Source organism: Protopterus annectens, chromosome 7.part0, assembly GCF_019279795.1.
Source record: "Protopterus annectens isolate FY-2018-M chromosome 7.part0, PAN1.0, whole genome shotgun sequence".
Classification (NCBI taxonomy): domain Eukaryota; kingdom Metazoa; phylum Chordata; order Ceratodontiformes; family Protopteridae; genus Protopterus; species Protopterus annectens.
The window spans coordinates 808,140,478-808,212,566 of record NC_056739.1 but is presented as its reverse complement, the minus strand read 5'-3'; the positions used below and the strand labels follow the sequence as shown (position 1 = coordinate 808,212,566).

At 39.7% G+C, this 72,089-nt stretch overlaps 1 protein-coding gene across 1 annotated transcript; it reads right to left on the bottom strand.

Moving 5' to 3' along the window:
* Nucleotides 1-24,736: 24,736 nt before the first annotated feature.
* On the bottom strand, nt 24,737-44,107 carry MEPCE (methylphosphate capping enzyme). The gene is made up of 4 exons (XM_044077344.1): nt 42,101-44,107; nt 33,222-33,440; nt 29,778-29,904; nt 24,737-27,592 (listed from the first exon to the last, which is right to left on the bottom strand). The coding sequence occupies exons 1-4, from the start codon at nt 43,442-43,444 to the stop codon at nt 27,525-27,527; spliced, it is 1,758 nt and encodes a 585-aa protein (XP_043933279.1). The 5' UTR covers nt 43,445-44,107; the 3' UTR covers nt 24,737-27,524.
* Between the last annotated feature and the right edge of the window lie 27,982 nt (nt 44,108-72,089).

Sequence of the window (72,089 nt, the reverse complement as noted above, 5' to 3'; positions counted from 1 at the left end):
AAAACTACTCATGTACCAACTCTTTTGCTCAACGTTTTCTGGAAATCATCAATTCCAATGCCTTCGATCAACTTATCCACACCCCCACCAGGGGCAGCAATATCCTAGACCTGGTCATTACCAACATGGGTGACCGGTGTTCCACACCACAGGTCAGCTCCTCATTGGTCAGATCCGACCACAAGCTAATCACCCTAGGCATCCACATCCTGCTCCTACCCCCATTAGGAAAACAACCGTAAATAATTTCTCCAAAGCCAACTTCACGCTTCTTAAGACAGAAGTGGCAAACTTCATGACACCCATGCAGATGGACAATAAAGATACGACTGATGAATCCTACACAAATGCACTTTATAAGCACTTACAAAAGTGCATGGATCGTGCTATCCCTAACAGAACCAAGATGCTATCCTCCAAAAAAAGGAAGCCAATCTGGTGATCTTCTGCCATAAACAAACTGTACAACAGAAGGAAGAAACTACTGCAAAAGAGAGTAAAATCCCATGAGTGTAGGAGCTCCCTGGTCAGCCTCAGTAGAAGCTGTGATCCCTGATAAAATCCTCCAAAGCTAGTTATGAAAATAAAATTGCCACTGATTCTAAAGACAACTACAAAGCATTCTATAGGTTCATAGGTAGGTACTAGGCTATCGGCCTTAGGGCCCATACAAGCCTAGCCAAAAAATGCACCCTGGCTTTCGCCACCCAAGAGAATTATTTTCCTGTGCCCCTGTTGAACAGAGCCACAGAAGTGATCCCCGGGTGAGTTTCCCATTTCCCATCCAATCATCAAGATTTTTCTTGAAGAGTGCTAATGAGGAGCTCTGTTTGACATAGGTAGTCTGTTCCAGAGTATGGGAAGTCTCTGGCCAATACAAGCCTAGCCAAAAAATGTACCCTGGCTTTCGCTACCCAAGAAAATTATTTTCCTGTGCCCCTGTCGAGCAGAGTCACAGAAGTGATCCCCAGGGTGAATTTCCCATTTCCCATCCAATCATCAAGATTTTTCTTGAAGAGTGCTAATGAGGAGCTCTGTTTGACATAGATAGGTAGTCTGTTCCAGAGTATGGGAAGTCTCTGGGACAGGAATCTATCCCTCCAGCATGTTCTGTTTATTGTGGTGACAAGGTTTAGGTCCCTAGAGCGTGTAGCTCGGAGGGATTGGGATTTCTTTAAGTGCAGCATGCCCAACAGCTCTGGGTTTGACATAGCTTTGTATGTTAGGCAGAGATCGCCCTGAGTAGGCGATATGGGATGGAATAAAGCTGTAGTTTTTTGAGACGGTCTGCATAGGGCTTCACACCTTCTATTATATATTTAGTTGCACTTTTACTGTATAAGTGAGAATTTGTTGTGTTTGTGATAGCACAGTCCATGCAGCCCTGTAGGTGAGCAGTGTGCATTACTAAAGGATTATGCAGCTGGGACAGTGTTAACCTTAGTTATGCAAACCAAACCAATGACAGACAGCAACAACAGCATCACCCACAGCACAGTGTCAACCCATGTCATTCACACCCATGCATACTCAAGTTCCAAAATGTGTGTAGTACAAAGCATACTGGCCACCAATAGAAACTATTGAGTGTTAATACTGGCCAATACAGGGCATGTCACCCTGCCCATGTGTCCAATATGCATGTACATGCAGACAGTGCACCTCCACCATGTTCACAAATGGACATCTGCAAACCTGTGTTACACACACCCCACACTTACTGTCCACTGTATAATGCATGCTGACACAACTACACACATCAGCCAAGTGGCACATGGGCAAACAAAACACAACTGGAATAAACACTGGTGAAAACAATACAACATTGCTAATTACAGCTTTAATGCATCATGCCTGCTCAGCTTTTACTGCTGACAACATGCTGCACATCCAACCATTGCTATACTTTATTAAAGTCACCTGTGCATCAGTACCATGTTAGCCTGTTCCTGCATCAATGTTACAGATAACAGGAGGTGGTACAGGTTTCATCATATGTACAGGGTGTGTTGTTGGTTTGCCATAGGCCTACACTGAGCCATACAATCGACATGTGAGTGTGTGCGTGAGGGCCATGAGTACTGTTATGGGGCCAATGCTGATGTCATGTGTGTGGGTATGTGTTTGCCCTAGGTTTCTGGTTTATGTGTGTGTCTGCATGCACACAGTTCCACCATGTGGCTGCCATATATGGGGATTTGTGAGACAGCTACAGACTGTACCTGGCAGGCTTTACAGATCACTATCTCTGGCCATGGATACGGAACCTGTGCCTGGCAGGGGTGCTACAGACAGTATCAGGTACTAATACAGATTGGGCACTATCTGAAGAGGTTGACAAATGTCCACTGGATCCAGGTCCCTGCTGGGACTGGCCAGAGCCACGTGCACGTGGTCTGCTAGGATGGTCTATGGACAGCCCCACAACATTGCTGGGGCTGGTACTGGCACTATGGAAGTGGCTGTGACTTGCTGGATGTCCAGGGCAACCTCCAGCTGGTGATGTTGCTGGCATACGTCCACGTCCCAACTGTCCCGCACTGTCCTGACACATGGACATGACATTGTGGAGGACATCCAATGTCTCACCCCGTCTATCAATAACCTCAGTGTAGTTACGTATGGCACCTGCTATGTCACGGTGCGTGTGGTAGAAAGAGGTGTGGCACGTCTGCCAGGGGCATGATGACCAGCAGTGCTCTGACGAGAACCCCTCAGCATCTGCCTATGTGGTACCGTTCCAGACATCTGGCTATGGCTGCTGTGTCCTGATACATGTGCCACACTGTCCTGGCCAGTGCCAACCGTACACTGTCCCTCAGCTAAGGGCAATGGTGATGATGGATGTACAGGCAGTATGACTGTGTGCATGGATGGGGTGGAGACTTGTGTACTGTCAATTGGTGGCCCAGCAACAGACCCTGACAAACCTGCCTGTGCCTCAACACACCTATCCTCATGATCACTATCTGTGTCAGTGACATCAGGTTCCCTGCTGTACTGAACCAGCCCCACCTTGCCACCTGTGAGAGGAAAACAGGAAACACACTTTAAGACCTGAACATGACTTCAGACCACATGCACACACACAAAACTATACTAAAGCAGACTCACACAACACCAGCAATCACAGAACATACACAATAGCAAGTGATGGTGGAGTACAGTATCACAAGCAAAACAGTCATATCACACTTGTCAGCATGCAGGACATGTGTCGCTCAACAGCATGCAGTGCAAGTGTAGTCAATCCTTGTCACTAACAGTATACATGGCTTTGATGCATGTGATTTGTTATTCGGTGATGGCCCTCCCCCTGGAACACAATGCATACATACACACAACATTGCTGTGCAGGTATTCATAACCCTGTGGTGTACTGTGCACCATAAATCACAGGTGTACATACCATTGCTGGATGTGTATCTGTGTGTCAGATAGGTATCCAGTGCTGATTACAGCCTCTGTGTCTTTAGCAAATAATTGTGGACATGTTGTTAACACATGCATGAGGAGTATTCACTCATCATCAGTGGTGCATGGATAAATGATAGAATACCATTTGGCCACATACCTAATGTACGGTACATGTGGTGAGTGTAGATCATATTGTGGCTATGCCAGTCTCATCCATGACATGGCGTGCTAAAACACGACTGCATATTTAAACACTACACATACCCAATATGTGTCATATGACCTAGCCACTCAATAGCATCACAAGACATATATGTGTCAGTTGTGCAAATGGTGATTGGTATGCATACTGTTTAGAGGTGCATATGTGTGCACACACACATCATTATGGTGTGTAGCAATGACAGCTATGTGTAGTACTGTGGTTACAATAACTGGATGTGGTATAATACCATAGGCCATTATCATGAGGCATCGGGTGGTCACTCAAGCCTACAAATGTTTCACAATCCAGCACAAATCATGCTGTGCCGGAACTGTACTACTTTGGCTAAATTCACCATTTCACAACCAGTTGTTACGTGATTTTGTAAGGAGGCTAATAAGGAGCATTCCCTGCCATGAATGTGTAGTGCGTTGCAGAGTGTTTAAATGCCCCAGGATAGGCCTCTACCCCTCAGGTATATTCTGTGTAATGTGTGGATGAGATTTTGGATACTGGAGTGTGTCATTACAGAGGGTTTGGGAATCCTTTATGTGTAGCATGTTAAAATGCTCTGTGTATGACATAGATGTGTATGTTATGTGCATGTTGATTATCAACTGTGCCTATCCAATGGTCACTACAGTCTAGCCACATTTGTTTGAGATGGTCTGGGTATTGCATGTGTTTGAGGCTGCTAATCACATTAGTGAGATGTGCGTGCTCTTACACCAAACATGCACAGCATGCATTATGGGTAGGTGTGTTACATATACACATGGCCTACACCTTAACTATGACATGCACTTTTTATTTCCAATAACAAATGTAGAACACACTCACCAGCATCTGTCCACTGAGACAGTTTGTCAGTGGCCACAACTGTGGCATTGCTACTGTGTGTTTGCAATCTTACAGTACAACAACAGTTTACATTCACAGGGCTACAGCTTATGTTCCAAATGATCAGTATTGCACAACAACAGGCTTCCCATCTTTGAATGACACAGTCATCTTACATATGCATGATCTACCAGTACAGATAACAGTAGTCTACAGATATGCCATGTTACCTGCATGCTCCATGTGTGCTTGCTGGGTGGCTCCAACATCCATCATGGTGTATGTCTGCTGCTGTTGTTGTTGGGCATGTGCCACCAGGCTCATGAGCAGCTCCTCCACTCTGGTGAGGGGGGGATGTATGCTAACACCACCCCCTGTTGCAAGCTGTTCCATATGCACATCAGCAGCACACTGACAGACATGTCAGAGAAGATCACAGCAGTGGTGGCGTACCTGCTCATATGTGCGGTTATGCAGGCCTACCTCATTGACCCTGTGGACAAGATCTTGCCACATTGCAGTACACTCCTGCTGGTCCTGGCTGGTTCATGAAAATAGCACACGGTAGTGCTGAATCATGATGCTAGTGATATCCTCTTCAGCCCTACTGTAACTTGCGTTCCTGTGGTGGGCCAATTTTCCCTGGAAGACATAAATACAAAAATATGTCTGAGCAAGTCATATGGCACATTTAACATTATACAGTACAGATATCACTGAACTGCTATATATTACATACATAATACAATATGTTGTACCTGAGCACAGATTACAATAATTACTCACACACATACATCTACATGTTGGAGTACATTTTTTGTAGTGTTGTATGATTGTACTGGATGTTATGTTTGTGAATACATAAATGATATGTATATCTGAGATGGCTTAGTGGCAAATCACGTATTCTGTGATGTGAATGGTTGTGGTTTTTTTTCCTAGTAAATGCTTTTTATTTTGTTACTAGCCAAAACAAAGGTCAGGGGCTACAGACAGAATAAGGCACATTTCAGCATTTGCAAGTGGGTTTTCAGAAGGGTGAGCACAGCTTATGGAAGTTTAGCAACCTATAAGCTAACCAAGAGTGAAACACTGTAACTGCCACTTATCACTGCTCACTCCACAACTGCTTGAAAGTGCCTTGCTCACTCTCTATCCAATGAACCATGTTCTGCACAACAACAAAATAAACTCACTATATAAGACTATACAAGAGTACCTGGCACACTGTATGCAACACGATGCACCACCTAGCCACAGCAGATATACATCAAGCTGATGTGTAAAGAAATATATCATTCATCACAATCAGTGTAAGGTCCAGTAAATGTATTAATATTATACCACACAACTTGTTAATGCCAAACCCGTGGTCAAAATATGTGCACAATTGGGAATATAGGTCACATACTGCTGTAGTACACTATGAATGTTGCTAGATACACAGTTATATGTATTACCACACATATGTCAAAGGACATGTTACAGACATACCCACACACACGTTAGACATAATTACAGGACACAAAGGTATGACAACCCAGATAAGCTTTCAGTGTGTACTATACAGTTTTGTGTGTCAGTACTTACACAACCTTAATCTTGAGAAATGCAATCTGTGATGAATACAGGGACCACACAAAACAGTGGGTGCAAGCAATGTGGACATACACCATACTTTGCTGTACAGGCCCAGAGCTTCAATTAGTACTACAGTACACACAGGATTTGCATTTAACATCAGTACCAATCAATAATCCTAGATGTAGTGCTTTAGCCTCCAATGACACACCATAGTTAAAACCAAGGGACTTAATCACACTGTATGCAATAGCACTTGTTCTGCCTTGCAACAGAATACACAGCTTTTGCTAGGATCAAAGCAAGGACCCAGAATACCATAACATAAACAGTTTCCAGTAAGCTATCCCACAGATACATATCTTTGACGTATTCACAAACATATTGACCATCACAGTCAGTCAACAGTACAGAGAATCTATTGCAACAAGTACAGGTAGGTGTGTATGAGTATATATAAATAAATAAATATATATATACGTATATATAAATAAATATATATATATATATATATACACATCCATTTGTTTATATATATATATACACATATGCATTTCACCTTTCATAGTGAGAATATCAATTATACAAAGGATGTAAGGTGTACAGTAATGTAATAGCATCGCACAGTCTGGGAATAAATGCACTGAAGGTGTTCACAGCTCAGGTAGCTTTAGCAGGCCTTACTGGCTTCAACATTGCAAACTGAACGAACCACCCACAGTGTTTAACCAGCACTGTATGCTGTCTTGTTTGTCACACACTAAAACCTGCATGCTAACCTTCACCAATGTATATATCCCCCCTTCACAAACAGTTGCAATATATCCCCTGCACTATGCACATATACAAATGTGAATATATATGCCACATATATATTTCTCTGTGTGTGTGGCATACACACACATGGTCCACACTGTTGGAAGTCCATGGACCTCACAGCTGAACTGTTGGGCCTTGCTGCAAAACAAACAGGTGTCACATATGAACACAGACTTACATTAGGGGGGTATATATGGCAACAGATGCTAGATAAGCATACTAGACTGCTACAGCAGTTGCCAATGCTAAGCTACACTTTAATATGACTATCATGCATGTGTTGTTCTATCACACCCATGTTTATATAATGTCAGTGCTAATCTCCCCAACAGCCACTGGCTACACTACTGTACAGAACACAGATAACATGGATCAGATCTTTGACATTTAATGCTGAGCTACACATTTCTCAGGTATGTCCCACTGCCCACAGGTACACACAGTATTGTCCATAGCAGTAGTTAAGCAGAACATCTGTGCAGAAAGAAGTACTACTGCACATATGAATGTTTCATATTATGTAGACTATTCTTCAATAACATCTACTACATGCCAGTAAATACAGATGTGTCACATACCTTTCCTTTGTATGATTTGGTAATATTTCTTTTTTCTTTTCTCTCTTTCTCTCTCTTTCTGTCAGTCTCTGCAATAAGAGTGATTGAGATTATTGGCAGAGATTGCAGCCTGGTTTTGTAGGAATTGCACATGAGCATGTGATGGCCTCTGCACCCATTAGTGCACACCATTTGCTAATTGCATGCAGCCTGCTGTGTAGTAATTGAAGTAATCACTGTCATAGCAACCCAGTACTATAAATTGCTGACTAGTGTAGGTGTGGCCCTTTCAGCTTTCCAAGATGGAGATCATGCTTGTTTGGTGTGGACATTGTTTAAGACAGAAGGTTGGCATAGTTCTTATATCAGAAGCCAGGGGTGTAGCCAGAGATTTACATTTTGTACTCAGACGTAATGTTGCTGGCTTCCAGTACCCACTTGTCAGTGTAGAAATGTACTCACCCCTCAAAATGCTACCCCAAGATACATGGAAAGATGTACTTTCTTTTCAACTGTTACAATTAACTGCCATACAAAGCTAGTTATAGAGATGTATTCCTTTGGCACAAGAATTGTTTGTGAACTGCTATACTGTGAATATTCATTTACACAGTTCTAAACAGTTTGTGCTTTTTAGTGTTGACATTAACACGAGCTGCTCAGAAAAACTGGACACATTTCAGTACAGTGAGTATGCTTACCTACATCCTTGGTAGACCCTGCACACACAGGTATATTCTACATTTGGGTAGGGTTTCAGAAGTACAGAGAGCATAAGTAGTATTGTGTGGATTTTATCTTGCTGGACTTACAGGGTTGCTGTGTACATGTTACTTTATCAAGGCATATAGTCTGTCTGCGTAACTCCCAACTGTGGACCTATCCATATGATAGCCAGAGAATAGTCTGTTATTTTTTGTCTGTGCAATGGCATTCTTTCAGTTGGTTGCTACCAGTACATGGCTACACCCATTTGTATTTCAATGTTTTATTCCTACATAAGGGTATGTTTCCAAAACTCATTCCAAAGCTATTTGCAGTGTGTAACAGCAGAAAGGCTAATATGCCTCTGTGTTTCTGCCTCTGCCAGACCTCTCAACCAATCAGGTACATATTTGAACAGAATCAGGAAAAAGTCAAGAAAAACCAGGACAATCAGGGACACTTTTAAAATATTAGTGCCATTAAGTTGAAACATTGAGAGAATCAGAGCATATGAATTAATGCACCTTTTTCTGAAGTAAAAGAAGTGTCTAACTCTTAATTATTGTCATTATTCATTAAGTGCAATTCACCACCTTTCTGCCCAAAGTCAGTAGTTTTAGGAGGGATTCAGAGGGACAGAGCTAAAATTTGGGTCAAAATTAGGGACAGTTGAGAGGTATGGCCTCTGCCCTAAACAAATATGCCAGTGTTTGTCCTGCTGTGATACTGTGTTGGGTTGTAAGGTGATGGTGTAACATTATTTCCTGCTAGAATGGCTGCTTCTCTTATCACAGTCATGTAATGTAATCTCACAACTGTTGGTCAACAGCCACAGAACAAGTTGTGTGGTATGGTATTCTGAATTTTCTTTTACATTCACTCATTCTGATCATCATCATCATCATCTTCTTTTGGCTGTTCCCTTTAGGGGTCGCCACAGCGGATCACCCGTTTCCATTTCTTCCTGTCCTTTGCATATTGCTCTGTCACACCAACCACCTGCATGTCCTCTCTTACCACATCCATAAACCTTATCTTAGGCCTTCCTCTTTTCCTGTTACTTGGTAGCTTCATCCTTAGCATCTTTTTCCCAATATACTCAGCATCCCTCCTCAGCACATGTCCAAACCAATGTAATCTTGACTCTCTGGCTTTGTCTCCAAACCTTCCAACCTGGGCTGACCCTCTTATATATTTATTCCTAATCCTGTCCAACCTCATCACACCCAATACAAATCTTAACATCTTTAACTGTGCCACATCCAGCTCAAACTCCTGCCTTTTTGTCAATGCCACTGTCTCCAACCCATATAACACAGCTGGTCTCACTACCCTCTTGCAGGCCTTTCACTCTTACAGGTACTAGTATGTCACAAATCACTCCTGATACTCTTCTCCACCCACTCCATCCTGCCTGTACTCTCTTCTTCACCTCTCTTCTACACTCACTGTTACTCTGAACTATTGACCCCAAGTATTTAAACTCATCCACCTTTGCCACCTCTACTCCTTGCATCCTCACCATTCCTCTATCCTCCCTCTCATTCACACACATATATTCTGATGCATGACATAATTAATCAGACCAAATAAAGCTTAACTGCGAAAGCGCTTACCTTTTGTTACAATAAATATCCTGGATTGCTTTTTACTACTGGAGGACTTTGTGACTGTGTTTTTCCTGCCTTGATGCCTGCATTTTCCTTATGGAGTATTTTGTTTACTGGAAGAATTGGTGACTGTGTCTCATTGCTATAGCAGCTGCACTTCTCTGCTTGGCTTCTCCCTGGTTCATCCATTGCTTACCTGTTACATGATTTAATAAAGATGTTCCGCAACTGAGAAAACTGCATGGACTAATTTTATTTTCAGCATTACTGTTACAGTGTGTGTGTGTTACTCTGGATCTACTTCTAAAGTTTGAAGTTTCAAAACTTCAAACAGCTGAGACCATAAGACTGAAGTTTTGAAACTTCGAAAACAAAATTAAAAAAAAAAATTTTTTTATGTTTTTGCAAGGGGGCAAGCCCCTCTGCACTCTTTACACCCCCTGCTAATTAAATAAACCAACTCCAAGATTGCACTACAGTGAAGAAAACAGTAAATATCCAATTCCATGCTGTACGGCGATCTCCATTCAAAACGTTTGAAGTTTTGCTCACACAGAACCTCAGTGTTCAATTATCTAACATTCAACTTCTCCAGATGTCAACAATGTAAACAGTTGAACTTCTGAGATTGTTGCACACTGATCAACAGCTTGACTTCAGCTATTCTAGTGTGAAAACAGAAACTGCAGCCACCAGAGATAGTGTCAATTTCAGTAAAATTTAATTAATGGCTAGTAAGTACACTACCTGGATGCCAGCAAAGAAAAAAATGAGAGAGCCAATCTGGAGTTGGGTGATGGAGAACAGGAAGACAGACAATATGGAACTTCACATTTGTGGAATGCATCCATATAAGAATAAGTGGAAAGAGTGGAATTTTGCTGACTTGTGTTAAAATTTGTCTTGAACTGAAAGGCACTTGTATTACTTCATGAAACTTCACATTTGTGAAATGCATTTGTATAAGAATAAGTGGAAAGAGTGGACTTTTGCTGACTGTGTTAAAATTGTCATGAATTGAAAGGCATTTGTATCACTTCATGTCATTAATACTTAGAAGGACTCTGTGGGGAGGGGATGAGGAAGGTAAAGGTAACTGTAAAAAAACTTTTTTTCTTAACAGTATTTCTCTTAAACTTTTCACAAGATAAACTGCATATTTTATAGTGATGCATTTATTTATTTTATTTTACAGTTTGTTTACCAGGATAGTCTATTGGGCCGAGGACAGCCCATATTCAATGGAGTCCTGGGGAGAAAAGCTCCATAAAGACATTATACAGTGCAAACAAATCATATGCAATTGCATAATATAGTAATATAAAGAACATAGTATTAAAAATTACAATGGACAATAGAAATTCAAAATTTTTTTAAAGAAAAACATTAGAAAATATTTACAAATACAATTGTTCATACAATGGAGATATAACAGTAGGGGCAGAGAAGATTCACAGGAAATTGTATAAGAGTTATAGTTGGGTAAGAGGGAGAGGAAGAGTTTAGAGTAGAAGTAAGGAAAAAAAAGGGAATAATAGGAAGTAGAGTAAAAAAGTTAGGAGGTGGAGAGAAAGTTGCATTAGGAGGGATATTAGCTTGGTTTGAGGTTTAAGAAGAGAGGGAGGGGAGAGTGAGAGAACAGGGTGTAATGCTGAGGGAGTTATGTGGGGTGAAAGCAGGTACATTTTTAGTTGTTCTTGTATGTCACAAGGTTATTAAAGTAAACAGATGCTCTTTTCCCCTCCTCTTTTTTGGTATTAAGAAATATAGACATTACAGTAGAAAGAGAGAAGAAAAGCTAGACAAAAGCATGTTTAAGTTAATAGGAGTGAATCTTAATGTGTTGAGAAGTGTGTAAAAATACACACAATATATTTAGAGCGGATATGTTTTCTTACTTCTGCATAGGTGAATACCTGGATTAAGATCCTTGACTTAGTCTAATAAATTTTAAGTGGAAACAAGTAAATATGAGGACAATGAATATAATGAAAAGTTTTCCTTTAGCAATAAATGTTTCAGCGCGTCTTTCAGACTACAACAGAGAACGTAATTTATCTTTTTTCTCTTGCTTTTCCATGGAGGCAAACTGATAACAGGGCAATAAAAGACAGAACACTGGTTTCTTCCCAGCTAAAAGTTAAGGATTTCTGAAAGTATGCAAGTAGATTTCACATCGGGGGGGGGGGGGTAAATATAAAAAGGAACAGACACCAACTAGTAAGTAGAAGCACAGGAAATAACATGCGTTTTAGCATGGATAACCTCAGTTTCAGGTTAACTAAAGACTGTGTTAGCAGCTGTCGATTTGGCACAAATGTTCCTAATAGGAGAGTTAAACTTTATTTAAAGATGTGCACAGTTATGTGTGTTTGTATTAGGTTATAGGGGTGTTCTGGGGGTGGTTTTGGTTTCTGGTTTGAAGTTTTTTATTAAAACAAAAAGAAAAAAAATTGTATAAAGGATAAACCTGCCAAGCATTAATTGGTGAATGTATCACAAAAGCTGGAATTAGACATTTTAAAAAAGCTGCCATATATAATAGGTGGGAATAATGACTTCTTACCATAACAGTGACTCTTTCCATATTATCCTGAAATGTTAACGGTCTCACAGGTATAAATTAAAAGGAAAAAAAATAATTATATTAGGAAATGCAGAGTGCAATTAGCAAAGCAAGAGGAGACACACTGCAAAAAAATCCTTCAACTCTATTATTTATTGTCCACAACTTCTCTGATTAATAAAAATATGCCTGATCTGTGTATAAAACTAAAGGGACTAAAACCATCATTACTGCTTGTATCTTATCCATATCCACAGGCAAGAGCTTCCAGTTTCTCAGTGTTTTATCTTTTTAAATCTTCTCCCACATATCCTTAGCTGCCATAACCAAATCCTGTTTAATCCATACTCCTTAATACAATACCCCGTTTTATCATGTCCCCATAAATATGGGTATTGCTGGACCAATTTATGTGTGGGTTTACAGCTATAGTGTTTGTATCACCTTCATTAATTTTATATCCGAAAAACCCACCGGAACGGTCACAGAATATTCCACAACACTGTAATGTCCTTTACTGGTTCCATCAGGTACAACATAATATCTGCAAATAATGCCAACTTTTCATAGGTAGGTACTAGGCTATTGGCCCAAGGGCCTAAGTAAGCCTAGCCAACAAGGTTCCCTGGCTTACGCCACCTACAAAAGTTAACTTCCTGTGCCCCTGTCAAGCAGAGCCGCAGAAGTGATCCCCGGGGTGTATTTCCTATTTCCCATCAACTCGTCAAGATTTTTCTTGAAGAGTGCTAATGAGGAACTTTGCTTGACATAGATGGGTAGCTTGTTCCAGAGTACAGGGACAGGATTCTGTCCCTCCAGCATGTCCTGTTTATTGTGGTGACAAGGTTTAGGTCCCTAGAGTGTGTAGCTCAGAGGGATTGGGATTTCTTTAGATGTAGCATGTCCAACAGCTCTGAGTTTAACATAGCTTTATATGTTAGGCAGAGATCTCAGAGTAGGCGATATTCTACAGAGTACAGCTGGAGTTTTTTGAGACGGTCAGTGTAGGGCATCTGTTTGAGGCCAGTAATCCTCTTTGTGAGGTACTTCTGTGGCCTTTCCAGCTGCTGCAGATGTCTTGTGAGGTACATTCCAAAAGGGGCATTGTATTCTATAATGGGTACAATGAGTGCCGAGTAGAAGGGAACAATGACCTCTTTTTTCCTGGATGAGAACCCTTTTGTGATGAGGTGTGCCACATAGAAGGATTTCCTGACTACTGTGGCAATGTGATTATCAAAGTATAGACTACTATCCACCTGGGTCCCAAGGCCTCTTTATCACACATTTGGCATCAAGTAGACTGCCATTTATGTGGTAGTTCATGGGTACAGTGGTTTTACCAAAGGGGATGACAATGCACTTTTTGGCACTGGGCTTGAGGCCATGCCTCTGACACCAGGCATCTGCCTCAGTGAGGCCCCTCTGTAGGATGTCCACATCATTTGGGGACTCGACTATGGCTCCTAGTTTGCAGTCATCTGCGAACTTCGTTAGCCAGAGGCCTTTTGTTAGCCTGTAATTCAGAGTAGATACCAAACAGGAGAGGTCCCAGGACTGAACCGTGTGGTACTCCACTTGTCACTGGTTTGAAGTCAGATTTGGAGTCTGCAGCTTTTACAGTGTGGGTTCTATCAATGAGCCAGTTGGGAACCCATCTTGTGACGTACGGATTTATACCCAGTTTAGTGAGTTCAGCTATAATTCCAGAATGGAGGATGGTGTCGAAAGCCTTAGCGAGGTCAAGATAGGCTGTGTGAACCACCTTACCATTATCTATGGCTTTGGTGACTGCCTCAAAGAAGTCAATCAGGTTCAGAAGGCATGATCTGCCTTTTCCAAATCCGAACTGGGTGGGGTCTAGAGTTTGGAGGTTACCAATGTCTTTATGAGTTCCATGATGATACGTTCCATGGCCTTGCAGACCAGGCTCATCAGACTAACAGGGCGATAGTTCCCAGGATAAGTGGTGGCTCCCACTTTGTAGAGTGGAATAACTGTTGCTGTGCGCCATTCAATGGGCACAAAGCCTGACGTGAGACTATGATTGAACACAGTGCTTAGGTGGGGAGCCAGTTCATTTTCTTGAACATTGTACCAATTATATTCTTGAATTTCTGAGTCCTTCTTCATTTTCTTTGTCAGTGCTTCTAAATATAATGCAAATAACAGAGGAAAGAAGACACCCCTGCCTGGTTCCTCTATTCAGACACAACTTGTCAGAGAGGAATGCTCCCACTTAGATTTTTGCTTCTGATCCTTCATATGTCATTCTAATAGGTATTCCCTTTCTCATAAAATCCCATCTTGCTCTGACAAATGCTTTCTCTACCTAAACAGCAGTATTTTCTCACATTTTGCTTCTGTCTGGATCATTATTGTTCTGATAATGTTGTTAAATGTTTGCCTCCTCTCCATAAAACCACACCGGCCTGTATCTAAAAGTTACGGCAACACCTTTGCCATTATTTTAGCCATGACAGACATAAAAACTTTAAACTGAAATGAGCCTATATAAAGAGGGATCAGAAAGATCTTTACCATCTTTAGGTATTAAAACCAAAACAGCTTTTTTCAGGATGTTGGTGCCTCCCCTCCTTTTAAACTACTGCTACACAAAACCTTCCAGATCTTTATTACTTTCTTCCCTCCTAACTTCCAGACTTCCACCAGAATGCCATCTCTTCTTGGAGACTTCCCTGTAGATTGGTTAGACATCTTTTTATCTCCTCTCTTCCTATCTTAACTTTTAGTTGCTGAGCCTCATCTACCTCTAACATTGACATATTTAAGTTTTCCATAAATATTTCCATTTGTGCTTTTTCCTTATTTTTCACACTTTTCCGCTTTATAAATTTTTATAACATTTCTGAAGTATCTCAATACCTCTACATGATCTCTGGTAATTTTCTTGTTACAAGCTCTCTAAGTTTGGCAACAACCCTTTCTACTTTCTATTGCCTAAGCTGCTGTGTCAAAAGTTTTTGTGCACTGTGGTTATTATAAAAAAAAGTCAACAGCAATTTTTCTAAACTCACTCATATTATCCAGGTACTCCTTTATTTTCTCTTTAATACTCTACATTTGCTCCTTGTTTGTCAGTACCTCTAAATAATTCTTATTACTTCTTCACCAGAGCTTTACTTTATTTCTACCATATTTTTTAACTTCACTTTCATTTTATCCCACTGATCAGCTATAATTCTGGAGTACTGTCTATCTTTCCTGATAACTCTCAGATAATTTCCACTACCCATTCCTTAAATTCCTCTTTTTTAACAGGTAGGTGGAGAAGCACCACTGTCTCATCTTTATTTCACTATCCTGCATTTTTATCTTAGTAATTACTGGTGCATGATCTGAGATAGTTATTGGAAGTGTATCAAAATTCTCAATTAAATGGACACAGTCCTGTGAAATATAATTTCTATCAAGTCTAGCCCAGTTATTGTGCCTTGAGAATAAGTTTATAATTTCTGAAGTGCCTGCCGCATTTCCTTTGAATATGTAAATTTTGTCCGAGTTCCTACTACTGAATTCACATATTTCATACCCAATATTTTCATACATTTCTTCAGAAATATACCTTTTTTGTTATATTTTTACTTCTAGGCCTCACACATATAGCTTAATTGTTGCAAAGAAAATGCCAGTCACCACCTATAAGTAATATTCTCTGCAGAAAGCCGATTATTTCTCCCAATTTTTTTAAGCTTCAAAATAGCAGTTTTAGGAGGAATATAAATACATGCCAGTATAATCCTCATCTATTTCCAGTAGCCATTTACTACTACTACTACTACAAATCTGCCATTATTTTTCCCCTCTTCTATCACTACTGGAACTCTTCTAGCATTTAATGTAAGTATCCTCTGTTAAGGAAATAAATAAAAAAAAATGAAACAGTCTTGATATAGTTTCAGCATTTATTAGATATCACGTGTTGGAGACAGAACCAAAGTCAGTAATGTCCCCTCAAACATACCCAGGTATTTTTATAAGAAAATACAAGTGAAATTAAGAGTTTTCTATCAGACCACTGCAAGTATCCAAAATCTGTAAATGTAGTTATTCATTAGAACAGTACTAAATATCTAAAATGAAGTATGCCAATGTCCTAAAAATAGGTCAGTTAAAACATCCTTCTCCCAACTCAGCATTAGTAATGTTACAATGTTGAAAAGTTCTCGTGAGAAACTAGAAAGAATGTAGTCTTAAGCAGACTAGCTGATACATTTTAAGCTGTTCACATGTTCTAGCTATCTACTAGTTTCAGCAAGATACATAAACATGTGCAGACCATAATATGTATCGAACAGCTGTTTACTGCTTAACAGAATCTGCTGACCACATACTCACTTCCTCTTTTTCTGACATGCAGTTCATTTTAAGCTATTTTCCCCCCACCACCACACCTCTTTTCCTCTGTCCCTAATTTGTAGAACAATATCCAAATAATATCCATCCTGAAATCCTTTTATCAAATTCATAGGCTCATTTTTTTTACAAATGTCTCCTGTTGCTTTGCTATTTGCACTCTGCATTTCCTAATATAATTATTCTTTTCTTTTTGCCTATACTTGTGAGACCATTCAGATTCCAAGATAATACGGAAAATGTCGCCATTATGGTAAGAAGTTATTATTCCCACCTATTATATAGGGAAGCTTTTAAAAATGTCTAATTCCAGCTTTTCTGATACATACCTCCATTACTTGGCAGGTTAATCATTTATACATTTTTTAATCAACATTGGAACCCTCATATTTTACAGGACTTTTTGCTTTAATAATAAATCTAAAAAAAATGCATGGAGACAACTGTATACATCTTCAAATAATGAAGTTTAACGCTCCTGATAGGAACATGTGTGCCAAATAGCTGCTAACACAGGAGCTAGTTAACCTGAACTTGAGGTTATCCATGCTAAGATGCACATCACTGCCTGTGCTGCTTCTTTTCTTTTTTTTTTTAACATTTATTCCCCCTTCTCCAGATGTGACTACTACTTGCATACTTTCAGAAATCATTGACTTTTAGCCATAAAAAACAATGTTCTGTCTTTTTTGCCATATTATCAGCTTCTTTCCATGAAAAAGTGAGAGAAAAAAAGAAAAATGTATTCCTCTGTTGCACCCAGAATGATAAGCTGAAAGATTTATCGCTAAAGGAAATTTTTTCATTATATTCAGTGTTCTCATATTTACTTGTTTCCACTTAAAATTTGCTACTGCATTAAGCAAATGATCTTAATCCAAACATTCATGCAAAAGAAAGAAAAAACATTTATCAGCTCTACATATATTATGATCTGTATACTACACCATCTCCCACCTCAGCAACCCAAGATTAGACTATCAAGTTAAACATATTTTTTTTAGCTTTTCCTTTATTTCTGCACTGTAATGTCAACATGTTTCCACGGTGGTACGGCGGTAGCGTTGTTACCTCACAGCAAGAGGTTCTCCCGTTCGATTCTCGGCTTGGCTTGGGAGTGCCTTCTGTGTGGAGTCTGCATGCTCTCCCTGTGGCTGGGTAGTGTTCAAAAGACATGCGTGCGTAAATGGGCGTTGCTTCGTTGAAGGTTGGGCGTCGAACTGGCACCTCGGCGTTTCGTAAAAATCTGCTGCCAATCATTAGCGGACCGGAGTTCCGCTGTGGCAACCCCTTTCCGGGAAAAAGCTGAAAGACAGACAACAACAATGTCAACATTTATTAATACCAAAAAAGAAAATGATGAAAAAAAGACATCTTACTTTAATAACTTTATCGCATACAAGAACAACTAAAATACCTTACTTAAAAACACACAATTTATATCGTGAAAAGTGTCACAGAAAAATAACTTTTTAACTTACTTTTTTCTTTTTTCCTCCCTTTTGAGTCCCGAGTCCTTCCAAACATTAAAGACATAAAGCGAGGCAAATGCCTTTCACTTCCTCACATGTTTAACAAAGTCAACAAAAGCCTACTTTTTCCACTTATTCTTATACTCCCACATTTTGCAAATGAGACTGATGCTTCGCAGTCTCACATATATTCACTAATTTCCATGTTGCTGGACTTCTTCCAGTTCATCTCCATCTCCCAACTCCAGATTCTGGTTTAATTCCACGCTGCTCCAAATTCTTCTGGGTCAACTCTTGTGCTTTTCTTGCCCTCCCAAGCATTTTCCTTTGGAACAGCTGAAAAGGTTTCATTGGCATAGTCTCTCAGTGTGAAGGATAAGAAACAGAGTATCTTTCTGTTTGATGTCTCATTTTTTGTTGGAGAAACTTTTGTATGTCCTCCTTACACTGTTCTGCATCAAAAATGACCCAGGAAAAAATATTCTGAAATGAGCTGGATACAGCAGCTTGAATCTCAAACCTGCCTTTCACCATTTCCTGATTACCGGGATAGATTTGTTTCTCTTCTGCATGGTGTACAGTGAATAACCATTTTCCCCCACTCTCTACTGTCTCCAACTTTTAATGATTGCTGGTTTGCCACCGTTTTAGGATCAACACTTTCTGCTGGTAGGTTTGCACCTTTACTAAAAAATGACTTGCTTCCCCTCTCATGGCCACATTTGGAGCATATACACAGTGTGCCCTTTAAATTAACAGTTCCTGCTGTGGAATATACCTGTCTAGCTGCTTATATGTGTCTGCATAAAATTAATACTTTAATAAAATTGTTCATTCTAGTTTCTCTGGTATAGCAGGAAATCGCAGATTCTTCCTACATGCTCTGTCCTCTTAATTCTAAATTTTTTTGATACATCTCTTCTTCAGAGGTCTCATACTCACAGCCTTTTCTTCATTTTGAACTTGAATTTTTGCAATTTTATTACCTAATCTAAATATCTGTTTAAAGTTTGTTCCATTTTCTCCAACGTTATTTGAGTTGATATATTCCCCTTCAGTGTTTTGTTTATTTCTATCAGCTCTGAGCACACGACTTCAGTGTTTTCTCTTCACCACTTCTAGTTGGTTTTCTTTCAGGCTTCTCTTTGTTTTTTTCCAGGTAGTGTACTTAACTAGCCAGTAAAGTTATTTTATTCAAAGTTGACAATATCTCTGGCTGCAGTTTCTCAACTTTTGCTTTAATACTAGGAGAGTTGAATTTAAGCTGCTGATTAGTGTGCAGCCAAGTTGGAAGTCCCGATAAGGCAGCTATTCTGATAAAAAAGCCATTCCCTTCATACATTCTGCATGACAGTTCGTCTGAGTATGTTTCTTCCATTTTCAATTTACATGAACATTCTAATGCTTGGCAGGCTAATCTTGTATGCAATTGTTGCTTCTCATCTCTGTTTGAAACAGACCCAATTTTCCTTAAACACTTAAGAAAACAAAATAAATACCTGTTAAAACTCAATCCCTTTTTAACTCACAACAAACACACAGAACTATACAACACCTTAACAGTTCTTCCATTTATTTCATAATCTCACATTCATCATCTCTACAATCCAATATCAGCCGCTGGTTCAAGTCCAAGCTACTCCTGATTTTTGTAGTCAGGTCCTGGACTTTTCTTCACCAGCTCATTTTCCTTTTAAGTAATGGAAAAGGTTTCACTCACAAGTTCTTACCAAAATCTTTTATTGTCAGAAGAACGAGTCCCCTTCAGCTTGCTGTCTCACTTTGCTGGGTAAACTTTACTTCCTCCTTAGTCTGTTCTGCATCCAAAAATGTTTTGATCTACCAGGAAAAAATATTCTAAAGACATCTGCAGCCCAGGAACCAAGTCAAAGAGACCTGTTTTGGATCCTGGATCCACTGCTTTCACATTTCTAATTCATATAACAGAACACAAATTATATTACATGAATTATGTAGAAAAAAAAAGCATGCACACATCTGTAGCAGAAAAAAAATTTATTCCATGAGGGTAAGCAATTACATGTGAGACCCCAAAATAACCTATATTTTGTTGCATCTTGTCATTTTATCAATAAACACCAGGTAAATATTTATATACATATATATTGTGAACCCCTCCAAAAGGTTGAAAGCTCAATCTCTAATATCTTTTTATTTAAAAAAAATAAAACACCCAGCAAGTTTAATATGTTACAGCATTATGTACACATTCAGGAGACCTGGTGTAACAAATTCTGTCTTCCGATAACTAAGCTCTGAATAACATATTTATAGTGCTCAAAATCAAAGTAAAAATAAAGCACAGATCGTTTTGCTTTTTTTCTGTTCTGGTGCCACAGAAGTAATTTTTTTATCCTCATTACCAGTACCTTATATTTCCTGATTTTTGTCTAAACCACAAAGTCTGGATATTTTGTGAAGCAGACTCTGTAGAAAACACAGGGTCCAATCTACACAAGTCTTTAAACAACATACCAAAACATCAGAAAACTGACAACTTACAGCACAAATTGACAGAAAGGCTAAAGTGACAACCTCCCGTCATCATCCACTCAAATGACTCAAGACATAAATACACGGCCAGATATGGAGGTGACAACAATGATAAAGAAGCTTACACTAGGAGTGTGCGTTATACCAGCAATGACCTGCTGAGCATGAATGACTCTGGTACAGCCACCTATAAATTTAGCACTGTCGGTTACTAAACAATCAACAATGGCTAGGACTGATCGCTGCCGCCTACGTCAAGGCTGCTAACAGGCCGGCTGTTCTCAACCTCTGCTAAAGTAAGTCTACTGCAGGGTAAAGGAATGGGATGCACATATTTCTACCTTTCTAACTTGCACATGAATGGCATAAACAGGCCAGCAAGTAAGAGAAAAATACTATTTTGAAAACACTGCTTTCAACTACTATTACTGCTGAGCAACATTTTTCTGTTTCTGTCCATTTTAGCACGGTTTACAATCTTGCAGCATAAATGCAATTTTCCCCAAAATGCAAGGTGTTACCCTAAGCAGATACTTTTTTTATGATTACACTGGGATCATGTAATACCATTATGGACAGATTGGTTTTAAATATGAAAAAAATGCTGCTCAGCATCCATGTGGTCCAAAAGCAGATGGGCCATGCAGTAGACAGCATCCCCTCTCCATACAGCAAAAACACAAGTAACAACATCGTTTCTGGTTTAATTAAGAAACATCTTAAACGTGTGCATCATAACAGCAATACCAAGTCTGCAAGCATTTCTCACCTCCCTTTCTATCAATGACATTTCAGTGAATGGTTCTGTACTATATATTCAGTGCAGCTACAGATGAGGAATGAAGTCTTTAGCATATCAAAATGTGAGTACATTTCTGTATAAATCCTACCAGCAAGTTATCAGAAGGCTGAGAAATTGTGTTCCCTTTACTAAACAGAAAAAAACAGACCAATACAATTTTAGCCCTAAACAAGTTAAGTTATTTATATTACAAAAAAATGTATGTTTGACATTTGATTTCTTTTTGCAGCATTTTTATCTAAAAAAAATAGTATCAAAATCAGTGCAATTTACTTAAATACTATTTGCAATTAACTGTCCACTGAAACGTGGGCTTATTTTTAATGTGCACCAGGAAGCTGCAGTTAAACCACCTGTCAAAGATACAGTTTAAAAATTAAAACATACTTTCTGATGCTGCCTCCTTGCATTCAAAGGTTTGTGTCCATTTACTGACAAACCAAACAAACTAGCACAGGCTATTGATAGTCAAACTATTTTCTAAAATGTTCCTTCTCTATTCTTTAACATTACTGTCAGTCCTTTACAAGGCAGCTAGAGATGGGTTTAGTCACAGTAGTCATTCCATGAGTTACAGACTATAAAATCAACCGAAATGACAGAAACCAACTACACTGTAATCAATTTAACCCAGTTATGTTGCAATTTTATGTGTTAATATTTTAACTGGTGAAGAGCAACACATTTAACTGAAAACATGACATGCTGCTTAAAAGAAATAAGCAAAGGATCTTGGAAAATTAAGTCAAAAATGCAACTTCAGTGAACAGACCTCTGGTTGAAAGAAACTGTACTCACCAAGTTTTGTCTCTTCCCACATCCATGCAACATCCCCCTCCCCAATAGCCTAAAAGTACTACACGGTCACTTGTAGATTGAGACAAATAAATCTCTCTCCCTTCCCATTCATCAGCTCTTAGGAGAAAATTAAATTTTGATTAAACTGCCAAACTTTACAGCGCTTTTTTTAACACCTTAAGAAAATGAATAGGCACACTCCCTTCAAATGAGAAGTCAACCACTATGTGCTATGGTTAAACCTACTGGACCATTTCTCTCATCCAGACAGTAAGCAGTCTGGACAAAGAAAAAAATAAAGTGTGTGTGTGTGTGTGTGTGTGTGGGGGGGGGGGGGGCAATATCAGGGACAGATTTTAAATACTACTTTTCTAAACATAGAAAGTTGCTAGAACAACAGATTTTGCATCAGCAAGCATTTTTTGAAGGATATGAAGCATAAAACTCACATATCTGTCATTATTTAGTGACTTCAATCCTCCATGATTTGCCAGAAAAACAAACTTTATAAGAAACAGACCAAAAATACAACTCAACAATCTGGACAGTCAAGAGGTATGCACTGGACAATTCAGTATAAAAAAGAATTTGCAGCAACAGGACATCCAGTGCCATCAGAACCAAAGACTGGCACCATGGTGCAGAGGGATGGATCCTTTATAGCGACCAATGCAACTGGGGTTTGCTTAGCAGACCCGGCAATGGAAGATTCAGGAAAGAAGAGGAATGAAGGAGAATGACCTGCTCACCTCTACTGGGCTAGCTAGTAAAATTTCTCCAGTGGAGAACTGGGAAACTACCTCCTGTGCTTGAGGAGAAGGGGTGAACTTGAGGAAGTGAGGGACAGACAGCCCATTGCATGACCCACCTTGATTCCACAAGCTAGGTGTTTATGGGTCACATAGGGTAAACCGGAGAATCCTTAAACCATCTCTAATGGCTATCTAAATGATGATCCCTTCCATTAAGATTTAATCATAGTGACGGGAAATGAATGGGCAGATTGATAGGGTGAGAGGGTGAAGGATGACTGGCAGTGGGAGCAAAGTGTGTACAAAAACATTCTGTTTTTAACCAAAACTCATTCATATGTGTATACACATACCCATACATACATTATACGACACAGAAGAATTCTGTATGAACAGGTGCATTATGCTAAGGAGCTATGCAAGAGCCTGTACATGGGGGAAATGAGCAAAGATCACTGGCAGTAAAAAAAAAAAAAAAAAAAAAAAACACAGGAGGAAATCCCTGGAGTCACTAAAATCAATGTAGAAAATTCTCATAAAATGTAGCTGTGACAGTTTCAGCAGTGCATCTTGTCAGTATATGGAAAAATCTAGCTTGCAGCTACTCGGGTTATGCCACTCTTCAGAAAGAGACAGTGTGAGAATTTACCACAGCTACCCAAAAAAAAAAAAAAAAAACTGTTCAAGACGCACAGTGAACTATGCACTACAATTACTCCTACAAATTGTGGTAACTTGTCTACCCCCAAATTTCTTGTTACCCTAAAAAAAAAAATCCTTGAATCAGTATTTTCACAATTTGACAAGGGATCTAAAAAACACTTGTGTAATATGTAATACTCTCACTTCCCACAATACCCCCCAAGAGTCCCTGACCTTGGCAAAGTATGTAATTGTATACTGGCAGTAAGCAAGAAAGTCAATAACCTGCATGTTTACCTAGTATGCAGAATGATGCCCTAATGCTGGAAAACAGATCAAACTTTGGCAATAATCTAGTTTGAAAGAAAACTAGGAGAACACCCACAAATGCAAGGAAGTCTAATGACTATGCATTCAAGATACACCTAGACTAAATTACTACCTATAAAATTCACTGTACAGCCTTACAATGACAGTTAGAAATGACTGCAAAAATGACTCAATTACGGCTGTGCAACTGGGTCAGAAGTGTTTCAGTCTTGAACCGTACATGCCCCCCCTACACACACACACAAATACAACTAAGAAAATTTAAGCTGTTCATTTTTTGTATTGTAGTTTTAAAATGAAATAACACATGTAGACAGAATGTTTACTTACTTTTGTTGACCTTGTTAATCCCATTAGGCTTGCTTTCTAATTTTCAGGGGAAACTTGATACTTATGGAGGAAATTTAGTCACATCACAGAGAAAAATTCCACTACTCTTTCCAGTAAGTGCTGTGGGATCTTTAACGTTCATTTAACCTACCACCAAATTCACAAAGCTAGGACTGCAATTTATCTGAAAGATGGTACCTTAAGAGTGCAGCAGCCTCCTAATGTAAATCCAAGCACCCGGTGCAGGAATAGAACTCACAGCTTTCTGCTCTTCTAGGCATTAAAGAAAGGTATGCAACCTGCTGAGACATTGGTATTACCTGCTGAATCACACACACACTGCTGTTGGCTGCTAAAAAAAACACATGCTTTCCTTAGAGCTTGCTGACTCTTTCTGGCCAGGAAAACATTACTACAGATGCCACAGGACAAAAGTTTATTTCTCTTTTCCAAAGTATGAGCTGTGAATCACAACTCCAAAAAGTTGTGCTCATTTTCTACAAACCCAGAACAGCATAAGATGCATTACAAACCAAAATCACTTCCTGGAGGAGGGTCTGGAGTATAATTAATGGAAACACTGATGACATTTTAAAATTATTCTTAAATAAACTCCCTTGCTTAAAAAAATTGTTTATACACTTTTTTAATTTCAGTAATGAAAATAAAATCTCATTAAGTCCCTTTAGACTGGGTTACTGGCATAGCCAATTAATTGGTCAGACAATGTGTGACTTGACAAGTTGCTGTAAGAATATAACAAACAGGCTGCAGAACAAATGGGAGGTAACAGAAAATCAATTTACAGTAGCAGAGGGTGGTAAGTAACAGATAAAAAAAAGAAATCTGCCACAAAACAAGATAACCGTCCGTGTATAGGGACCATGGTCAGCAAGTGAAATGGGTGATGTGTGTATGACAGAGGTTTTATTTAACACTACTCTAATGAGCAACCAAAAACTACTAACAATGATGAAAACTATACTACACCAACAAAACTTCTTACTGGATTAACTACTAAACTGAATGAAATACAGGACTTTATCTAACACAGACCTGAAAAACTATTCATGAAAAAGGCTAACACAGACAATGTCAGAATGTACTGGTATCAATTCTAAACTTGTCATCCCCAAAAAAAGTGACAAGAGGAAATATGGATTTTATGTGAGCATAAAAAGTTTAAAAAGTTAAGCTAAACAAGCTTTCCATATGCATGCATGCAACAGTACTTCTTCCACATACAATCTGTCCTGCACATAAGCAATATTCAACAAGTCAGAAATTAAATGTGTAACAAAATACTTCCCTATCATTCCCTGCCCTTACAGACACCAAACCACAAATGTAGTGATGCAGTACACACATGCCTGGTCAAACTCACCACTGCCTTCAGTTAGCAGCATATTATCTATACTAGAACAGTGAAATCAGAACTTGATTAAAAAAAAAAAACTTACTATGCTCGCCTTTGATACACACACACACACCTTCAACCATGCTTTTTTATGTGGCATGTACAAGTATAGTTCAGAACTGTTTTAACCACTCGTCCTGTGAGACTGTGTCCTTTTCAAATACCTGCAGTTCTAGAAAAGGAGCAGTTTATGCTGATAACTTCTACAATGGACATAAAAATCTACAAAGGACATAAAAATGGGGACAGAGGTTGAAGAGCTGATGAAAGTGGATTAAGGGATTAATTTAAAAAACAGCCTTAACCGTGGGAAAGGCTTTAGTGGGCAACGCTTACAAAAAGATGGGAACGGTACTTTGTTTAACTTTATAATTCTCAATATGTTAAATTTGCTGTCTTTCAGAGACTAATCATTCAAACACAGGCGTTTCAATAAATGCTGCATTACACAGCTGAAAATTATGCACAAATCATACTTCAAAGATATGAGGATAGGTCAACACAAGTATCAAAAAAGGTTATGGATAGGCAGGGAACTAGCAAGTTTCTCTCAACTAGAAATACAAAACACTTGATAACAGCTCCTGTGGAACTTAAGGAGCATAAGGCACTAAAAAGGTGATCTTTGCATTCTTCAGCAAGTACCCACTACCAATGTGATACAGACATTCAGTTAATAATGGTTACTGGAATAAATAATCCTGAATATACCACAAATGACAAGGATTACAAAATCAAGTCTGCAAAATGTAAGAGCTATCTGACAAGAGATTATTCTGTAATGCATAACCACAGACACTAAAGTAAAAAGAGGTGTTAACTAATTTTTCATCATTTCTACTTAAAACTACTACTCTGAAGAAAATGACAAACTAAATCAGTGCCTCATCATACAATTCCAAAATCTTACAGAGATCAGAAATGAAATAAGGGCACAGCTTCTCGGAAAACAACTGGGATAGTAAAGAAACAAGTTATCTGGTTTGTAACACACACACTGAAATTACTCCTGTTGAAACTGCATTCAAAACAAGTTCCATACTGAAGGGAAAAGCTCAGGTTTTCCTTCCATCATAAATAAACAGTTGTCTTAGCATGTCTGTGCTGCCAAGATGTTACTCCAGTGACACAGCTCTACTTGCTCGGCTGGTGCCAATTAGTTATAGCACAATGTAGCACAGGTAGCAGCATACTGCCCAGCTGATGCAGCGTACTTCTCACTTGCTGTCTCTTTCGAGAATGTGCCTTAGAAGAGTTCACTATTACTCTAATACTCTTGCACTGTACTCTCCAAATAAAACGAGGAACACATAGACGGGAGTAAAATGAGCAACTCTCAGCAATCCACGTGTAAAAGTTTGGCTTCAAAGTAGACCCCCCGCAAGAAACTCCCCCCCACCCCATTATCCTCAAGTTTTTGGGGAGAAGCATGTAAAAATACACAACTCGTCAGAAGCAAAGGTAACCTGTAGGACACAGTCTACTGAAGAACAGCTACAGATGAAATGGACTTTCAAATGTCATTCATGAGTACTCTTAAAGCAAAGAAATGGTCTGCCAAACAACAGAATAGGAAGGCTAATCTACAACTGTGAATGGTGAGGGTGCACAAAATAACTCTCAGTTCTGCCGACTTCAATTTCAAATGGTCCAGCAAACAAATCTCCAAAGTCTTTGAAAATCCTCATCTTCCAAAGCTTTTAAGGTCTCTTTGATGATAAGCTCAGTGATCACACAATGGACAGAGTGACAGCAGTTTCCCTTCGACACTGGCATCAGCCTTCTTTTGCTCAGCTTTCACCAACTTCACTGGATAATGGTTTGCTTTTGTGAAAAAGATATATCGGACGCCGAAACCCTAGAAGGAAAAAAAAAGTTATTTTCAGTTGCAGAATGCTTGCCAGCATTGTCTGTATGTCCTACAAGGCATAAAGGACTCATGTCTGCTAAGCAGAAACAGATAAATACTAGGTCAATCCACCCATCAAATACTAGAACACCACTTTGACAGAACTATGACACTCAGATGGCAGAGGAGAGCTCAGCTAGTAGCTTGGATTGTGGGGGGTGGGGTTGATATAAAGAGTGACTAGAGGTCATCTCTCAAGAGACATATACACAGAAAGTTTGGAAGAGATACCTAGGATGAGGGAAAGTGTTACAGACTTTGCAAAGAAGCACAAACCACCTTCAAGACATCACTACACTGGGAAGAATAGAGGCAGGTGAGGAAAAAAAAATCTCTCTCAATCCTACAGCATGACATGCACCAGGACTTTACCAGTGCAGCAAGGAGAACAAATGGCTTTCTACAGGTGCAATACTACAGTCGTCTACACACCAGAGAGAGAGAGAGAGGAGAACCAAAAATTATTTAAAGTACAATAATGCTACTATAGTGTTATGAAATACCACAGGGAATCAGGATTTGTCTTCACACCTCAGGCACAACAGATGAAACAGTAAAAAATAGCTGACTAACAAATTACAACTCTGTCAAGCAGTACAGATTCAGGGGTGGGGTGTCACAGCTTAATGTCCCTGAACAAACAATCTATTGTGCAAGCTTTCTGGGACAGCAACAACATAAGGGAGAGTCAAAGGAACACATACTTCAGTCTTGAGAGCTGACATACTGACACACTAACAGGACCGCATAGTAAAAGCACAGCAGTGGTCAAAAACACAACACTTAATGCAGCCATGCACTATAGTAGAAGTGAAATGCTAGGACTCCTACACATAGGCACGGAGTTATCAGTACAATTACTGATGTCATTCAGTGAATCTCAACACTAAACAATACTTAACCGCTGCAGGAAAATGTCCACCCCTTACTCAGCTATTGCTTTCCCACTAATTTCTACCAAGGTGCTCCCTTCCTGAAAAGCGGCAATCCTGTGCTAATGAAGGTAAAGGCCACCTTGCTACTTCCATGTACCCTACAAGGATGGAAGGCCAATCAAGTAAATGGAAAGGGAGGCTGACTTAATGAAATCAACCAATGAGGCTAACCTGCAAGAAAAAAAATACACCTAAATGTATTAAACTCAATTAAAATATTTACTCATAAATACTAATGGTGATGGACAGGTTGACAGACGAGATCAGACAGGAGTCCCCGTGGACTATGATGTTTGCAGATGACATTGTGATCTGTAGTGAGAGTAGGGAACAGGGGAAGGAGACCCTGAAGAGGTGGATATATGCTCTAGAGAGAAGAGGAATGAAGGTCAGCAGGACTAAGACAGAATATATGTGTGTGAATGAGAGGGAGCATAGAGGAATGGTGAGGATGCAGGGAGTAGAGGTGGCGAAGGTAGATGAGTTTAAATACTTGGGATCAACAGATCAGAGTAATGGTGAGTGTGGAAGAGAGGTGAAGAAGAGAGTACAGGCAGGATGGAGAAGAGTGTCAGTAGTGATTTGTGACAGACGAGTACCAGTAGGAGTGAAAGGGAAGGTCTACAAGAGGGTAGTGAGACCAGCTATGTTATATGGGTTGGAGACAGTGGCACTGACAAAAAGGCAGGAGTCAGAGCTTGACGTGGCAGAGTTGAAGATGTTAAGATTTGCACTGGGTGTGATGAGGATGGACAGGATTATTAATAAAGTATATTAGAGGGTCAGCCCAGGTTAGAAGGTTTGGAGACAAAGCCAGAGAGGCAAGATTACGTTGGTTTGGACATGTGCTGAGGAGGGATGCAGAGTATATTGGGAAAAAGATGCTAAGGATGAAGCTGCCAGGTAACAGGAAAAGAGGAAGGCCTAAGATAAGGTTTATGGATGTGGTGAGAGAGGACATGCAGGTGGGTGGTGTGACAGAGCAAGATGCAGAGGACAGGAAGAAATGGAAACAGTCGATCTGCTGTGGCGACCCCTGACGGGAGCAGCCGAAAAAAGAAGATCCATAAACACTACCTTGCATCTGCTAAAATCAATAAATACACTGTACTAATTAAGAATCATGTCTCCCCCAAACACCTTCTAAATCAAATGAAGAAAGATCCTAGTTAAGAAAAATAAATGCTATTCCACCTTACCTTTGCAATTGCTTGATGGAGTACCAACACGTTCAAAGGTGACGAAACCAACCTCGTCGGACAGAAGATATGCTATGAACTGATCAGGTTTGAAAGTGATCTTGCAGTAGTTCTTGTAGATGGTCTCCTTAAAAAAAAAATAAAAAAAAAAAAAAAAAAAAAAAAAAAAAAAAGGTTTAAGCCTCATCTGAGTACATTCCTTACAATGTGCACATGCACCCACTTCTGCAATCACTCACAACAATAACTGCCTTCTCAGTTGCTGAAGCAGAAAAAAAAAGTACAGTTAGCCACAGAAGTCAGAACCAAGCAATGTACACAACAGATTGGATTAATTTAAGGGATTAACTGGAGGCTGTTCACCTAGGAAACAAAGCCATACACTGAGCTCTCTCCAAGACTCCTTGATGACAGCATCTTGTCTACAGGGCACCCATCTATTGGGACGGTGGCAATCATAGGAAAGCCTAATGTAAGCTCAATGTAAGACACACACACACCCCTCCAAACTTGGAATCATGGTAGGGAATCTACTGCATCTTCACATCTGTTTGTGCTGGGGTGGGGGATTCCAATGGGGTTTGTATGCTTTCTCTTACATGAATCACTTCTCCTACTGTGGAGCAGGAAGAGGTTTTAAAAAGACAGAAGCCGAATCAGAACCACGCACTTGATAATGATCTTGACAGTGACTCCCAGATCACTGTCCCATCCCATCCGCCCCACCCCCCGGCGATGAACCAAGACTGAAGCCAAAGCACTAGGTACAGAAACTTGAGCAACTGATGCATTAAGAGGGCTTTCAGATACCCCAGACATTAAGGGAGATAACATGTCAGAAGCCTGGATGTGCTAAAAAAAGAATGCAAGTTATTTTTTTGCCAAGGAAAAGAAATTCCAGACAAACAACACACACACACAGGAAATCTGGACACAATGCAAGAAACTATATCTTGCATGGGTTTGAAGAAGTATAATTTGAAAACAACCCTCAAACCCAAAAGTTACTAGTTCATAAGCTTAGACAAATGAAAGTAGAAAGGGGGTAGTGAAGCCTGGGGATGCTGTGGCAAGGAAGTTATGATTGCTGAGAAGGTTTTTTTGACAGTCTGCTGAGTACACTTCTCTAAACTTCTGAATATGTTTGTCCTGCTGAAGAAAATAAATGATTAAATGATCTATTTTATAAGCAAGGGGACAAGACATGGCTATCCAATTTCTCCTTGGTTCTTTGCATTGTCTGTAGCCACTTGCTAAGAAAATAAACTCTCAAACAGATTTAGCTGGTACATGGATATACATGGAGCGCACAAGAAAAAACATTGCTTGCTGATGATGTTATATCACACCTGACAAATCCTGCAAAGACACCCAGAGCTCTCCTCTATTTCAGCAGCATCCATTACCCACAGCAATATGCTCCAAAGACAAAAAACTACAGTCTACACACAAGTCTAACAATTTGGCTTGAGATGCCCTGTGTTCAAAATGTCTCTCTAAATTATGGAGCTTAACCCCCAAACATTGTCACTTTCAAAAGCAAATTAAAACAATACCTTACAACACATGGAACTGCCCCTACTTACCTTCTGAGTAACTTCTCCACAGCTATATACTTAAAACAATCTATAATCTCCCTAGGAATCCCGAACTATTTTAAAACAAATTCTGAAGCAATTAATACCATATGTAAACAGTGTGAATATTAGCCTTACCTTATTCTGACCCACCTGTTCATTTTCCATCACATCGTACAACTTACCTTATTCTGCCCCCTAGCTATTCATTCTCCATCATGCCATGCTACTTACCTTATTTAAAAACATTTCAATATAAATACAAATGCTAAATGAATAGGCAAGCATGAATAAAACTGACCAAGAATGAACATGCACGCTGAGGATGACTTTGATTTTACTAGTGGGTATTTCTTTTGAATTAATTGCTTCTTTTAAATGAATTGCTCATTTTGCACTTCAAGTAATTTAGCACAGTTTTTAAACAAAGTTTTTTATAATATTTTTAAAATCAGAGGTCATCCTCAACGTGCATGTTCACTCTTGGTCAGTTTTATTCATGCTTGCTTATTTATTCATTCTTATTCATTTAGCATTTGTATTTATATTGAAATTTTGTAACTATCTAACTTTTGCTTTTAGAAGCTAATTGATGTTCAGTACGTGACACTTTAAATAGCTGCATTTTGCATTAGTTCTTTTTGTCTGATGAAGTCTTGCTCACACAGAAGCAAGACGAAAGTGCTTACACTATTTGTTTTTATGAATTAAAACTTGTCTCTGTGGATTATATTTTGTTCCTTGGATTTGTCTTGCCACCTGTGGTCATTTTTCAGCATTTTTTGCAGTTATTGAAACATTTACAATACAAAAACATTTCCATTTTCACAAGTGACAGCTAGTATATCTGTAAAGGTACACAGGAATTAATCATATTTTGACAGGACTGAAAGAATTTGACATAAGTTGACTATGCAGCAGTTCGTGTTGTTCTTAGTGGTCATGAAAAATATATAAAATCAGGTCTCAGTCTCTACTTTATGCCTGTACTGTGCCTGGTTTGCATGACTCCAGGAGGACTGAATATACTCAGTGTTGTCAGCTGGAAGTTCCCTACAGTGATTTTAACTTGAAATGTAATAGTATAGGTTCATAGGTAGGTACTAGGCTATAGGCCCTAGGGCCTATATAAGCCTAGCCAAACGGTACCCTGGCTTTTGCCACCCAAGAAAATTATTTTCCTGTGCCCCTGTCAAGCAGAGCCACAGGAGTGATCCCTGAGGTGAATTTCCTATCTCCCATCCAATCATCAAGATTTTTCTTGAAGAGAGTGCCAATGAGGAGCTTTGTTTGATACAGATGTGACCCACCCAAAAAATCATCTCTTGCTGTTGCCAGCATCCTTTTACATTATTGTATCGCCACATAAACATTTACTTAAGAAAATAATTTAAGGAGTGAAGCGGTTTCACATTTTGCTGGAATTACTTACACACATTTAGAATGTGGTTGCGATAACACGCAAGTACCAGATAGTCTTCTAAGACAGCCTAGAGAGCCAAAGAAAGTTTTGTCCATGCTGGGAATAGGAAGAGAGCTGCCCAGAGAGAGACAGACTATGTTAAACAACTATCATAATGCTGACTGTCTCATACAACTGTGCCATTCCCTTTCCCTATGTTGCACGTTTCAGATGTATGCCACATTCCTGGGCCAACATCCACAAATGAAGCAATCCACAGATGCCTGGTGACTATAATTCCTTAGCAGATTCCTTCAAAGACCACCACCAAGAGCAAATGTGACCAGACTACAGTTGTTCACAGACATTCTAGTACTACACAAAAAACGCCCATCAGTACCACACTGTTCCATTACTTAGTTCGGTTTGCTGGACAAAAAAAAGTCACATACACTACAAACTTACTGTCAATTTTTTCCGTTTCCCATAAGAACACCATGGTTGTGGTTCAAGAACAAGTAATCCTCCTGGGATGAGCTGCCGATAAATACGTTTGAACATTCGTTTGAGGCCGTCATCTCCCCAGTTCAGGTGCACCCACTTGGTTAGACTGAGACACAGGATAACATCATACTCTGGTTTTTGCATATCCAGCAGCTCATCTGATTTCAAAACATAATTTGCCTGGAGAAGAGAACAAAAGTTTAAACATAACGCAAGATACAACCAATAACAGTTCACCTTAAATCTAGTAATATCAGCAGCAGGCAAAGCACACTGCTCCCTGTACAGGCCAAATGGTGAGAAGAAAAAAAAAAAAAAAAAAAAAAACTGGTTCAATAACTACCCATTGTTATGGTATTATCCACAAGTCCTTTTCTTTGAACTGTCAAAGAAATTGGAAACTATTTCCACACAGTGAGCAAATCCCCATTACCACGTTGTAACTGATCAAATATACAACTTGGTAAACATCATGTAGTGTTAAATAAATAATAAAAGGTTGTAGGAAAGTCACCAGGACGACCACAGCAGGAAAGAAGAGTTTGACGAAAACGTACATCACGTGGAGCGTTAATTTGTGGTCTTTTGCTGTGCTGTGGTTTGAATAAACTGTTAATTTCCTGCCATGGTCGTCCTGGTGACTTTCCTACAACCTTTTATTATTTATTTATTGGTTGTTTTAAGGTTGTGGTTCGCTTTTATTTTGGATTATGTAGTGTTAAACAACTAAAAAAAAAAACAAATTTTGAACATCAATAGTAGCTCCTGGTCAGCTTTAGTGTATTTTCCTTAACTTTTATTACCGCATCCCTCACATTAGTGCATCATGTCTGCAGAGGCCAGAAAGCTATGTGGAGAACCCAGGTCATGCAGCAGATTCATGGGGAAGGGCGTGTTGTTGCACAGAATCTGGATGATGCTAAAGTGTGACCCAATGTGCAGTGGTAGATGTGCTTTAGGTCCTATAGGTCTTATCCTCCTTCACCAAGAAGGCTTGCTGGTGAAATGCAGTCCGCCTGTGTTAGTTAATTTTCTCACCTTCCGCACAGTGACTGTCATCTGCAAAGCTACACCTCAAAAGTGTCTTTCTGCTTGCACTATGAAGTGGAATCCAGGCAGTCCATACCAGATATATATATATATATATATATATATATATACACACACACACACATACACACACTTCTGGTGGGGGGAAAGCCCCAGCATGTGAAAGTGAAGTCATGAAAGTAGAACCTAGCACATCTGGCAGAAGCAATCGTGAAATTTTGTTCTGCAGTCTAAAATGTCTGCATCATGTCTGGACATGTCAAACATAGCACAGGTTTACATTAGCTAACGTACCACAACCTTTACTAAATATATCAGTATTGACACTCGCTCCACACACACACACAAAGTAGAGATTGCAATTCCCCCAAGCAGTAAACAAATGGGATATGCTGCTGCAGCTGTTTCACCAACCACTTTCAAAATTAAAAACTCATACTTTAATCAAAACAGCAAATGTCTAAAGTAATCAAGATTACTTCTATTATAAACAAATTACAAACACTATTTACTAAGTTATTGCCATCAAGAGGTTTAGTGCTCGGGCTACTACTACTAATGACAAATAATATCTTATACTGAAACATATTACCATATCCAGCTGCAGAGGTTACCACTGTGGCTTGACCGTCTCTGGCCTGGGTAATGGCTGAAAAGTGTCCCAACACTGAATCACTTATGCAGCCAACAAATAAGTCCCCAAACAAAAGCAAACACTATTCAGCAGAGCTACTCCAAGAATATCAACTTCTCCCTACATACATCTAAATCCCTCATTCTTGTTTCTAACTTTCTGACATATTCTTCTTTCGGCTGCTCCCATCAGGGGTCGCCACAGCAGATCAACTGTTCCATTTCTTCCTGTCCTCTGCATCTTGCTCTGTCACACCAACCACCTACATAACCTCTCTAACACATCCATAAACCTTATCTTAGGCCTTCCTCTTTTCCTGTTACCTGGCAGCTTCATCCTTAGCATCTTTTTCCCAATATACTCTGCATCCCTCCTCAGCACATGTCCAAACCAACGTAATCTTGCCTCTCTGGCTTTGTCTCCAAACCTTCTAACCTGGGTTGACCCTCTAATATACTTATTAATAATCCTGTCCATCCTCATCACACCCAGTGCAAATCTTAACATCTTCAACTCTGCCACGTCAAGCTCTGACTCCGCCACGTCAAGCTCTGACTCCTGCCTTTTTGTCAATGCCACTGTCTCCAACCCATATAACATAGCTGGTCTCACTACCCTCTTGTAGACCTTCCCTTTCACTCCTACTGGTACTCGTCTGTCACAAATCACTACTGACACTCTTCTCCATCCTGCCTGTACTCTCTTCTTCACCTCTCTTCCACACTCACCATTACTCTGAACTGTTGATCCCAAGTATTTAAACTCATCCACCTTCGCCACCTCTACTCCCTGCATCCTCACCATTCCTCTATCCTCCCTCTCATTCACACACATATATTCTGTCTTAGTCCTGCTGACCTTCATTCCTCTTCTTTCTAGAGCATATCTCCACCTCTCCAGGGTCTCCCCCACCTGTTCCCTACTCTCACTACAGATTACAATGTCATCTGCAAACATCATAGTCCACGGGGATTCCTGTCTGATCTCGTCTGTCAACCTGTCCATCACCATTACAAATAAGAAAGGGCTCAGAGCTGAACCTTGATGTAATCCCACCTCCACCTTAAACGCATCCGTCACCCCCACCACAGACCTCACCGCTGTCACGCTACCCTCGTACGTATCCTGTACCACTCTTACATACTTCTCTGACACTCCCAACTTCTTCATACAATACCACAACTCCTCTCTAGGCACCCTGTCATACGCTTTCTCTAAATCCACAAAGACACAACGCAATTACTTCTGACATTCTCTGTACTTCTCCATCCACACTCTCAAAGCAAACATCGCATCTCTAGTGCTCTTTCCTGGCATGAAACCATACTGCTGATCACTAATCATCACCTCCCTTCTTAACCTAGCTTCCACTACTCTTTCCCATAACTTCATGTTGTGACTGATCAATTTAATCCCTCTGTAGTTACTACAGCTCTACACATCACCCTTATTCTTAAAAATTGTTACCAAAACACTTTCTCCAGTCCTCAGGCATCCTCTCACTTTCCAAGATTTCATTTCTAACATGTTTTTAAAAATATAAAGTTCAAGCTCTTCCACATTACAATGAAAACAGCAAAATATGAATGATTTCGGAGAATGACGAGCTTAACCCCCTACCCTATAATTTCCAGGCATCGCTACCACCTCCGGTCTGAGATACAGCATTTGAAGTGTAATCTAGATAAAGGAAACACTCAAGACACTCAAAACAAGGGAAGAATATTTTAATTTCTCAGGCATGCAGCAAGAAATGAGGTACAAATGTTGTAATTTCACTCACATGCATTTTGTAACACAAAAGGAAGCCCTTTTTCCATGCATACATTCTTGAAAGAAGCAAAGTCAACATGAAGAGAGTGACTAGTTTTCTATGATGTGAATTTCCAAGAAAGAGCGAACAAACATTTCTAACATACCATTCCATATGTGAAAACATGGAGGAAAATGATGCCAGCAAGATTTTATTGCTCCCCTTCTTCTTTATACTAACATACAAAACAATGACATGACACAAAACATCTCACTTTGGAAGATACTCATAAGTGCTAAAACTTGCACAAAATTTCACAGCGTGCAAATGGGGGCTCCCGGAAGATCAACTGGTGAATACAAGCTTATTCATACATCCTGATCCTCCTAACCCACCATCCTATATCCAAACTTAACATTCACCTCTCACCTCTAAATCATACCAGCATAATATCAGAACAGTACCTTGCAAGATGAGCAGTAGCAAATCACACCCTAACCACACCTCCAGCCCGGCAATGGATGCCAGCCTGTTGAAGCTGCTGAATACTCATTTCTGTGTCAAAATAAATATTGATGGCCTAAACACACTTGAAAAAACATGGTTACTGTACTACACACAACAGCCTATTTTAACCAACTTATGGTCGGTATGAATTCATATAGACCTCAATATTTTCAGCACTATTTCTCATCTCAAACTACATACAGATTAGACCCCATTTTTTGTTGTTCTGAACAGGTCTCTCAACATCATGAAAACCTACTAAGATTTCAAAAATCAAACCCACTACTTTGACAACCTCATTTTCACTGCTTGCCTCTGTATCAACTATTCAGGGCCTTCTTTTCACTGCTTACCTCCTTTTCAACTACTCAGGGTAATCTTTTCTCAACTACTGCTGCTGCCTTCTCCCCCCCCCCCCACAAATATATCAATTTCCAGACCTACTACTCATCATCCCCACCACCCACAAAAATATAGTGCTCCTAAAATCTATCCTGCACTAAATTTAAACTAACATGTTTTACACACATATACCGATATTAGACAACTCCGTAGAATAAGGGGGGGGAAATGTGAGATACTTTTCTTTCATATTTTTCTGAAAGGTAAATAAAGCAATGAAAAGTCTCAGCTCAGTAGTGAATTCTACTGTTCACTACCTCAAGAATTCCATTTGTTACTACCGTCCAGAAGATATTTTAATTTTATTTAACATTTGTTTACTGGGATAGTCCGAATGGACACAGGTCCATTTGCAGAAGAGGCCCGGGGAGAAAAGATCCACAGTAGGTAACAATAATCAGAACATGAGACAAACACATACCAACAATATATTACACATTTTACATCTGACTACAAAGCTGTTCGAATAGTGACTTGTTAAATTCTGCCACATTCAAAAAGTATAATTTGCAAAAAAATAATATGCAATACATTTCATGGTCAACACCAATAACCAAGGTAAAGTAAATCGAATGGAATCAAAACAAATCACAACTAAACAGTGAACCTACAATTCTATATTATCTGCTCAACAAATTAACAGAAAAAAAAAAAAACCCAAGCAATGCATTATCAGGCTACACTGTAAGAAAAGCATGCTCAAAACAGTTTTGCCCATACATGATCCTCTGGTGATCCTCAGATCTGAATATTAAACAGCTGTCAGTAATATACACATGACGTGACATGCAAATTAGCATGCCTGCCAGTCACCTGTGGTTTCCCCACCCATTTCCCTGTCAATCAGTACCGACACGCTCATAGCTACGCAGAACTAAACTGGAGGTACTGTTCTAATATTATGCCATCATACCATCGGGATTCAGGTGTGCTCCACAAAGCCTTTACTTACCACCCAGTCCCCCAAGGTCACAAAAATAGACTTTTCCAATTTAACAGGCCTTACAATCACATAAAAAGCCAAAGAAATGTAAGCAACTGGAAGATCGATGTTGACAACAGAAAGCAATAATTTCCTAACAATATTCAGCTTGGCAGTCGAAGGTTCACCACTGACATACGACAAAATGGAAAGGAACCCTTCTCTCTCTAAAACCTAAGACCAGCACAATGCTCTCAGCCTTTCTTGGGCCTAATGGCTAAAATCTCTCACCCATAAATTATCCAGATTTGTGTCATGCTGTGACTGCTGTCACCTTTTGCTACTAGTATTCGGCACATCCACACTTTTATACACCTTCACCATTTTAAACTACCTTTCAATACTCACTGTAGAGTGGTAGGTATTATGCTAAATGAAATCTCACTCATTTCACTCTAAATTTCCTCCATTCTCTATCTTGTTGACTCTCTAAAACTCACCCTACTCCCCTTCTGCCATGTCAACATCTCCTTGTTTTCCCTTATAAAAATTAAAACAAAGTATTAATTTGGTACTGCTGCTTTTTCCTGCATCTTCTGTGATTTTCTTCCAATCTTTAATTAGCTTGGGCAGGTCTGTCCCTAACTTTCTCCTTAGGGTTTCTTTCATTTCCCCCAATGCTTGAAGTACTGTCCATGCTTTCCCATCACACATCAGCACAACAATGAAACAAACTGCAGTTAATGCATTTTTTTGCAACACTCCAAAGTAGAAACTTTGTTCCCCAACATACCTAATTACTGAATATACATACTACCTCTGAGGTAGTGTGAACTCAGGTGATATTACTACATTCACAAAGGGATGCATAGCAACACTACTTAAACTGTGGGGTTGCAGACCAAGCAAAAAGCATCTACTTAAGACCACACTTCTTATAGTGGTCAGCAATGCATACAAGGTGATGTCCATGGCATACTGACTGCTGTACGGTCTGCCCACCCTGCTGCCTTTAAATGCCCTTACTTCCTTGTACTGTGCCTCTTCTATCCCCCTCTTCTTACAACTCTTGTATGCTCAGTCTTCTGCTCTAAATTACTAACTGCTATGTATTTTTTGTCTCTTCTTCCAACTCTTGTCCACAGCCCTGAGCACTGCATCCTCATCCCACCCTTATAGCCTCCCCTGATTTATCTCCTACATTTGACACTCCTTCCAGATCATTTACACTCACCTAGACCCTCTCCAAACTATAAACCACACACCGCTGGCTAATGATAAACAGAATATACTAATCCAGATGTGAGATAGGCTCCCCAAACCCTTTCTGGTCAGGGTACTGCTCTTCTAAGAATTTTTGAAAAGTGACACATACACACTGAAGATACATAAGTGTTGAATAGTACATTTACTGTAGGTGTGTGTGTTCACATGGGGAAAACTATATTTGGTCATGTTCTTACAGATGTCATGTCTAACAGAGCAATCTGCATATAGGTAGCAGGCTGTGAATGAGTAGGTCCTGTCGGTGCAGTTCAGTGTATCTAGCAAGTGATTAAACGTGTGTATGCATAAGAGTTTCTACTAGTTTAAGGGAAGGTATGCATACTATCGGGGAACCTGACGGGCTGCTTGTGATACTCATGGAGAGAATGGAGTGTTTGAGCATGCAAGCATGTGGTGGTTGAATGACTGATTTATGTAAAATGTGGTGTGGGGCGAGTGCTTGGAAGTTTGCAATGTGCATGTTTTTTGTACATCAGTGTGACTGATGGGTTGTACGCACAGTTGAGTTACACGTTATATATCACAGTGACTAATCAGTTGTGTGGAGTGAGTATGCTGGTAGGGGCTTTTAGTGTAGAGTGCCATTAAGTGAGAAAAATGTGGGGAGTGTTTGGAAGCTTTTATTAAATCAGTTGGGCTGTGTGAGAAGTGATGTGCGAGATGGGTGACTGTGCAACACTCTGACCCAAGTGGCACTTACCAAAGGTAAGTATATTCTCAGAACTGACTACATTAGTTCTGAATTAGAATTAGGGGATGCAACAACTTGTGTGTGTTTTGGGTTTGTGGGCAGAACATGAGCTTGTATAAATATATTTGCTATGGATGTAGTACAAACTATCAGGGCAGTCAACAAGTGGGAACTGTCAATGTACTTTTTTTGACAAGTAAATGATCAAGTAGCCCAACCCCCACAATTAAGGACAACCCCCTTATCTCTTCCACCTTGGTCAGGTCAACATTGAAAATTTCATCTTCTCTGGTACAGTTTTGCACCAGGCAACTGAACCCTTCAATGGCCCAAGACCTTAATTAATTCCTGCTCCTTCAGTACCACTGCAGTTATCATAGTATCTGGCCCTGGAAGATTCAGTAACCCACTCCTTTACAGTCTCCTCTCCATCCCGTAACATGTCTGGACACCAGTGCACTGTACAAGTCTTCCAGTATTTCCTACACCTTGACCACTATGGCATTTAACATAGATCTGAACCTCCCCACTTTATTGGGGTAGTGGTGATCTTCCTCTCGGACCTTTCATTTAATGCCTTTATTTATGTAAATCATTACTCTGTCTCCATCCTTCTTTTCTCTATCATTCCTAAACAACCTACATCCAGAAGCCTCCATGTCTCATCCCCACATTCCTGGTCCAAGTTTCTATGATAACATTTACATTCAGTTCGTGACCCCATCACAACTGCAGCCCCCCTCCCACTCACCCAAAATATTCCTACTCACACTCCTTGCCAAAGGCAATATTGTAGTTGAGGGCCTCACCAGTTCATTTCGAGTAGAAGTGGGCATGTCGCAAAATGCGTGACAACCTGGTCTGCATATTTAATTTGCTTGTGCATACATGACATGAAAATATTAAATGTACACAAACTGTTAATACAGTATCGCCCAGGAAAAAAGCTGTTCTTAGCAAAAGGTCCTGTTAATGACACAGGAATTGTCGGCTATTAGTGCAATAAAACTTGTCAATTACAGATGTTGGTAAACAGTTTACTGTTATCTTACAATATCAATGCACTTTTTCTTCGGTTGTACATTCGGAGGGAATGCATATTCATGAATGACATATCAGGGGGTGGGGTTTTGGGCGAGGCTTGCTACTGCACATCTGGTGGGGCCCTCAACGACAATATCGCCCTGCAAAATATTAACCAGCCATGATTCAAGGGCACCCATTAGTGTTCTGGTGTTTTCTTTTTTTTTCTTTCTACCTCCTTCTACATCAGCGACAACTTCTCCCATTCTTCCATCTTAGCTCAAAGGCAAGAGCACTGAACCTTGTTTTTCTATCCCTATGTCAACCACCAATTGTCCTACTTTCTGCAACAAAAAGGAGCATGATCTCCATTATTTTGTGTGTGTTACACATAAAAACATTCACTAAAATAACATGAATATCCATAAAGAAAAATTAAAGTAATTAATATTAATGCAATTTTTACGCAACCACATAAAGTTATCTTTCATGTGTAAGAATAATCATTTTACCAAACAGTTCAAAGAATTGCACAAGTTTAAAGAAAACCATTTAACTTGAAGAGTCTTACCTGTATAAAAGTGATGTTGTTGGGGAATTCACACCCTGAACTTTGCAGCGGAACCGGAGGTGCAGCAATGGGACCCCTGCTAACAGTCATTGAAACAGGGAAATGTCTCTTTGCAGACCCTTCTTCTTGGGAGCACATCATCTCCTCAGACAAATAGTGGCGAATATTCCGTTTGGCTGCATAAATCAATCCACCATCAATGTCAATTCCAACAATATGTGAGGGTTTGCAATTCTTTGCTATGCCCAATGTTACATGACCCACATTGCAGCCCAAATCCAAAACTCTCTTTCCTTCAAACCAGTCAGCATTCATGACTTTAAGTCTTTGGTCCTCACTCCGAGCTGGATTCCGGTAGCCATAATACTGGCTGTAGTTACCATACTGAAACTTCTTCTGGTTACTCTTGAACTCTGGATGGGAGTGCTGATGCTGAAATGAAGGCTTCCCCTTGGGTTTTAATAACTGGTTCTTGTTATTTTCAGCATCGACAGTTCCTTGAGCCCCAGATTCAGATTTGCTTGGTGTTCTCCGCCTTTTGCGATGTCTTGAGGAGCCCTGACCTACTGCAGCCTGTTCAGAGGGTAAAATAGGAGAAACAATCTCATCACGACAATTAATCACTGTATTTAGTTCATAGGGTTGAGGCCCTTCAACAGTGGGAATGCCGATAATATTCCCTGACCCAGTGGGTGCACTATTGTGAATCTCCACTGCTGACACCCCAAGAGGTGCTGGAATCTTGTTTACTACAGTCACATCTGCAAATGAAGTATGGTGCCTATGCCGATGCCGCTTTCTCCCCAGCTTCAATGGGGACACCAATATGTCACCATCACCAGAGTTCAAATTGAGTGGGTCTGTAATATCTTTAGGAATCAGAATTTCCACTGGATCACGATTTCGAACTGGTAATGGTGATGACTTTGGTGTCTCTGCATTCAGTTTTCTATTAACCTCTTCATCCAGCAAGCTGTTGAGATTCAGTGGATCAAAAATATTTCCACCCAGCAAAAACTTGGATGGCAAAACAGGATCACAGTCAGAATTTGCCCTTCTTCGCCTCTTAAAGGTAGGGTGTCTGAATCCAGTGTTGAAGCTACTGCGCCTCTTCGGCACTCTCTGGTGGTGGGGTGGTTGCATGCCATTCCTAGGCTTGGGTAACTCCCCAATAGTACTGTCAAGCTCCACCCTCTCTTTTTCACTCAGAAACAACAAACCTCCCCCCTCGTCACTCTTTTGAGTTGCCTGCACTTCTGCGTACCCTCCCACAGGAGGCGGCTCAACTTTAGCAGGAGGTACATTCTCACCCGCAGCTTCCTTTTCCACAGACATTTCGATCATGTTCTGTATCAGACATTGATCACAAAACTATCAAGACAAGAACGCGGGACTTACTTTACCACTGATCTCTTCACTGTCGTGCTGATGAACTAATTTTCATTCAACATTCAATCACGCGCACGTGACAAACCGTTTTACTCAAAATACGTCTCTCGCGCGCACGGCGCTAGTTTAGCATAGCGCACTCACAAACTACGACCTGACGTCATTTAAACAACGTAGAAGACGACAGAAGAAAATTAATAATTCATAACTCGGGGACCTCGATAGGAAAACACTTAGCGCCCTGCGCGAGCAATCGTCCACCTCTTTCTGCAGGTCTGTCCGTCACAGCTTGTTTATCGATTTGATCTCAGGCACACTTCCTTCAAATGTAAACAAAACAGATACTACTGGTAAATTAAGCTACAGCTCTTTGGACTGGCTTTTTTGTTAGAACACAGGACGTAAAAAAGTTGCAAAAGAAAAAAAATACTGCTCAATGCAAATGTTCGCTGCAAATATATTATATTTTTTGCAGAACTATCGTTCTATAATTATTTGTTATTTTCATGGAAACATTTGGTAACCACCGCGCGTTCTACAAGTGAGATTAACACTCCCCTCCCTAGCCTATCTACCGTTTCCCTTCCCCTTACACCTTCCGCTGGAGCTCAACTGTCTTTTGCTGTGTTAGTAGCGTCGCCACCTCTCTTTATATGCTGGAACGAGCCCCTGAGTAAGGTTGATTGGCAACATACCGGGCCTATCAGTGTCTCCCTTCTTGCTTGAAGAGAGGAAGTCACACCAATGAAGCTGTATCTGGGTAGACCCGAAACGAAGATTATGTGGGTGTCTGATGCAGGTGCCTGTATAGTTTTAACAATCTAAGTGTTATTTAATGTGTTAGGACGTTACTGGTCTCTTTTTATGCAGTTTATAGAGAATATAGTAGTTAATTTAAATGGACAGCCAGTGGTGGTAGACCACGCATTTTATATAGGAGAGTGACGAGCGTTATGATCATAAAATACGCGTAGTATAATGGCTCATTGGTACGATTACTACGTAGCTAAAATAATTCTGCATTTCCTTTAATGTCTAATATTTACATGTGACGTTGATGTACGTCTTAATTGTTTCGAGCTTAAACTGAAGCTGTTTTGTTGTGGGGGAAGGCTTTGTGCATTCCTCATCTCTTACATGGCTGACTTGGTCCACGTAGCTTACTGGGAAATGTAGTCCATTGTTTCTAAATAAGGCATGCCCACTAGGTTTAGGACATGTCCCTGTTTGTGCTTCTGCATATATGCTGACATTTTGATAACGTGACTTCGGCATATTACACATATCGCCATGTAGTAATTATGTCGTATTATCTCACTTCGCAGAGTAGTCTTGATTTGCTGCGTGTACGAAATTCATAAAAGTTCCCAAATATTCTGGCATTGTAAGAAGGGAAAAATCTGTCTCAGTACTAAAGAATATTGTAGTGTTACATTAAACGGTTTGAAATAATAGGATCAGCTCTCTATTACACCGATACTTTATTGGAGTGGGAGGATGGCATAATGGTTAAGGTGTTTACCTTACAGACACAAGGTGCAGGGTTTGATTCTCACATGGGGTAATTGGCTAGGCTTGAAATGGCCCACAAGGGTAGTTAGCCTAGTACTAATCTATGAATCAATTTAGATGTTTACTGAAATTCTAGCTGGGCATAACCCATGGTCAGTGGAGGCTTGTGGATAAAATCTCCACCATCATCAGATATAACCATGTTACAGTGGCCAGTAAAGTACAGTTTTGTACCTACCATAAATGTAGATGTTCGAGGATCTCCATTGCTGCAGTCCTGACAAATGGGTACTCCGCTGCCCACCATCGGCCCGAATACCAAAGGGCTAGATCCGGTGTCGGTCACAGGCGCCTGAGACTGACGTAAGTACTTGTCAGTACAAATGCGCATGACCGACGCCATAACCTCAGTCTTTCTTGCCTCAGACGTCAGAATGCAAAAAAGAAAACACCACCCAAAAAACCCCAATCTAAAAAGAAAAAGGGGGAAGGAGGGAGGGAAAATGGGACTGCAGCAATGGAGATCCTCGAACATCTACATTTATGGTAGGTACAAAACTGTACTATGTTCGTGCCTCCCATTGCTGCAGTCCTGACAAATGGGTAGAATCCCAGAGCAATGGAAAAAGGGAGGCTGGCCAACTAAATAGCAGGAGGAGCTGCAGACATGCCCTGTAAGACAGCAGTGGCAAACCCAGCCCTAGACCTAGAAAAAAGAGGCAAATGATAATGCTTTGTAAAGGTATGTACAGAACTCCAAGTAGTTGCCTCTAGAATGTCTTTCGTAGCTACCCCTCTCAAAAAAGCAGTAGAGGTGGCCGTAGCCCTAGTAGAATGAGGCCTGATCCCAACTGGAACCTCCTTACCATGATGAGAGTAACAAAAGCAATACAATGGCCGATCCACTTGGAAATAGTTTGTTTCGAGACAGCTTTCCCACTTGAAGCCACAGCAAACTAAACAAATAACTGTTGAGATCTCCGGAACTCATTGGTTCTGAACAAATAATACCGTAACTGCCTATGCACATCCAAAGAATGCAAAACTCTTTCCCCTTCATTTTGGGGGTTAGCATAAAAAGTAGGCAAATGTATAGATTGGTTCAATGCCACATTAGAAACTACCTTAGGCAGAAAAGTAGGATTAGTACGCAAGGAAACTCTGTCCTGGTGAAAAATTAGAAAAGGTTCCACTGCCATGAGAGCCTGTAATTCAGACACCCTTCTAGCAGAAGTAACAGCCAATAAAAAAGCAGTCTTCCAGGACAACAACTTAAATTCAGCCGCAGCTGCAGGTTCAAAAGGAGGCAGAGTCAGCTTTTCCAAAACAAAATTAAGATCCCAGGCAGGAGTAGGAGCCCTACGTGGGGGTCTTATATTCTTTGCCCCTCTAAGAAACTGTTTAAGCAAAGGATGTGAAAATAAAGGAGGATCATCATCATAGTGAGCAGAAATAGCTGCAGCATGCACTTTTATAGAAGAGAAGGACAAACCCTTGTCCAGTAACATAGTCAAATATTGCAAAGTACAACTCAAATTAGGCAACGTGACATCAAGGCCTTTAGCTGAACTCCAAAGAAAAAATCTCTTCCATTTATCAGCATAAACTTTCCGAGTACTAGGACGCCTGGCTTCCAAAAGGACATCCAAAACTTGTTGAGGGAGCTGAAGGCCCTCATCCTCTAAAACTGAATGCGCCAGGCTGTCAGATGTAGGGATTGCACCCTGACATTGAGAAAATGATTGTTTTCTTGAGACAATAAGTGAGGAATCCGCGGTAATGGCCAAGGTGTCCCGTGAATTAGGCTCCTCAGCAGAGGGTACCAATGTTGACGAGGCCAATCCGGCGCTATAAGGATCATGCAAGGTTTGTCCCTCCTGACTTTCAACAGGACCTGTGGAAGAAGAGGCAGAGGAGGAAAGGCATACACGTGAAGGTTGCTCCAACTGAAGGATAGTGCATCTATTTTCCAGGCTTTCGGATGAAACAGCCTTGTGCAAAACAGAGGCAGTTGGGAATTCAGAGGAGAAGCGAACAGATCTATGTCTGGAGTTCCCCAAGCCATGGTCAACTGACGAAATACCTGAGGATCCAACTTCCATTCGTGAGGATCCACCATCTGTCTGCTCAGAACATCTGCTAACTAGTTTTGTGCTCCTGGCAGAAACTGTGCTCGAAGAGTGATGTGCAGATCCAAAGCAGTTTCCCATAACAGCATTGCTTGTCTGCAAAGAGGGTAAGAATGAGTACCCCCCTGCTTGTTGATGTACCACATGACAGTTGTGTTGTCTGTTCGAATCAACACCAGTCCCGGTCGAAGTAGATCCTTGAATGCTTTTAAGGCAAATTGTACCGCCAGCATCTCCTTCATGTTGATATGCAAGTGAAGCAACTCCGGGGGCCAAAGGTCTTGAATCCATTTTCCTTTGAAATGAGCTCCCCAGGCTGACTCCGAGGCGTCTGCCGTTAATATCTGACTTGCCTCCGGTTGGGTCACAGAGAGTCCCTTGTTTAGGTGACATTCCTGAGCCCACCACACAAATTCTTTCTGAATGCAAGGGAGAATCCAAATGACAGTATCCAAATCGTGGCTGTGTTGAGTCCAAACGCTTTTGAGATACCACTGTAGCTTCCTCATATGCAGTTTGGCATTGGGAAGTACTAGAATGCAAGATGCCATGAACCCCAAGGCTTGAAGGACTGTCCTTGCAGTCAGCCTGGACATTACGGATAGCTGTCGGAAGTATAGGTGAAGATTTCTTTGTTTGTCCGGGGTAAGAGATGCCATCTGAGTAGCTGTATTCAGTCTCACACCCAGAAAACACATCTCCTATGAGGGTACTAGACTGGACTTTATTTCGTTCACAGAATACCCTAGGCATCTGAAAACTGTCATCACATACTGCAGATGTCGAAGAAGTTCGTGCTTGCCCTGAGCCAGTATCAAACAATCGTCCAGATAAGGATAAATTTGAATTGCCATGAGCAGGAGAAAAGCTATTACGGGAGCCAGGACGTTTGTGAATACCCTGGGCAGTAGATAAGCCAAAGGGCAATGCAGAGAACTGATAATGCAAATTCCCAGTCCGAAACCTCAGGAATTTCCTGCAACTGGGCCTGATAGGAATGTGAAGATAGGCCTCTTTGAGATCCAAAGTCACCATCCAGTGATCTCTGCCTAGCATAGGCAACAGCTGCTGCAGTGTCAACATCTTGAATATCGGAATTTCCAGAAAGGTGTTTAGAATGGATAAATCCAGAATGGGCCTCCAAGTATTTCCCTTCTTTGGCACTAAGAAAAGACGGGAATAAAACCCCGTGCCCCTGTCCACAGAAGGAACTGCCTGTATTGCTCCCAACCGAGCAGAGAAAAATCTGTGCCTGCGCTTCCAGTCTTTGCTGATGAGGCACATCCGCATACCTTTGAAAGGAGGGAATGTGTGAAAATAAAACTTGTAGCCTCGAGTTATAATGTCCAATACCCATTTGTCCTGGGTAACCAAATGCCAATTCCCTTTGAAAAGTCCCAGTTTTCCTCCTAGAGGAGCTGCCAGCAAAGCAGAGTCCAGCAGCTGAAGACACAGGTCATTGGGACTGCTTCCGAAAGGACTGACCCTGCCCACCCCAGCAGAGGGGGAAAAAGAATTAAAGGGCCTAGAACTAACGGGGCCCTGAGAGGAAGCCCTACCCCTACCACTCGACCTGCCCCTAGAATGAAAATCCAAGAGGGAAAAGACCATCCCCTAGCAGGCCAATTCCTACTGAACTTAGGGGCTGAACCTGTAAGAAGTCCTTTACCGCCTGCATAGACTTAGCTTTTTCCTCCATTTTTTCAAAACTGATTCCACTGGAGGGCCAAAAGAACATCAGATTGCAAAGGAGCATCCATAATGCGAGCCTTAACATGCTCTGACAAGGACTGATCTCTAAGCCAGGCATGTCTGCGAACAACAGAACTAGTAGCAGCCACCCTGGAAGAAGCTTGTAAAGCATCAAAACCACACTGCAAAGAATGCTTACCAACCTGGTCTGAAGCATGCACTAAATCCTGAAGCTCCTTACAGTCAACACCTTCAGACAAAGCATCCACTTTACATTTCAATTGACTTAGCAAATAATTCTGATACCTGAGCATATGAAATTGACAATTTAAAGCTCTCATAGCCAAAGTAGAAGAGGTATACAGCTTTTTACCCCACCTATCCAGGGCCCTAGCATCCTTGTCCAGAGGAACCGGATTCTTAACCACAGAAGCCTTAACAAATAGTTTCTGGATCAGCCCTAGGACTCTTATACAAGTACTTGTGCGCTTCCGGAACCCTGTAGTATCTATCCGGTTTAACTGGGGCAGGGGGCAGAGAATCTGGGTTAAGGGCAGCCTCAGAAAATACATCCTGAACAACATCCAGTACAGGGGGAATAGCCAAAGGCCTGTGCTGAGGCAAAAACAAGAATTCTCTCAGCCTTTTACGAGAATCAGAATAATCCTGGCCATCCCACTGGAAATGTTCCCTCATGGAATGCAAAGTTTCAGAGAAAGAAAAATCTTCTGGAGGGGACGCAGAGGGAGTAGCGTCCTCAGCCTCCGAATCAGAATAGGGAGGGAAATCCTGAAGCTCTTCCACAGAGGAATCTGACTCATTGGGAGACTGAACCAGACCCTCCAACTCTGTGTCTATCCTGGGCCTCTTCACAGGGGGGGGCATGGAACCCCTAATTAAAGTAATCAAATCTTCAGCCATCTTTAACATGTGCTTCCTAGGAGCTGGACCCTGGGGATTAGCACCAGCAGGGATAGAGTTAGATTTAGAATGGCCTTTGCCTGGAGAAGGAGGAGGTCCAACTACCCTATGAGGGGAGGAAGCCACTGACAACAAAGAAGCACCCTCAGCCTGGCCTAACACAGGAGAAGCCACTTCCTGCAGTAACAAAGGCTCCCCTAGACACACTGGTAAACTGTCAGAAGGAGCCACTGAAGCAGTCAGTGGTTCCACAGAACCGACGTCCGGAGTGGACGTCTCATCCTGTCTGGACCGCAAAGACTTATCTTTGCGCTTCTTAGAAGAACCAGTCGTCAGAGAATCCGACGGCATGTTATAATTACAACGTTTACCAAACACTAGCCTAGCACAGTCCAACCGACGTTTGATAGTACGCTTGTTAAAAGTAGCACAAAAGCGACACCCAACAACGTTGTGCTCGGGTCCTAAACAAGGAATGCAGAGTGAATGGTAATCCCTATGAGGAATCTGTTTCCCACAAGAAATACAGTTATTAACTTTTTCTGACATCCAGCAATACTGAGGCAAGAAAAAGACAAAAAATGTTCCCAACAGGGTACTTAGCCAACTTGGTATCCGGTCTGAAACTCGAAAACCGACAGTTCCAGAACGCCGAACGGCACTTGCAAAAACTGCTTCTGCTGAGGACCATGCGGCAAGAAAGACTGAGGTTATGGCGTCGGTCATGCGCATTTGTACTGACAAGTACTTACGTCAGTCTCAGGCGCCTGTGACCGACGCCGGATCTAGCCCTTTGGTATTCGGGCCGATGGTGGGCAGCGGAGTACCCATTTGTCAGGACTGCAGCAATGGGAGACAACGAACATCAATGTTAATATAAAATCCATGATTCTCAACTGTCCAGATTTTTGCCTCATATTTTTGGACTGATCTTCACAAAATTAGTTTTTCTTGCAGAGTGATCTATGCTTTGCTTTTTGGGCCACTAGGGACCTGACTTTTTAAGATCTGTTACATTTCCCCAAATCAAACATTCCACTAAACTCTAGGAAAAGAGATCTGAACCTGATTCAGCAGATAAATCACAGTAGACAGATTGATGTCATGCAACGTCAACCCCTTCTCTGGAACAAACTCATCCCATCATATTTTCTCTAGATAGCAGCTCCCTCTCTTGCTCTGCCTGTATCTATCATAATCAATTGCTCTGTCTCGGAATCTAAAGTCCCATCAACCTGGAAACAATTCTACACCCTACCTATTCATAAAGGAGGAAACTCCTCTGAAATCTCTAATTTCAGACCTATTGCTATCCACTCCCCTCTCTCTAAAGTCTTGGAGAAATGTAAACATAAACCAGTTATGCAATATCTCATACAGGAAAATCTACTCACTCCCACAAAGCATGGTTTCCGACCTAAACATAGTACCACCACAGCTCTACTATCCTTTCTCAACCCTATTTCTTTAGCCAGAGATGATCATAAACTTATCTCTTGTCTATTCCTTGGTCTTTCAAAGACTTTCGACACAGTTTCTCACTCTCCGCTACTAAACAAACTGACCTCAATTTCTTCCCTGATACACTTGCATGGTTCTCCAGCTATCTCGCCGACAGACTACAATCAGTGAAATGGCACTCTGCACCATCTACTCCCCTTCCAGTAAGAATGGGTGTCCCTCAAGGATCCATTCTTGGTCCATTACTTTTTAATATCTTCACTAACTTACTCTATTCTTCCTGCCCTCAGTCTTCTGTAGTCCAATATGCTGATGACTGTACAGTCATCACCATTGCCAGCTCTCCCTCTGAACCCGTTATCAGCTGCCCAGTCATCTTTTAACTCAGTCGAGACATGGCTCTCCAATAATCAGCTCATCCTCAACCCTAAAAAAACAAAGTTGTTACTCTTTCTCCCCAAAACAGTAAACCACATCAAATCTTCCATCTCCATAATGTCCCTAAACAATATCTCCTATTGAAGTCGAATCCTGCCCAAAACTCCAGTATTGCCATCAACGATCAGCTAATATTCAACCTTCACATAAATAATTGTATCAAAAAAACCCATCAGAAACTAGGACTACTATATAAAATAAAAAAAATTCTCACTGCTGAAGCCAGGATTACTCTCGCACATGCTTATCTTCGACCCTGCTTAACATACTGCTCCCAAATACTCACAAATCTTAACTCCTCTCTACTTACCAAACTTGAGTCAACCTATCACAAAATAGCTAGATTTGCAGCTCAACAAACCTATAAATCCCACCGCTGTCTCTCCCTAAAATACTTAAACCGACTTGAACTACCTCACCTGCTTCTCCTCTCGCCGCTCCAGATCATACACTCCATTCTATGTCAGCCAGCCTTTTGTCCAGCCCAATGCTCCCTTATCTCCCACTACTCTCCTGCAAGACATCTCCGGAGCTCAACCCAAGAACTATTACATATCTATAAACCCCAGTCTAAATCTGGGTGCAACATATACAGCTACTACCCCTCCATAGCATGGAACAAACTCCCACTAGAAGTCAGAACTCTCACACATTCTAAACAATTCAAATTAGCCACAAAAAAGTACTTTATAAGGCACTGGACCTGCCACTGTTCTCACCCTCCCTGAATATATCCATCTAACCAAGATACCTTCTTTTTCCTCTCCCCCTACTGTTCCTTCTCATAGTCATTTTCTGTCCTTTTAACTTACTCCATCCTTTTTCTTCTAGTCACCTCTACACTTTCTTTTCCACTCCTTTCTCTGTAAACACCTTTTAAGATACTGGCAATGGTTCATGTATTGCATAACATCTAGCCTAAATAACAAACTTCCTATTCTTTTCATGAACCTTCCTATTCATGTATACCTTTATTTATAATTATGTACTGCTGTGGTTTACATTGGTTGTTTTTTTTTTTTACTTTTAAGCATTATGTATTACTGTATGTGTTTCTTAAATTATCTTGGAACTGTAAAATTGTTTGTTTATATTACTTGGAGCTTTTCTCCCGGGCCTCTCCTGAAAAAGGGCTTCAGCTCAGTCAGACACTCCAAGTCAACAAATGTAAAATAAATAAACTTCCATTCCAGATCAAGCAATGTGACAGACTACCTTCCTTTTAAAAATGGGTATTGGGTGTGTGTTCACAAATTCACCCCAGGAATGACTGGCCTATTTCTTTTTTGAAAAAGCAAGGTAAGGTTGGAGGGTGGGTACTGGCTAGGTAGAAATGGCCACATGGCTTAGCTGCCTTGTAGTTTCTGTGATTTATATGACAGACATTTGAGTTGCAGACATCATATCCTTCAGAAAATATTGTTATTTTATCAACTTTCTAAGTTTGTAAGAGCAATATTTAAAATCTGGTCCTGATTTTGGGTATTTGTCTCCCATTATGTTTGGCTGCGTCCTGATTTATTGTGCTAAGAAGCTGAGAGGTATGTGTGAAACAGGCTGACAGGAATAATATTCATTACACAGTGGAATACTTTTTACAGCACCTTCCTCCATTATTTTCAACTACCCTGGTATAGACTGGGAGAACTACCAATGTTCCAACTCCTATGCTCAGCAATTCATAGAATTTATAAATTCAAATGCCCTTGAACAACTAGTATGTTCCCCCACTAGAGGGGACAACATATTGGATTTAATCATCACAAATATGGGCACCCATTGTACCACACCCGTTATCATCCCCTCCTTGGTCAGATCCGATCACAAACTGATAACCCTGGACATCCTCACTCCTCCACCTCCCCCAATCAAAGAAACCATAGTCAAAAACCTTTCCAAAGCAAACTTCAAACTACTTGCATCCGAAGTGGAAAGCTTCACTATTCCCTTGCAGAAGCATAATGATATCCAGGATGTGGAATCCTATACCAAGGCACTCTGTATGCATCTTCAGGATTGCATGGACCATGCCATCCCAAATAAAACCAAGACTCCTTCCTCAAGCAAGAAGAAACCGGTCTGGTGGACCCCGGCCATAAGCAAACTTTACAATAAAAGGAGGAGACTTATACAAAAAAAGGCCAAATTTCAAGTAGAAAAATCATCCCTGATCAGCATTAGTAAGAAATTGAGGGCCCTCATCAAGTCAACTAAAGCTAATTTTGAAAAGAAAGTTGCCAAGGATAACCATAAGGCCTTCTATGGCTACGTCAAAAACCTAAATGACAACGCTCAGGTCTGTTCTGAGCTAGTACAAAATGGAACAAAATACACTGACCCTTCTGACATTGTCAACATCTTGGCTGACAGGTTCAGTGCAAATTCCCCCCCCCCCCCCTCACCACCTACAGAGCCTATTACCATTCTAGGGATTGTGCAAGTCCAATTATTACTGATACATTGGTTAACAAGGCTCTATCTAAAGCTAAAAACACTGCCTCCATGGGACCAGATAGTATCCCAGGCTGTGTCATACGCGAGCTCCAAAAGGAATTAACCCTGCATCTAAATACCCTGTGTAGTCTCAGCCTCTCCACAGGATATGTGCCCATAGAATGGCGCACGGCATTGGTGGTCCTGCTACACAAGGGTGGGGCCACAACTGACCCTGGGAACTACCGACCAGTAAGCCTGACCAGTCTGACCTGTAAGGCTATGGAGCGAATCATTATGGAACTCATAAATGGAGAGATTGGGAACCTCCAGTCGCTGGACCCCACACAGTTCGGCTTCGTCAAGGGCAGATCATGCCTCCTGAACCTGGTGGATTTCTTTGAGACAGTTACTCGGGCTATAGATAAGGGAAAGGAGGTACACACGGCTTACCTTGACCTTGCTAAAGCATTTGACACCATTCCCCATTCAGGTATTATTGATAAGCTCACCAGCCTGGGCATAAACCCTTATGTCACAAGATGGATTGCAAACTGGCTCTCAGACAGATCCCATAAAGTAAGAGTAGCGGGATCTGTGTCCGAATCCAGACCAATAATGAGTGGTGTGCCTCAGGGCTCTGTCCTGGGGCCCCTCCTGTTTGGCATATACTTCTCAGAAGTACAGGCAAGCACAGAAGGGCTGTGGCTGACTAAGTTTGCGGACGACTGCAAACTGGGTGCTATAATAGTGTCTCCGGCTGACATGGAGATCCTCCAGAAGGGCCTAAATGAGACTGATGCATGGTGTCAAAGCCATGGTCTCAAGCTAAATGCAAAAAAATGTGTAGTAATCCCCTTTGGAAAAAACAGAGTACCCGCAAACTACAACATAGGAGGTAATCCCCTGAAATCTGAGGAAGAAATAAGGGATCTAGGGACCCAAGTAGATAGTCAACTTTCCTTTGATAACCATGTTGCCAAAGTGGTTAGAAAATCCTTCTATGTGACCCATCTGATCACGAAAGGGTTTGCATCAAGATCTAAGGATGTAATGGTGCCCCTCTACTCTTCCCTCATCAGACCCATTATTGAGTACAGTGCACCAGTTGGAATGTACCTGGCTAGACATCTCCAGCAGCTGGAGAGACCACAAAGGTACCTAACCAAGAGGATTACTGGCCTCAAACAGTTGCCCTATGCAGCACTATTGAAAAAGCTAAGACTGTTCTCTGTTGCATACCGCTTTCTCAGAGGCGATCTCTGTCTAACGTACAGAGCCATGTCCAACCCAGAATTGTTGAACATGCTCCATCTTAGCAAAACCAAATCTACACGAGCTACATGCTCTAGGGATATAAACCTCAACACAACAATGAATAGAACATGCTGGAGGGATAGATTCCCTTCGCAGAGACTTCCATTACTATGGATCAGGGTCCCGATCTACATAAGACAGAGCCCCTCACTATCACTCTTCAAGAGGAACCTTGATGAGTGGATGGGTAACAGAAAGTTCACACCGGGGATCACACCAACAGCACTACTAGTTATGGGCCAAGGGTACTAGCTGCGAGTACAAGGGTCTAGGGAACTACTAAAGGGGCGGTGAATACCGCACAATGTGGCTGGGCTAATATATGCCTTTGGGCAGACAGCCCAGTACCAACCTTTGAACCTATTTGTAGAATAGAATTGTCACACCAGCTGTGTGACTATTAAAATTATGTGCTCATGTCTTGGGACACATTTCTAATCAGTCATTATTTCTAAACTGTATTTTTTGTTAATACTGTTTGAAATGAAGGTGGGACACTCTTAACCCCCTCAAGTGATTACAGGATTGCTAGCACCCCTTACAAGTGATATTTACAGAAGTTAAAGTTTTATTATACTGTCACTGAAGAACACTAAGTTATAAAGCAACACAAATGTAATAAGTATAGGCAAGTCATTTACTGACCATATACAAATAGAAACATGCAATATATGTTAGGGCCAAAGTGTTATTAGAACAAAATGCTGTAAGTCTTAATGTCTATAGTAATGGCTATAGGGCATGGCCCAGTTTTGGAGGATAGTATAGCAATAAATCTTTCTAGTAATGCCACTGTTCCACCCTGTTTGATAGTAAGATGACTTTTTAGGGGCCTTCGATTTGTTCTATATTGAATTTGCCTAAATTTTAATATTATAGCTTGGATATCACTGTGGTCTGTAAAAAGATTTTGTGACTTTTGAGGATGCTTAAGATAGAGAAATTCTGGTGTTAGATTGCATGGTGGCGTGTAGCAGTTAATCACATGACATTTAGTGGGGGAGACTATAGAACAGAATAGGCAGTCTTAAGTATATCGTGGCCAACTAGTAGTTTACAAGGAATTACACCGATGAACTCTGCTCTTGAGCAGATGCAGGTCTGGCTGTCCTGTTATATGCATGCTGTAATTTTGACATTTGGGTTGGTAAAGGTATGTGGTTTATAGCCGCATACCTGAAAGTTGATAGGAGAAGGTACAGGTAAACAAGTGCCTGAGGAATAAAGAATTGTGGTGTGGAGTAATTCAAGTTTCTGGTTTATCTTTAGCACTGTCTTTGATGTGATGAACAAACTTTAGTTCATTATTTGTTATAATACCTTACAATTTCTCATCGCTGAACATTTGAAGAAGGAATGTGCTTTTAGTCAGGCTTGTAAACTGAAATGTATTATGGGAATTTATGCTATTGGTTGTGAATGGCTTTCATTTTTGTGATAGTAAGAGCAAAACCACATATCTTTATCCAGTTTTGTACTCTAACAATGCTCTTTTGGAGTAGCACAGTGACAGAAAGTATTGATATGTTTATATGAAATGTGTACATAAAATAGAGCCATGAGTAAGCTGAGTGGCTCTTGCAGCTTACATCAAGAAATCAGTGTGTTCACAAAAATGGCAAATAGGAGAGAGCCAACTACAGATCCTTGGGCAACTCTGTTTCAGGCCAAACTATGGTTAGTTTAGCATCCTTCCAGTAATCTCAATTTGTGTTGAAATTACAAGGACCATTCTTGGTCTTTAAACAGTGAGACTACAAGTGCAAGCAGGGGAATATTCTGCTAAGTTCAAGTTTGTATTATCTCAGGGTATTCACCTTATTCTAGTACTTACATCTCAAAGCTAGTTTATACAACTAGTAGGGTTATGGGTAGTGCAGTCCCCATTTTGGGAAGTGGAGGGGAAACTGGTTTAAAGATATTATTGCAGGTTTCAAAATTTGCTGATTTTCTTTGACTTTCACAGTTTAAGTTTTGCAGGTGTGGAAATCTTAATGCTGCATCTCACACTTCATAGATGAACACAGCAAACTACTTACAATCTGTCTGAAGTACCGTACCAACCAGTTGACTGCATGTATAGAAAAACCACGAGGTGCAAAGAATGAAAGCAATATATGGTGATTCAAAGTATCAAAAGCTTTTGATTTTGTCTGAGAAGATTGTTGTGCTTCCCAGGCATGAAATCTATAAAATCAAAAAGTGCAGGATCTGCTCCATGCATGTCAGAACCCATGTTGTGTGCTGGAGAGGGGGTTCTCCAGTGTAAGGGGGTGCAATATGTGTGTGTGTGTGTGTGTGTGTGTGTATATATATATATATATATATATATATATATATATATGTGTGTGTGTCGTGTCTATATATGTGTATATATATTTTCTGTGTATATATTTTTTTCTTTGAAAAGGAAGGGAAGAACAATAGGATGCAAATTTAGTAATATGTAGAGGTCCTTCATTTCTGAAGATAGTAGCTGCCACCTTTCAGAGTGTAGGAGTATAAGAGCTTCTGAGTGGTTTTCAAAAAGCCAAACCTGTTAAGCAGCTTCAGTACTAGAAGTGAAGAGACAATTGACATTGAGTAGAGAGTTATTGGAGTTTTGGGGTCAGTCTAGACATTTATTTCTAGGTTAGGCAATCTAATAATTCTATTATTCTAATATTGTGGACTCCATCTGCATGTGGCCTATTGAGCATGATAGTAATCCCATTTATTTCATAGTTATACACATTATTTCTTAGTTCCTTGTACTAAACAGTTGGTTCTTCTGATACTATAATACACTTTCCAAAAATGGTCTCATTTGATCACTAGTGTTTTTATTTCAACGTTTATCCAATACATTGATTTGCCTTTGCCTTGTCTTGATGAAGGCATACAATTGAAGATGGACAGGAAACAGTGAGGCCTAGTTCCTCAGCACAAAAGAATAAGGCCTTGGCTTTAGTGCATACAACCCAAGTTTGATTAGTGTAATGGGTGCCTTTTGAGAGCTGGTTAGGGAGGATGGGAATGAGCAGTCACTGGGGGGGGGGGGGTGTAAGCTATTCTGGCTTACCACATGGGTTGCACACTGACACCGATTGGGAGAGCTGCTTGTTACATCCCATTGAATCTGAACCTACAGAGCCTGCGCTGTCTGAGTGCATTCCTACTTGTAAGCTGATGGGACCCTAGCATGTGGAGATGTGCTTTCCCTCAGAGATAGAAATGGCAGCTAATGAGGGTGTGTCACCCCCCCCCCCCAGGACCACCAAGTTAGCCTCCTTCCTACCACCTCACTCTCACAGGCGAAGGAATGGCCAATTGGGATTCTTGGGTAGGCTGTCACTTCTGCACAGCTCCTACTCCCCAAAAAATGAAAGGTCTGATTCTGTGCAAGAAGACAGGCCATTGGGCAAGATACTATGCGCACGCGCACACACACACACACACAGATACTGAAGTGAAAACTAGTCAGGAGCTTTCTGTGATTCTGAATACATCACAGAAATATTCTATTTTTTCTGGGCTTTTAAACTATATTGCAAAAACTAGAAAGTATTGGACTTCCAAGAAGGCTGCATAATTCTATCTCTCCCAGTGTGAAAACAGAAAGTCAGCAGAGAAGGCCAGTAGACGTTTGTGTTTCTGGATAAATTTCAATAACTGTCTAGTAAGTGCACTGCCTGGATGCTAGGAAAAAAAGAAATACAGAGGAACTGAAAGAAAATCAGCTACAAAAGATGAGGAAAAAACACTGACTGGGAAAAATTCTGCAGCTGTTCAGTAAAAAGCAGTGCAACACCCAGACATGACTTCCAGTAACCTAGAGAAAAGTATAAGACAACAGCACACAGACATGGTAAAAGAAAACAAAACACTGATGGAGTGTATCAACTCAAACAATAAATGACTGGAAAAAAATGGAAGAAGCTTTGAACAGATATTCAGATGAGGTGATAAAATTGCAAAAATCAGAGGTGGAATTGAAGAAAGGGCTGGATGAGTATGAAACATCTCAAGAAGAGTTTCAAAAAATGATAGAATTAGAAGACAGTCCACATAGGGACAACCTGACATTTTCTGCTGTACCAGAGAAGCTGTAAGGAATAGACTGTTTTAATTTTGTGAAAGTGCTAATAAGCAACTGGACTAGTATTCCACAACAGAAGTTGTTAGTTAAAAGGGCACATCGTGTGCATGCTCCATACCTGGCTATGAGAAAGCATCCTACATGTTTAACAGTAAAAATGCAATCCTACCAGCAGAAGGAGTTGATTCTGACAAAACTGTGGTAGAAAGACAAGAAAGAAAGTGAGACACAGCAAAGAGTTTGTGGAGAATGATTGCTAGGAGTACATTTATTCCACTATTCAGGGAATGTTGAGAAGCAGCATGAGATTCAAACTGCTGTACCCAGCTATCTTCAAAATATTCTTCTCAAGAGGGACAAAACCATTTTTTGATTAAGTACATGCTAAGGAGGACATACAAAAGTTTGTCCAACAAAAAGTGAGCTATGAAACAGAAAGATATTCTGCTTCTTGTTATTCTGGTAATAAAGACCACAGAAAGACTGTGCTGGTGAAAGCTTTTCCAATGTCTCAATGGAAAATGTTGGAGAGAAGGAAGGAAGCATGGAAATTGACTAGAAGAATCAAGAGTACATTACAAATGAAACAGAGGTAGAATTTAGGAGATGGAGATGAACATGAATAAAACCAGTAACTTGGAAATTGTCAAATGTGGGATTACAAAGCAATAATTATATTTGTGAATTATTACAGAACAAGAAAATCTGGACATATTGCACTTTGTTGGACTTGTGGGGGACTCTAAAGCATATGCCCTATGTCATGTCATTAATATTCAGAAAAAATACTTAAGGGTGGGGAAGAGGAGGGAGAAAATTAACTGTAAGTAAAACACGGTTCTTTCTTAATACTGTTTTTATAGTGCATGACTTTCTTTGCATGCTATAAAGTAAAGTTTTCCTCAGTTATTTTTAAGTGTAATGGGTATAATATTATAAACAGGTGCTCCTATTTTTTCTTCTTTTTTCTTTTTTTCTTTCTCTCTTCTTCACTCTTTCTCTTTGTTCAGTCTTAAAAAAGTGTAGGAACTGCAATGTATGAAAAAAAAAGAAAATTATGGTTAAAAGAGCATGACAAAAGAAAAATTAATATGCTTTTTCTCATTCTTGCTTGGGGGAGGTGACTGGAGTGGGGCCTTTGCCTTGATCTAGTAATAAGTTGAGACAGCAGGTAAATGAAAAAGAATATTGATTATTATAAGACTTTGTTTCTAGCAAGTAAATGTATGCTTAGCAGCAATTCTGTATCTAGTCCTCACGTCTACATGGAGACAATCTGATAAAGAGAAATTGTCTAGCAAAAAAAAAAAAAAAGAAAGAAAGAAAAAAGAAATTGGCTAGGAGATAACATTCTTTGAAAGTATTCAGGTGTTTTCCCAACTGGGAGAGCTATACAGATAAGACAAAACCAGACAGCACTTATTACTTAGAAGCACAGGCTGCACCATGCATCTTAGGATGGATAACCTTTCTTTTTGGTTAACTCAAGTCTCTGAGTGTGGCTGTCAGTTTGGGACATTTCTTTTCTATTAGGAGAGTAAAATTTCAATATTTGAAGATATCCATAGTTTTGTGTGTTGGTGTTATGTTGATAGTTTTTTGGGGGCTATTTGGGGTTTACTTGTTTTTTTTTTTTTTTTGTTTGAGGGCTTTCAATAAAATAAAAAGATTTGTAAGATGTGACATAGGCTGAAACAGATATTGACAAGAAACACATTTATAAAAGTTCAACCTGCCAAACAGTGTATGCATGTAACACAAAAGCTGGAACTAGACATTTAACAAAAAAGCTGTTATACATAAAAGGTGGGAATAATAACAGTTTACTACAGTGATGTTTTCTGTAATGCTTTTAAATGTCAGTGGTCTCACAGACAAATACAAAAAGAAAGAGTAGTGAATTATATTTAAAAAATGTAGAGTGCAAATAGCTATGCTACAGGAGACACACTTGAAAAGAGCTGAACATGTGAATTTGATAAAGAAAGGTTTTCAAGATGGTTATTCATTGGTATACATGGGACAAAGGAGAAGAGTAGTACTTACATTAATTGCAAGGGGAGCTCCAATAGTGATAGAAGAAGATAAAAAAGATAATAGAGTTGTAGAACTAAGGGGCTACTGGCAAGGGAGGAGGATTACACTGGCATGTATTTATATCCCATCTAAAACTGCTATAATGGAGCTCAAGAAAATTATAGGAGAAATAATCAGATTTCAGCAAGGAATATTACTTATAGGTGGGGACTGTAATTTTGCAACAGTGAAGATGTGTCTGGGGGTCCTAGAATGGAATGTATAACAAAGGAGGGTAGACCTTTGAAGAAATGTATAAAAATATTTGGCATGGAAGATGTGAATTCAGTACTACGAGTTCAGGGAGACTTTAAATATTATTCCCCAAGATACAAAACTGGGGTAGGCTAGACAGAATTTACATTTCAGAGAAATATGTGCATTTAATTGAAGGTCTTAAAACTCACCCAATAACTATTTCAGATCATGCATAAAAAATAACTAAAATAAAAGCAATGAAATAAAAATGAGATACTGGTGCTTTCCCACCTATCTGTTAAAAAGAGAAAAATTTAAGGAAGGGGTAGTGGAAATTATTCAGGAGCTATTAGAGAAGATACTTTTTTTTCTGAAAATATAGCTAGGGAGTGTGACAAAATTAAAATGGAATTTAAAAATAGGGTGGAATAAATAAAGGAGATATGGTTAAGAAGTATCAATAATTATTTAGAGGGACTGACACATGGAAGAATAGAGGGAATCTCACAGAACAAGAAGAGGAGCAACTGCAGAATTCTAAACAGAAAATAAAGGATTACCTCAATAATGTGCACAAGTTTAGAAAGACTGCTGTTAAGCACATTTTTTTTTGATAACACTAGAGCACAAAAACTTTTAGAGCAACGATGCAGGCAACAGAAAGTAGAAACAGTTATCACCAAGCTTGGGGAGCTTATAACAAGGAAGGTAACGAGATCCTGTAGAGGTATGAGAAATGTTTCAGAAATTCTATAAAAGTCTGTGTAAAGCAGTGAAATACAGAAATAAAGAAAAGGTATAAATGTAAATGTTTATGGAAGAATTAAATATGCCAAGGTTAGAGGTAGAGGAGGCTCAATTACTAAAGTAAGGATAGTAGGAGGTGAGATAAAAATTGTGATGTATAACCAATCTGCAGGAAAGTACCCAGGAATAGATTGTATTTCTGTGGAAGGTTGGAAGCTAGAAGGGGAAAACGTGATAAAGATCTGGAAAGTACTTTAAGAGAAGGAGAAGTACCAACATTCTGGAAGAAAGTAGTGGCAGCTGTAATACCTAAAGAGGGTAAAAATCCCATCAGATCCAGCTTCATACAGGATCATTTCAATATTAAACCATGATTATAAGTGTTTATGTATCTAATGGCTAAAATAATGGCAAAATTGATAGATATGGATTAGTATGGTTTTGTGTAGGGGAGGCAAACATTTGCCAGCATTAACAAAACATTGATGATCCAGAGGGTAGCAGAATGTAAGAACTTACCTCTTGTTGGTGGGTCTTGATGCAGAGAAAGCATTTGACAGAGTAAGCTGGGACTTTATCAGGAGGACAATGAAAGCATTTGCATTCTCTGATAAAATTATAAGGTTGATTAGTTGGATATATGAGGGATTGGAGGTGAAAATTAAAAATGGGTGGGGTCCTCTCTGATATCTTCTGCTTGAGCAGATGAACCAGGCAGGGGTTTCCTCTTTCCCCTTTGTTATTTGCATTATATTTATAACCACTGGCAAAGAAAATAAGGGGCTCAGAAATTCAAGGATATAATTGGTATGGTAGTCAAGAAAAGATGGCTGTATTTGCAGATGATATTATTTTATACCTGACAAAACCAGAAAAATACATTACAGTGTTGTGGAACATTTTGAGATAGTGTCATATCTTTTCATGACACAAAATTAGTAAAGCTAAAACAAAGGCGATAGCGGTGAATTATGTACCAACACACAAATTGGTTCAGCAATTTCCATGTTTATGAGGACATGATAAAATTAAGTCTTTAGGAGTATGGATTAAAATGTTTCAGGTGTGCCAGCTATGGATACGTGGGAAGAGACTAAACAAAACATAATACAAACACAGAGAATGGTAGCTGTGTTATATGGATAGTAAGATACAAGCAGTTAAAATGTTTTTATTCTGTTTAGTCTACACAGAAGTCATGTATAGCAATTAATCAAGAGCTGAATGATTTTATCTGGGAGGGGACAACGGCAAGAGTCAAGTGGGATAAGGTGATGCTTCCAGTAGAACAAGGCAGATTGGGATTACCATATTTGAAGGAGTATTTCAGAGCAACTTGGTTAAGGTCCCATACATAGCAGAAGCATGCATACGTACAAGCAGAAAACTATAATTCAAACTGGAAAGGGATGATGATGAAACAGGGGAGAAGCTCAAGAAACAGGGAGAGACTGGGATTTTAGATGCAGACATTTGAGGATTATAAACAATAATCATACAGATTATTATATTCCTAAAATAGCAGAAAGTATTCTAAGAACTAAGCCAACATGGAAATGGAGAAAGGAGATTCTGCCAAGAGATGACTGCAATTGGGGATGCAGACAATAGACAAGTGGGGGCTGGAATTTATTGAAGAAAACGGGCAAAGGAACAAAGGTACTGGGAGCAAATAACTAGAGAGGGAAAGGTAATAGAATGGGAAAATGTCATAAATTTATATGGACTGCAGGTTAGAGATTGCCTTCCCTATCCAGGACTGATATCAGAGTATAGGCAAAGTGAAAGAAACAGGGAGGTCCTAAACAAAAGACCAGCACTGGTGGTGTTTTTATTAGAATCTAGAACAGAAGCTGCTGTTAAAAATGGTTAATTAGTAGAGCATATAAAATATTGCATGATAACTATAAGAATCAATCAGAGGAGTTTAGAAAGGCTTGGGAAGAGACTGGATAAGCAATTCACAAAGAAACAATGGGGGGCTATATGTATGTCGCCCAAATATGCAACACAATGTAGAAGATTTAGGATTTTTGTTTGGAAATGTTTACATAGACATTTTTAGACCCCAAGTAGACTCCAGAGAAATTTCCTCAGGTACACAAATGTTGGAGGTGTGATAGGGAAGAAAGAGGTAATTGGGAACATATCTTCTGGGAGTGTAATGAGTTGGCAGACTTTAAAGGTTCCCTGCAGCCTTCTCTGTCAGAGATGCTGAGTGAGTACTTGATGTAAATAGGGAAGTGATTTGTCTGAGTTATGACAGAATCGGAATTTCCTAGACATAGTAATAAGGCCTTGCTGAATCTAATTATGGTAGCTTACAAAAAAGCAATTACTAGAAAATGAAAATCAAAGTCTAAACCAACCATACCAGATGTAGTGAATATAAAACAACTGGAACTGGGATCTTTATAAAAAGTAGAGGCAAATTATATAGGAAAAATGGAAATTGTGTGAACAATACATACAGGGGAGGATTGAGGTTTAAAAGAAGATAGGACTTGAATGAACTATGTAATGTTTGACTGACAGTGATTGGGTAGACCTTAAGTGATGTATAATGTTTGCAACTAGAATTGTGCCATTATGGTTTGTGATGTAAAATGCTTGCAATTGGGATTGTGTCATTGTGGTTTGTTTTCATTTATATAAGTGCACGAGTGCCTACACATACGTACAGATATTTCAAGCACAGGCATTACTGCCTTTTAGCCTGCCAATATACCAAAACACTTGTTCCCATAATAAGTGTCCAGGCTGTTCTTAAAATATCTAAATTAGTACTTGTCTTAATGTAATTCTGCTGCTCTCTCAGAGTACCAGTTAGTACACTTCTCATTCCTATAGAATCTTCTACATAGGTTGTCTAATGATTCTCTAGTACTTTTTGATAACCCCAAACATTCCCAGAGATGGTTGTCTCTATATACCAGAATAAGATCTCCTGTTAGATATCTATAAGACATAGTGTACAAGTTCAGATATTTTAGTCTTTCGTAATAACTTAAATTTTCACATCCATGGATGCTCTTGGTATATTTCCGCTATATATACTCTTTCCATTTTACGCATGCTTGTTTTCTTATAAGGTTTCCATATTTTTATTCCATACTCAAGTTTGAGTCTAATGTAACTAACAAACAATAACTTCATCCTTTCTGATTTCCTAGACTTTATAAATCTTTTTATACAACCTATAGTTCTATAACTATCATTAACCAATTGGTTGATATGATTAGAAAAACTCAAAACCAGATCTTCCCATATACCCAGGTTCTTAAATGAATCTACAGTTTCAATCACTGTGTGCTGTATTAAATATTCACCTTTTCAGTTTATGTCTCCCAAATCTCGTATGCTTAGTTTTTGATGTATTTATCAGCATATTATTCTCCTGTGCCCAAATGGTCAACTTAGCCAAGTTTTTTTGCAGACATGCCTTATCTGTAACACACATAATCAGTTTATAAGCTGAAGTTCGATGTCTCTTCAGTTATATTTATTGTCTCTCACCTTAATGTGGTATCTTGTTCTTATGGAAATATATCCCCCAGACTTTGTATGCCTAGAGCCTGATATTAAACATCTTTTTGACTTTTTTGCACTCAGCATTTTCTTTTAAAAAACTTTCCACATTCCATCTGCAGTTTTTCCACTGAACACATCACTCCGGTTAGTTTTACATAGTGACTGTTTTGCTTGCATATAATCTGTAATTAATCTTCTGTACACTGGTTTAGATTTCAGTTTGGCAGAATTATCTAGCAACAAATTAACCTTTATAAGCCCATGATCACTGCACATCACTGGTGCTAAAACTTGACTTGAAGTAACAATAATTTCTTTAGGAACACAAACAATGTCTAGTATGTTACGTTCCCTGGTAGTTTTTGTTTACAATCTGAAACAATTATTGTTCTGAACTTATGTTGTGAATAATTTCCTTATTAATGTTGTTGAATCAATATTGTTCCAATCTGTTTTTGGTAAATGTAAGTCCCCAGCTAATATTATTCTTCCCTCCTGTGTTTCATGCAAGAAATGTACAAGTTCCTGTAGGTCATCTGCACTTGACTTTGGTGGTCTAAACACTCCAACAATTGTTATATACTTTAGGATCGTCTTTATTGTTACAGTTACACAACCTATAGTAGTAGTGTTTTCACTGAACATGTAATAATCACAAGTCTCATAACTATCTTTACTTCCTATCATAACACCTCCGCCTGACTTTTTGTTAGAATGTCTGTTACAGTAAAAACATTTATACCTTCACAGAACTGGTTTCCAATCATTGTTTTCACAAACAATAGCAACATCAGTCTTGTGGAAACATAGCAAATTTTTCAATAAAAACTTTATTATTAATGTTCCTAGCATTAGCAACCATCAGATGCATCAAATGTTACTATCTGTGAACTGTTAAATTTTTGACCAGGCAAAATCCTGCCTAGTGTTTGTCAAATATTGAAAAATATCTGCTGCAAAAAATGTTGTTCCTTTATTCTGACAAATGCACGCCATCCTGTCTGAACATGTGTGCCCAAAACTAGGCTTGAATGTTGTATACATTTCCTTTTTTTTAAACGAGACATTTTTTCCATTTAGGTATTTACTGAAAAAATCTTTTCATTCACAGTGACCTGACTATCCTTTCTGTATGTTGTTTGTGAAAAATATGTCCTAATACCAGTACAAGCTACACTTTCTAAGAGGGATGTAAGTTCCCTACTAACAGTCGCAGAGTCCTTGCAGATATAATCATTTGTACCAACATGAATGAGAACAGATCCATACTTCCTTACATTAAGGTGTTCCAGGGCTTGTCTCACATTTTTTATTTTTGTTCTTGGCAAGCATAACACTATTTGATGTTCATTATCTTCTCTGAAAATTAAGTATCAGTTCCTCTAACAATAGAATCTCCAATTACATGAATATATTTTCTGACCAGATCTGAATAATCTTCAACTTCTAATACAGTAACATCTGCTCTATCAGTTGTTACAAAGGAATGATCTTCATCACCATTAGTTTTATTAATACCTCTGTTTTCATTGAGTATTAATTTTGCAAGAGTACAGTTCTTATCCAGCTGGCTTTGTACATCCACAGCTTCAGCCAGGTAGTCAACATCTGTCTTTCTCTTCTTTTTTCTTGCAGTAATGTTCTTAGGTCCTTCCATGTTCAGTTTTGATTGATTTCTTTCGTTTCACCGGCCCTTGCCTTTTTTTTCTGCTTTCTCTTTTGGAGAATTATGCCTTTTTCTGTGGACTGAAGGTTTTCTGATAGAAAAAAAATGTTATCATTCCCTGCAATCTGTGTGTTACATAGCAAAGCAGTGACCTTTTTAGCATGTATTCTCTTTACAGACATTTATCAGTTTTTCTTTCTTGAAGCCTCGGTGGTACAGCAGTAGCGTTGTTGCCTCACAGCAAGAGGTTCTCCTGTTTGATTCTTGGTTGGAGTGCCTTCTGTGTGGAGTCTGCATGTCCTCCCCGCGGTTGAGTGGCCTCCAAAAGACATGCGTGAATGGGCGTGCCTCCGCTGAAGGTTGGACGTCAGGCTGGCAACTCGGCACCATAAAAAAAAAACAAATCTACTGTCAATCATTAGCGGACTGAAGTTCCGCTGTGGCGACCCCTAACCGGGAAAAGCTGAAAAGACAAACAAGTTATTTTTTGTGACCTTCTTCCTTTCTTTTTTTTTTTTTCCTTCTAAACACTCTGAATCCTCAGATCACTGAATACTTGCATCCAGAATTCCAAAATTGTCAGGGTGTCTTGTTTCATAGGTGTTGAATGATCTTTACAGACAAGACACATAATTTCCTAAATTTGTTCTATGTGCTCTTTGCCTAACAGTATTTATCTCACCATTCCAGTCATTAATATATGAAACAATAGTTCTCCAAGCCATGGCAATTGCACAAGTCCATTCATCATCAGTAAGTCTAAATTTACTTTTAATAATGGTAAGTATATCATCCAACTTTTTACATGAGGAACACAGATTACGAGTGTTATCAGGTGTTAGCTTTAAATATGAATAGCATTTATTACATTGTACAAGATATTTGTGCTTTAAAAAATCATTAATGGCATACTCATTTAAGGAATCTATATTTATCTTAAAACAAATAAAAAAATAGAAAAGAATAATCAAAATCAGTAGCCACAGAAATCTAAGATAACGTAAATCAAATTCTATGAGAAAAATCACACTAAGCAATATACAACTATATACTAAAATAAGTACAGTGAAGTTGTCGTTCTGATTGTACAAGTTCTGAAAGTCAGACAAAAGCTGTAATTCCTGTATATCTCACTATTACTCACAGTCACACTTCTTTATAACAGTAAAGATCAATAAATCACAAACCAAGATAGAATTGTTTAGATAAGCTCTGGATTGTCCTCTCTGCAGTCTTTGTGAATTTATAGCCTATATCATAATTGATAATTTAATAAAGATGTTTCCTGTTTAAAAAAATGGAAGGTGTTCACTAAAGTTACCCACCCTTCAGATAAGACATTAAGCTGAAGTCCCATCTGCCTTAGTTGGTGGCAGATCAGTTGGGTATAAAAGATCATGCAGCACTTATTGAGAAGAGTAGGGGAAGTTCCCTGATAACCTAGCTAAATTTTCTGACTCATTATAAATACTATCTTGGCTTAGTGAGACTAAACAGGTCAACAAAGGATGGATAGATAAGTAAATAGATAGACAGATAAAAAATACATTAGTACCACAGTTGCAGGTGTGTTGTAAGAAGCTGACTCTAAAAGCCAGTTAGTGTAATTGTCCCTGTTAGTAACCTTGCTAGTCCTAGTAAGGAGTGTATTGAGTTGTGTAAGACCACAAAGTAGGATAGCTGAGTGGGTAATGTAGGAAAAATATGTGATTGATACAAAGCTTACCTAAGGATGACCAGCTTGTAAGGGGGCAGACCCTAAGGTTTCTTGATCTGCACCTTTTTCCTAAACAAGGTTTAATAAAAACAATATGTATGAAAAGAATTGGCCTTAAGAGCATCTGACAAACATTACTGCCTTATTTTATTTTGTGTTTGTTAACCAGGTGGGTGCACTTGTCCAAAGATCTTTTTCACCTACAACCTGGGCCAAGGAGGCAAGACATTAGACATTGTACAAATACAAAAAAAATGAATGTCATCATATACAGGTAATACTTTACAAGAAGCAACACATTACAAATACAGTGCACATGCAGAAAAAGAGTCATATTGTACTGAAAATTCTGCCTGCCTGGAGAAAATGTAACATGGCTGAAAGGGAAATGACGAAGAAGAGAAAGACAGCATTGATCATGATAGTTTTAGCCTGGATCCCTTTTACATTTACTTTCTTCAGTAAGATGCTTTTAAGCTGATGTTTAAAGCATTTAAGATCAGTTATTGATTTAATGGTTTCAGGAAATGAGTTCCAGCATGCTGGCACAATTTTAAAAAAGGTACTTTCAGTGGATGGATGGCTGGCTTACTCTTGAGAATTGACCCGAGTTGGTGGATCAGTACTCGGAAATGTAATACTTTTTAAGACGGACAGTAACTTTCAAACACCAGCTTGAAAATCATTGCAGCCAACGGGAAATTGAATCAAGAGGCTACTGTTATCCTTCAACCTTTTTTGTAGAGTAGTACAATCAAATGCTCATTTCGGTTGGCTAGACATATGAATCTCAGTATTTTGCTTTCACATGTTTGAATCAAGGTGTTTTGAGCATATTGAGATATAATGTCAGGAACAGTATATTCCAGTTTGGGGAATAGAAAGTTAATAACAACAGAGCACCTGGCTTATATGATGAGAAAAATGGATATTTTATAGGAAACTTTGAGGTGGGAAAGTACTTTGTCCACCTGAGTTTTTGTGTGTATGAAAGTTCGGAAATAGAAAAGTGGTGACCTCAAGGTATTTTTGAGTAGTTGTGGCTGGTGGAGGGGGAGATGTTAAAGAAGGATGTGTTGTAACAATAAGCTGAGTGCCTCTTATTTTCTGTTAGGCTGTCAGTAATGGATGGCTCACCTCTCCACGAACCTAGTAAATATCGATCCATTAATGACTGACACATAATGGCCGAACAGCACAAACATCAGTCCACAAAAGATTGAAAAAAACATTCAAAACAAGCCCCACTGCACCTTCACACACCCTGCTAATTATATATACCAACTCCAAGATTGCACTACAGTGGGGAAAAGGCATATTTTCCAAAACCAAGTGTACCAAAATCTCACATTGAAAAAGCTGTTAATTTTCAGTCAGCCAAATTTTGATCAGCTGTCCTGGCTTTTTCACATGTTGATGAAAAGATAGATTAGTCAAGGGTTCTGCATCCCCAGTAACACAGTGATAGTTTTAACAGTGTTGATGGAAAGCGTATTTTTAACTAGCCAGTTCCATATCAGCTTGAACTGTTACTGCATTTGTCTGGAGATAATGCCTGTGCAGGTTCCTACCACTTTAAGGGTAATATCATCTACATGAAGATTACAGCTGATATTGGATAGATCCCAGGGATGTCATTTATATAAAGGGCAAAGATTAGAGGCATGAGAACTGAACCTTGAGGATGACCATTGTTAATATTTCCAGTTATTGCAATGCTACCATCACCTTTAATGATAAATGATATGTTGGGTGGATAATTTTGAACCAGTATGTGACATTCTCAGAGAACCCACAAACATTCAGTTTATGTAGGAGAGGTTAAGGTGTTTGCCTTACAGACACAAGGTGCAGGGTATGATTCCCAAATGAGATAATTGGCTAGGCTTAAAATGGCCCACAAAAGTAGTTTGCCTAGTACTGACTTAAGAAGAGGGTGCTCAACCATTTTAAAATCTCTTTATAGATTGAGGAACATGTGATCAATTAGGATTCCTGAGTCCATGTTTTTGGTAAATTTGGTTGGTGAGACAGTATGTAACAGTAAGCCATGTTGTTTATCAATATGAATGTCCTACTTTGTAATATAGTACAAAATCCATTTGTAGAGAAGTTTCTTTAAAATTTTTGTAAGATGACAAAGACTGCTCTGAAGTGTTTAGATGCTGAGACCCTTAGAGATTTAGAAATAGGAATAATGCAAGCGTCCTTAAAACTACATAGGAGGCTGTTGATTATTAGAGACAGGTTAAAAATACCAGCCATAGGTTTGCTGAGGAATTAACTGCCATGTTGAAAAATAAGAGGATGAACAGAATGAAATTGAAGCATATAGCCAGACCTAAGCTTCTCATGCAGTGTGTGAGCCTGTTTAGTAATAATGGATTTGAAACAGAATTTTGGGTATTCAAGGACTCTGTGTAGTTGAGTAGGGGGAAGAAGTGGTTGAGTGTTTTGAAATTGAAGTGTGGCAGCAGCGGGCAAGCTAACAATATTTTCAGCTAGTTGCTTTGGAATTTTCTGAGGAAGTGTTCTTGTTTTAGCCATTTTATGGGAGAGATTGTATTTGTGTCAACCGGTTTGACAGCATGCCAGAGTCTTTTTGGGTGCCCCAGAGAGGCTAGTTGGGTTTTCCTGAGGTAGTGTGCTTTGGCAGCCTTAGTACCCTAACTTGTTTTCTAAGC

Bases quoted from the DNA above. Each gene is read 5' to 3' on its own strand.
- MEPCE (XM_044077344.1), bottom strand. From the start codon at position 43,444: ATGATCGAAATGTCTGTGGAAAAGGAAGCTGCGGGTGAGAATGTACCT. The intron at 29,905-33,221 runs GTAAGTTTGTAG...TTTTTTTTTAAG, and splicing joins GGAAACGGAAAAAATTGACA to GAGACCATCTACAAGAACTA. The intron at 27,593-29,777 runs GTAAGGTGGAAT...TTTTCCTTCTAG, and splicing joins TCCATCAAGCAATTGCAAAG to GGTTTCGGCGTCCGATATAT.